At 50.8% G+C, this 67,057-nt stretch overlaps 7 protein-coding genes and 1 non-coding gene across 10 annotated transcripts; 3 read left to right on the top strand and 5 right to left on the bottom strand.

Moving 5' to 3' along the window:
- Positions 1–6,553: 6,553 nt before the first annotated feature.
- Positions 6,554–6,716, top strand: LOC130870616 (U1 spliceosomal RNA). The gene has a single exon (XR_009056758.1). It is a non-coding gene; the product is annotated as a U1 spliceosomal RNA (small nuclear RNA).
- A 25,038-nt stretch (positions 6,717–31,754) lies between these two features.
- Positions 31,755–32,124, top strand: LOC130866233 (60S ribosomal protein L36a-like). The gene has a single exon (XM_057757466.1). It carries the CDS (start codon positions 31,768–31,770, stop codon positions 32,083–32,085), a length of 318 nt encoding a protein of 105 aa, XP_057613449.1. The 5' UTR covers positions 31,755–31,767; the 3' UTR covers positions 32,086–32,124.
- Positions 32,125–33,671: 1,547 nt separating this feature from the next.
- Sdhaf1 (succinate dehydrogenase complex assembly factor 1) lies at positions 33,672–34,840 on the top strand. Its single transcript, XM_057757436.1, has one exon. It carries the CDS (start codon positions 33,900–33,902, stop codon positions 34,254–34,256), a length of 357 nt encoding a protein of 118 aa, XP_057613419.1. The 5' UTR covers positions 33,672–33,899; the 3' UTR covers positions 34,257–34,840.
- Positions 34,841–37,785: 2,945 nt separating this feature from the next.
- On the bottom strand, positions 37,786–42,098 carry LOC130865905 (nesprin-4-like). Its single transcript, XM_057757028.1, has 9 exons — positions 41,990–42,098; positions 41,495–41,794; positions 41,192–41,330; positions 40,231–40,374; positions 39,847–40,041; positions 39,524–39,772; positions 38,666–38,740; positions 38,042–38,100; positions 37,786–37,964 (listed from the first exon to the last, which is right to left on the bottom strand). The coding sequence occupies exons 2-9, from the start codon at positions 41,614–41,616 to the stop codon at positions 37,787–37,789; spliced, it is 1,161 nt and encodes a 386-aa protein (XP_057613011.1). The 5' UTR covers positions 41,617–41,794; positions 41,990–42,098; the 3' UTR covers position 37,786.
- On the bottom strand, positions 37,787–41,616 carry LOC130869074 (nesprin-4-like). The gene is made up of 7 exons (XM_057761169.1): positions 41,495–41,616; positions 41,192–41,330; positions 39,847–40,041; positions 39,524–39,772; positions 38,666–38,740; positions 38,042–38,100; positions 37,787–37,964 (listed from the first exon to the last, which is right to left on the bottom strand). Exons 1-7 carry the CDS (start codon positions 41,614–41,616, stop codon positions 37,787–37,789), a joined length of 1,017 nt encoding a protein of 338 aa, XP_057617152.1.
- A 173-nt stretch (positions 42,099–42,271) lies between the features above and the next one.
- On the bottom strand, positions 42,272–47,621 carry Alkbh6 (alkB homolog 6). 3 transcript variants are annotated; one of them, XM_057757309.1, is made up of 7 exons: positions 47,508–47,621; positions 46,813–46,891; positions 46,284–46,352; positions 44,586–44,646; positions 44,217–44,287; positions 43,798–43,914; positions 42,272–42,660 (listed from the first exon to the last, which is right to left on the bottom strand). In XM_057757309.1, exons 2-7 carry the CDS (start codon positions 46,864–46,866, stop codon positions 42,397–42,399), a joined length of 636 nt encoding a protein of 211 aa, XP_057613292.1. In that variant the 5' UTR covers positions 46,867–46,891; positions 47,508–47,621; the 3' UTR covers positions 42,272–42,396. The 3 variants fall into 3 exon arrangements, with proteins under 3 accessions (XP_057613292.1, XP_057613276.1, XP_057613285.1); XM_057757293.1 differs by having other exon boundaries at positions 42,275–42,660; positions 44,136–44,287; XM_057757302.1 differs by having other exon boundaries at positions 42,275–42,660; positions 44,136–44,287; positions 47,563–47,591.
- Positions 47,622–47,991: 370 nt separating this feature from the next.
- Positions 47,992–62,507, bottom strand: LOC130865796 (CAP-Gly domain-containing linker protein 3). The gene is made up of 14 exons (XM_057756819.1): positions 62,352–62,507; positions 61,832–62,056; positions 57,531–57,670; positions 57,351–57,444; positions 57,002–57,163; positions 56,542–56,660; positions 55,515–55,751; positions 53,185–53,320; positions 52,894–53,022; positions 51,848–51,991; positions 51,623–51,746; positions 51,379–51,443; positions 50,121–50,193; positions 47,992–49,549 (listed from the first exon to the last, which is right to left on the bottom strand). Exons 2-14 carry the CDS (start codon positions 61,995–61,997, stop codon positions 49,495–49,497), a joined length of 1,644 nt encoding a protein of 547 aa, XP_057612802.1. The 5' UTR covers positions 61,998–62,056; positions 62,352–62,507; the 3' UTR covers positions 47,992–49,494.
- Positions 49,495–61,973, bottom strand: LOC130869063 (CAP-Gly domain-containing linker protein 3-like). The gene is made up of 14 exons (XM_057761159.1): positions 61,832–61,973; positions 57,531–57,670; positions 57,351–57,444; positions 57,002–57,163; positions 56,542–56,660; positions 55,515–55,751; positions 55,198–55,245; positions 53,185–53,320; positions 52,894–53,022; positions 51,848–51,991; positions 51,623–51,746; positions 51,379–51,443; positions 50,121–50,193; positions 49,495–49,549 (listed from the first exon to the last, which is right to left on the bottom strand). Exons 1-14 carry the CDS (start codon positions 61,971–61,973, stop codon positions 49,495–49,497), a joined length of 1,668 nt encoding a protein of 555 aa, XP_057617142.1.
- Positions 62,508–67,057: the final 4,550 nt, after the last annotated feature.

Raw genomic sequence — 67,057 nt, 5'->3', positions numbered from 1 at the left:
GTGCCGAAGACAAGACCCTATGGCACTGTGACCTGTGGGGTAGCCCACACGCTTACAATGGTTTAATGTCCTGCTGTTACTGTCTTTCTTCTCTCTCTCTCTCTCTCTCTCTCTCTCTCTCTCTCTCTCCTTCCTTCCGTCTCCCCTCCCTTCTCCTTACCTTCCTTCCTTTCTCTTTTCTTTTTCTTTTTAAAGACAAGGTCTTGTCAGCATAGCCCAGGATGATCTTGAACTCAGACTTCCTGCCTCAGCTACCTCAAGTGCTGGGATTACAGGCACAACAGCCACCCCAGCTCTCATCTTGAAATTCTTAATGCATTTTAAACGCGCTCGCCACTGGTTTCCTTTTTTGCACCCAGTTCTTCAAGTTGTGTAGCCGGTGCCACCTGAAGAAGATGCTGAGGGATGGACAGAGACAGGGCATAGAGGCTCTCCCAAAAAGACCTACAAGAAAGGAAGGGGGACCAGATGATGGTGGCGGCCGTGGCTTTGATCCAGCACTCAGGAGGCAGAAGGCAGATCTCCAAAATCGAGACCAGCCTGATCTACAGAGCAAGTTCCAGGACAGCCAGGGTTACTGAAAAAACATGTCTTGAGAGAAAAAGAAAAGAAAAGAAAAGAAAAGAAAAGAAAAGAAAAGAAAGACAAGGCACATCCGCTTGAAGAACAAGCTGGAGGGAGGTGTAGCTGGAACAGCAAGTGGGAGCATGGGTGGGGCAACAGGCGATCTTATCAGCCGCTTGGCTGCTGTGCCAAGGACGGAGCTGGCAAGGAGGAGTGGCATTCAGTCTAGTCTCAGAAAGCCACCTGACCCCGGTGGGACGGGAACGGGGGCACGTGGCCAAGAACAACGTGTTTGGGAGGGGGCGACTCTGCTGCCTATAAAGGGACCGGAGAGCATCCATGAGCCTGAAGGACCTGGGAAGGTCCAGGATCAACCCAGAGCTTCATTCTCAATTGCGAATGTTCACACTGTGGGCGTGGGGAGGGAACACAGAAAGGCCGCTTACACAATGTCCATACTAAGTACTGGAAAATCTTAGCACATAAGAACGCACGGGTACAGTGACGGTGGAGAACACACGGGCACACTGACGGTGGAGAACTCAGGGGCACACTGACAGTGGAGAATGCAAAGCTGGCAAGAATTTGAGAACATGAGACTTCAAAGGTTTTTACTCTGGATGTATTCTGGCCCCAAGTTCCTGGAACCCTGGGGCACAGTGCACTCTCCTGAGCCCCATGGGTCCATCAGCAACTGGTAATTCCACTTCCCTCTAAATGCTGTTTCTGCCCCAAGGCTGGGGATGGACCCCCACCTTTCTTTCCTGTTCTTCTCAGATACCAACCTCTGAGCCTGTGTCTGGCATCCTAATTCCAGTCCTGGCTTTCCATGATTTCCTGGGCCCCTTCCCCTACATAAACCCTAGTGTCTCACATCCAACCTGCCTCAGCTTCTAAGTCAACCAGCCCCTCTGCCCAGTTCATGTTCGGGCAACTCCTGAGTATCCATCCACCTCCCCGCCCCCGTTTTCCTACTTCAGTTCTGGTCTAATGCTGACTTTAGCCGCCTGGATCCTCTGTAAGCCTCCCTCTGGGATCCTGGTCCAGCAATCCAAAATATTTCTAAAGTTAAATCTGTCTGTTGAATGCATGAAAGCCTCCATGGCCCCCAGGTTCCTGGTTCAGAGTCAGAGCCAAACGCCTTGGTTTTGCCAGGTATGGCAACAGAGGCTTATAATCCTAGCATTTGGGAGACTGAGACAGGAGGGTTGCTGGACTTCCATGAGTTCAAAGCCAGCCTGGGATACGTAGCAAGACCCTGTCTCAAAAGAAGCGAACAAAATGCTTCACTTTAGGGCATCGATATCATCTGCCCTTCTCAAGCACCACTTCCAAAATAATGTTCCTTAGAGCTGTGATTCTCAACCTTCCTAACGCCGCAGCCCTTTAACACAGTTCCTCACGCTATGGTGACCTCCCCTCAACTATAAGATTATTTTCATCATTACTTCATAACTGTAATTCTGCTACTGCTATGAATGGTAATGTAAATCTCCGACACGAAGGGTATCTGATATGCGACTTCTATGGAAAGGGTTGGTCAGTCACGGAGGGGTCACACCCACAGGTTGAGAACCACTGGCTTGGAAGGAATGCTAGCCACGCCCAGGAAGCCAAGGCCTGTCAAGTCTTCCTAGTTACCCTCATTTCCTTGCTTTGGATGGCCAGCAGGGGGTGGTAAAGGAAGCTATGGAGAGAAAACTAGTCCCCTTCCCTTTAATGCTCACCGACAACAGAGGTTCTGGAGGAGAAGATGCTGAGAATTCTCCCCAACCCTTCCCTTTCCCTGTCTGGAAAAAGCCAGCCTTGCCCCGCCCTCCTAGGTCTCCCAGTGACTCTGCTGGAGTCCTGAGGGGCTGGGAGAGAGGCAGATGTCATCCCTTGGAGAGTTCAGCTCCCTGGTGCCCAGATTTCACTGTGCTCCCTCTCACTCCTGTAGGCCAGGCCGGTAGACCTCCGGATCTCCTTCCCCTCCTTGAGCCACCACAGCAATCTCCACTCCCTTCCTCAGGGCCCAGCTCCAAAACCACCCCTTCCCAGGGCCCCAGAAGTCCTAGCCAGAAGCTTTTTCCTCCTTGGTGGCTATGGACCTGCTCCTCCTATCCAGAATGTTCTTTGGGTGTCAGCTTCCACACCTTGCCCCTTTGGTCTTCTAAGCACAATCAAGCCACTTCTCCATATAACAGGCCCTTTTCTGGTCCTAAGGTTGCTCAAATAGGCTCCCTCCTCTGCCCTCCCCACCCACTCCTCTTCCTTGCTCTCCCTTCCCACACTCCCTCTCTCACCTTCCTCCTCCTCATTGTAATTCCCCTGTCATTCTTCCTCTCCCTGTGCTGTGTTCATCTCTACCTTTAACTCACCTCCTCGCACCAAGCCCTCCTCCTTCTCCATTCCACCATCTGCCTCTAATCCCTACCCCCACAATTTCACCACGATGATATACCAGGTCAGGCTGGAGCCCCAGTCCTCCACACATGCTGGCTCGGGGAGGGTGATGAGGGCCAGTGGGTGTGTACCCAGCTTTCTCCTGGCTCCTGACAGGCAGGAGTCGCAGCCTACCTAGATCCCACGGGGTTCAGCGGTCCCATCCGTTCCTGGAGTGTGCCCTTGGGGAAGAAGCCACGGGAAGGCCCAGGCATAACTGTCTTCATACCCTCAAACCTTGATGCTCTGGTTTTCCCACAGGCTGGCTGATCCGTTGGTGATGTAGAAAGCGGGTGGTTGGTGGTCATGGCTCTGTAATCGTGGAATTTCTCTGGGTAGGACCCTAACCGCTTGGAACAAGGTCTATTTGGGCAGATTGTGTCAGCGGATAACGCAAACCGGTTCTGAAGACAGAATAGGGCAGACGACCTAAAGAAAGTAAACCATCTCCCCCAGCTCTGTGAAGTATGTATAGAACAGCTTATTCAGAAGAGGGACCCGAAGCCCACAGAAATTACGTGTACGGTTCAGGTTCACAAGGCTTGAAAGCCACATGAGGATTCAAACCTCCCAATGGCCTCCCAATCCCCCTCAGCTATTCTTGTCCCCTCCTCTGCGCTCCCGGTTCACTCAGACTCAACAGCTGCGTTTGTGGGTTTCTAGGGCCGCCGCTTAATCACAGCTTTCTTGGAAAACGGGGGCGCTGAGAAACCCAACTTCCGGCTGTGTGTGTGTTGCCACCGCCCAAGGGGCCCCGGATGGTGATGCTAGTTAGTGACAGCACCGGTGAGCCGGAGCCCGAGGGCTGGTGAGGGCTCCGTGAAGGCGCGCCTGCCTGGACCCGGCGCCGCTGCGCCACCTGCTGGGTGCTCCTGGCGATGCCGTGAATGTAGCCCGGCGACTCGCACTCAGAGCTTTCTACCGTGGGTGGCCTCCCCGGGCGCCCAGCCAGCCTGACAGTATTCCTTCATCTTGAACCCTTCCTTCCAGGACCAACAGGTGCAGAACACAGACGACCTATCAAGTTCCCAAGACATGCCACTCATCCGGTGGCGCTTGTTGGCTGGCCATCATTGTCAGCAAGCAAGACACCAGGCCTGTGACCATATGTACCAACAATTGTTGCCCAGGGTTCACAGGGGCCACCAGGGCCTGGAGAAGTGAGCAGACCTGTCGAGGATCAGGCCGCCTCTGAGACTGTTTTTTAAAATTCAAGTCATGTCCCTGCTCCACTCAATATCCTCCAGTGCAATCGCCCCACCTGCCAGCAACAGCAGAGCCCTGGCAGTGATTTATAAGGCCTTACATGAAAGACTGGAGGTGTAGCTCACTCCTTTGGCAGAATCTTGCCAAGGATGTAAAAAGCCCTGTATTTGATTCCCAGTACTTGCCTACAGTCCCAGCACCCCGGAAGTGGAGGCAGGAGTATCAAGCAGTTCATAGCGGTATACGAGGGAGGCATAAAACCCTGTCTCAAAATTAAGTAAATAAATTTTAAAATTAAGGCAGGTGAAATGACTCAGCGTTAAAGCACCCGTTGCTAAGCCTGACAACCTGAGTTCGATTCCCCAGGACCCGCAGAGTATGAGCGAATGGGCTACTACAAGTTGTCTTCCAATGGGTCGGTCCACAAGCTTTGAACCACCTTTCTGGAGACGGTGATGGTGTTGGTTGTGTGTGCACACCTTGGTACTGCTCAGACTTACAAATTGGCCAGGTTTTATGGGTTAAATGGTAAGTGCTTTTATATATAATGTATGCACATTGTGTAATATACTCCTCACAGTCACCCTGGAGGCAAGTCTTTTTATTATTCCAATTTTACGGAGAAGCCTATTGAAGGTCGAAGGCGTTAAATCACTGCCCAGGGCCGTACTCAGAGCTGGTGGCAGCTTGTACCCAAAATTCACCAGGGTTCTTGGAAGGCAGTCACTGTCCAAGCAGAGTGAAGCTCTGCACAGACTCTGTGTGCTCGGGCGCTGGCCGTGGTACTGAATAGAATCGCCCAAGCTTCTACATCAGAGATTTTCAGATACCTGTTGCACGATTAATAACAGCCCAGAGACAGATATTGGGGTACAGCCTGGAGACCAGAATAGTAAAGCAACCATCCACTGGCTCTTACCTCAGCCCAAAAATGGCGATCCTGTCTCCAGGAATCTCAGAATGAGAAAAGGAGAAGTGCGTTTAGAGAGTCTGGTGTTTCTCAACATTATCATTATAATTTCATATTTAATACCATCTGACTTGGAACTTGCTATGTGGCCTTAAACTCACAGAGAGCCTCCTGCCTCTTTCTCCCAAATTCTGGGATGAAAGTATCATCATCATCCTCACCACCACCATCATCATCATCATCACCATCATCATCATCACCATCACCATCATCATCACCACCACCATCATCATCATCATCACCACCATCATCATCATCATCACCATCATCATCACCACCACCATCATCATCATCACCACCACCATCATCATCACCACCACCATCATCATCACCATCATCATCATCACCATCATCACCATCATCATCACCACCATCATCATCACCACTATCATCACCATCATCATCACCATCATTACCACCATCATCATCACCACCACCATCATCATCATCACCACCACCACCATCATCATCACCACCATCATCATAATCACCACCACCACCATCATCATCACCACCACCATCATCATCACCACCACCACCATCATCATCACCATCATCATCACCATCATCATCATCATCATCACCACCACCACCATCATCATCATCACCACCACCATCATCACCACCACCATCATCATCATCACCACCACCATCATCATCATCACCACCACCATCATCATCACCACCACCATCACCACCAGCAGCGGCAGCGGCAGCTTTGAGCTGTACTCTGGAGCTGGGAGCCCTGACACAACCTGTGTGATCTCCATAAATCACTTTGTTTCCCTGATATCCCACTTCCTCCTCTGTAAAAGCGGAGAACATCACCAACACACCACACACTTATGGCATTTTGTAAATGAGAACTCAGTGTGGTGTCTCCTGATTGTAATCCTAGTACTAGAGGCTGAGGCAGAAAGATTGTTATAAGTTTATACCAGCCAGGGCTACATACTGAGTTCCAGGCCACAATAACAATGCCTCACATGTAGTAAATATTGATCTTATTACTATCATTTTTTGATACAGCATCTCAGTATGTAGCCCTGGAATTTGCTATGCAGACCACATGGACTTTGAACTCACAGAGGTCGGCCTGCCTCTGGCTCTTCAGTGTTGGGACTGAAGACATGCACCACCATGCCTGAATTATCACCATTTTTAAGTGAAAATTCATACAGCTTTTAAATTAAAAATTCATATTCTCTGGTGGTGATGGTGCATGCTTTTAGTCCCTGCATTTGAGAGGCAGAGGCAGTTAAATATTTGAGTTTGAGGCCAGCCTGGTCTACAGAGCAAGTTCCAGGATGGCCAAGGCTACACAGAGAAACCCTGTCTTGGAAAAAAAAGAAAAGAAAGAAGGAAAAAAAGAAAGAGAATTCCTATTGTATACTCACCTGGCAGGGGAGAAACCATGATCACAGAGGTGGTTCTCCCAGGACGAGGCTCATCCACTTTACTCAGGGCGTGCTGACCACTGCAATTTCCCCAAATTCGGGAAACTTGACTGCATAATGTGTGGTAATGGAAACTGTGTTCTTGCTCTCCCCTTTAAAAAGATACAAAAACAAAACCAAAAATAAAGAAAATTCCATTATGATCGCAGTTTCTGCTCCCTCACCTCCCCCCAAATTGTCCCCAGTCACCATTTTATATGGAGGGAAACTCGTAAGTCACAGCTGGACACTCAGAGCTGGAGAGATGGCTCAGTAGTTAGGAGCACATGCTGCCTTTCCAGAGGCCTTGGGTTCGAGTCCCAGCACAAACATAGTGGCTCACAGTTGCAGCTCACTGCGTTCATGTCACATAATAACCTGGAAAAAATAACAATTAGCTGGGCGGTGGTGGCGCACGCCTTTATTCCAGCACTCAGAAAGCAGAGGCAGGCAGAGCTCTGAGTTCGAGGCTGGTCTGATCTACAGAGTGAATTCTAGGACAGCCAGGGCTACGCAGAGAAATCCTTTCTCAAAACACCCAAGGTGGAAGGGGGCAACCAAACAAATAAAGATTAGAGCTGGAATTTGTACCTTGAGAGTCTGACTGAAAAGCTCACACCTTTACAGCACTTGGGAGGCTGAGGCAGCAGGATGGCTGGGTGTGAAATCAGTCTGGGCCATTGTGAATTCCAAACCAACCTGGGCTGCAGACCTTGTCTGAAGCAAACAACAACAAAATCCTGCATATTCAAAGTCTTGGAATACAAACCCTGATTCTGATTCTTACCCCCAACACACACAAAGCCTTCTTGCCTTATAAGGTGATACATCATAATGAATAATATCAATTCTGGAAAAAATGAAATGTCAGTATTGATGCTAAGCACCATAAAGTTATGTGTAGATTATACTAAAACTGTGATTTCTTTGTAGAGATAAATAGCTTTTATAAAGTAAGATTTAAACCTCTAAATTTTTTTAAGACAAGGTCCCACCATGTAACCCTGTCTGGCCTGGGACTTTCTATGTAAAGCAGGCTAGCCTTGAACTCACAGAAATCTGCCTGCTTTTGCTTCCTGAGTGCTGGGATTAAAGGTGTGTGCCACCATGCCTGGGTCCACATTGGTTGTTTTTTGCATTTGGCTCAAGTGAGACCCATCCTAAGTATAGGAAATGCTCAGGGACTGACCCTCTGCTCAAATGCTGATTCGGGTCAAAATGCTGTGTTCCAACTGGATACAAAATACACAGAGCTATCCAGGCTTGGTGCCACATGCCTGAGATCCCAGGAAGACCCTGTCTCAAAAGAGCTAGAACTAGGATATGGTTCAGCAATAAAGAAGCGACCTAGAAGTCACTCATGAGGAGGGGCTGGGGCTGCAGCTCAGCGGTAAATTATTTGCCTGGCATGTGTGAGGCCCTGGGCACTGCCATCATAAAGAGGGAGATAGAGAAAGGGAGGGATACCAGTTTATAGGACAAACACGATTTTCCACTCATATTGACTTCAGCTACCAAAAGCTATGAAAAATGAATGTCTTTTGCTGGAAAGCACTCCCACCCTCACAGGCACACTCACAAGCACACGCACACATACATGCACATGCGAGCGCGTGCACACACACACACACACACACACACCGGCACTCTCAAGGATACTTGATGTGATGACCTAAGTCCTTGAAGAATATGCTGTGTTTTGAGCTGCTTGGCCCTGGGACTCGGGCAGGGGCATGCGCAGCCGTGCTCACATGGGAGTCAAACTGCATCTTGCAGGGGTCATTGCAGGTCCCTAGGGGTCAAACTCAGGGGTCAGGCTTGGCAGCATGTGCCCCTACCCCAGTGAGCGAGCTTGTTGCCCCTCCCCCGATTTTTAAATAATTGAACCCAGCTGTCTTCACCTGAAGCTGGTGCTCTCCAGCTGACTGCTGCCCTTTTCCCTAGCCAGGCTGTGCTGACCGCAGCTGTATTGTTCCTCAGCCCTGGCTTTTTCTTTCTGCTGATGTACACAGAGCTGCTTCATTCACAGCCGACAGCCCTGCTGGCTTCTGAATGCTGGGGATCCAGTGCCAGGAAGCCTGGGAGCCCAGATATGGAGGCAGGTCAGAGATCCAGTTCTGCTGTGTTCTCTCCATCCAAGCTCCATGGGTTCTGGCTGAGGGGAAATTGAGCCCTTCCCTGAAACCCCATCCTTTCCTACTGATGCTACCCCAATTCCCTGTCCCCTGCAATGCCTGTTCATGTTCCCATGGGACTGCCCATCACTTTATAAAGCACAAGCCCGAGTGTGTGCTCATAACCCAGACCATCTGGGCACACGACCAGTGTTAAGATAGTGTGTGCGTGTGTGTGCATGTCCATGTATGTTGAGTCTTTGAGACAGAGTCTCACAATGTAGTTCAGTCTGGTCTTGAACTTGAAATCCTCCTGCCTCAGCATTCAAAGAACTGGGATTGCAGGCTTGCCTCCTATAAGATCCACCCAGATTTCAAGATGACATATCTGAAGGACTTCAAACACAGTCCGAGACCATGGTGAAAGATACCTGAAGCTGAGCCAGGGCTTGCAGCTGTGGCCACAGCTGGATCTGCACCTGAAATCATGGCTATGACTCATCCATACTTAGTATACATGATTGTGTGGGAACTCTGGCTGATTCGGTATCAACAACCACATCCCAAACCAAGCCAAATAGCCTAGATAGTCCCATTAAGAGGGATAAAGTCAGCCTATAAGAAGTCTCTTATGTCAGGAGGCAGAGGCGTCTGAGGCCAGACTGGTCTACAGAGTGAGTTCCAGAAAAGCCAGGGCAACAGAGAAACCCTGTGTCAAAAGACAAGCAAACAAACCTCCAAATTAGAAGCTATATATGAGTTCTGGTCAACTTGTGCCACAAGTTGAAGGTTTTATTTGTGTATATGTGTGTGCCCATGTTTATGTGCACAGAAGAACGTAGGTGTCTTTCTCAATCAGTTTCTGCCTTATTTTTTTTTTTTTTTTTTGAAACAGGGTCTCTCCCTGAACCTGAAGTTCACCAATTAGCTAGACTGTCTGGCCAGCAAGCCCCAGGGGTCTTCCCTGTCTCTCACCTGAGGCACTGGGGCTACAAGCGCCTGCCACCATACTGGGTCTGACAGGGACGGTGGAACTGAGCGTAGGTTCTCAATTCTTCACAGCAACCATGGTACTGAGCGCATAGGTCCTCAGTACTTCACAGCAATCACTTTGCTGACTGACCCACTTTCCCAGGCCTATGATGGATGTGCTTGCTTTTGTTTTGTTTTGTTTTTTGAGGCAGGGGCTCACTGTAGCCCCGGCTGGCCTAGAACCCACTCTGCAGACCAGGCTTGTCTTGAGCTCACAGGGATCTTCTTGCCTCTACCTCCCGAGTGCTGGAATTAAAGGTGTGCACCACTATACTGGCTAATTCATATGTTATATTTTATGTAATGGGTGTTTTGTTCGCATGGATAGAGCTGTACCACAGTAATACACTGCTCATGGAGGCCACCATGTGGATGCCGAGAAACAAATCCTGGTCCTTTAGAAGAGCAGCCAGTGCTTAACTGCTGAACCACCTCTCAGGCCCTGCACTTGAGTTTTAACATTATACTGGATGGTTTTGTGTCTCATGCTAGCCCAGGCTAGCCTAGAACTCTGGAACTCACTATCAATCTCATGGCCGTCCTGTCTTAACTTCCCAGTATGGGATTACAGTGTAATGCATGCCCCACTCGGGTAAAAGATCTCATTATAGATGGTAGTGAGCCACCATGTAGTTGCTGGGAATTGAACTCAGGACTTCTGGAAGAGCAACCAGCGCTCTTAACCACTAAGCCATCTCTGAGGAGGGGATGAGTTCAGCACATGGACTACTTAGAGCAGATTCCAGCTCATGCAAAGTGTCCTAAGAAGAGTGCTCACTGTTCCCTAACACGGACTCCAGAAGTCTCCAAATCCTCTGAGCCTTGAATGTAGCCACTGGAATGACCCTAATTTCTCCTCGAGGAAGATTTAGGAGTCTTTACCTTACATATATATCTTTGTATATAGTCATTTTAAGCACCTATTAATTGAACAAACTATTGGGCTCCACCATGACATTTCATACATGTATGTAATATATTTTGATCGTCTTCAATCCCGCTCCCCTCCCACTGCTCCCCCTCCTCGACCTCAAGTCCCCCACACCCCCCTTCTTCTTTGATGCATCATCTCTATTGTTTTCATTGTTAAAATATTATCATGACATATACACGCACATAAAAATACATAAGTGCTGGCTGCTGAGTCAATTTAGCGTTGCTCATACGCCTGTGTGTTTAGAGCTGAGCACTTGGCATTGAATAACCAACCACTTAGGCCAGAGCGCACTTAATTAGACTTCCAAATGGAGAGAACCAGAGAGGAAAGGGAGCCAGGCATTGGTGTGCGCAGCTGTAATCCCAGCACTTGGGAGACAAAGGCGAGAGGAGCAGGAGTTCAAGGTCAGCCTGGTGGCCTAGTGAGTTCCAGGCTAGCATGAGTTACAGGAGACCCTATCTCAAGAGAAGAAACAGTAAAAACGAGCAAACAAAAGAAGAAAAACAAGGACCCTGGAGCGGATGACCTGGGTGTCACTCACTACTGTGAGAACTTGGGTAACCTCTCTGGACCTTGGCTTGCTTCTTTCTTTCTCTTCTTCTTTTTTATTTTGTGGTTCTAAGAATGGAATCAAATGGACTTGTGTTACTACAAGAATAATCAGGAAAAATAAATCACATCCATTTAAACCATAAAAAAAAAATGGACTTGTGCTTGCTAGATGAAAACAGGCTGGGCCTGATCTAGGCTACTCTGCGGTCCCCTAAGTGTCGCTTGCGGACTCTGGGCCACACCTAGAATGACTCCATTTTTAAAGTGACGGCCTTGGTTTGAATTGCTCCAATTTGAAGGTAAGTGCCAAGAAAGAGTGACTCTGCAGCTTGTTTGCACAAGTAAACACCTATCACCTGCCTGCACAGTAGGAGGCACACAATGAGAATTTATCTACACTGATAAACAATGACACTTGAAAAGATACCAAATTACTCAAAAAAAAAAAAAAAAAAAAAAAAAAAAAAAGCAGCCGTATGAGTTTATCAACCCAGACCAGACCAGATAACACCCCTGCCTGGGACTAGAAGACGTGCACCCCAAGATCAAAATGTACCAGTTTCACTGGTTAGTCACCAGGTCAGTTGTCCCAGGCCACCCTCAGGAAAACTGCCACAGCGAAGGGCATGTGCCTCTCTCATCTTGACAGGACACTCAGCCACTTCAAACTAGCCCTGACCAACCTGTCACCAGACCCACGTCTGACACCTCGGAGCCTGCACGTGTGGTTCTGAAGACGTCTGGTTCCTTCAGAAACTTCCTCTGCACCTGTGTCAGCTCTCGGTCGGCCACCTCTGGGCATCCTCTCCAGACTCCACAGTCTCTTCAACTCTCTCTTAGTCATTGAGCAACCTGCATATTTGACAGTTATGAGATGAAGTATTGATGTGTGGTCTGAGAGTTAATATTAGTCATTAAGACTGGAATAAAAGCCTGTGTTGGGGGCTGTGGGGTATAGCTCAGCTGGCAGAATGCTTGCCTAGCATGCGTGGAGCCCTAGCTGGGTTCAGTCCCCGTTACTGTGTGAAATGGATGTGGGGGTGCACACCTGTAATCCCAGCACAAGGAGGTAAAGGCAGGAGATCACAAGTTCAAGGTCATTCGTGGCTAGCAAGTCGCGAGAGGAAAAAATGAATGTCCAGATATCAATGGAATCAGGACTATTTGACAAATTGCAGCCCAAACAAATCAATGGGGCGTGTGAATTTATTGTTTAGTCAATAAATCCTAACATTGTGGGAAGATGCAAACCTGTCCATCTATGTTTGTTTTTTTATTTTAGTTTTTATGCTTTCATATATGTGTGTCTGTGTGTGAGGATCTGCGTGTGTCTGTGTGCATCTTGTGTGTGTCTGTGTGTCTCTTTGCATATGCATCTTGTGTGTGTCTGTGTGTCTCTGTATGCATGTGCATCTTGTGTGTATGTATGTCTCTCTGGGTGTGGGCATCTTGTGTGTGTGTGTGTATCTTATATGTATGTGTCTCTATGTGTGTGCATCTTGTGTATGAACCTCTGTGTTCGTGTGTATCTTGTGTGTGGGGGCATCTTGTGTGTGAGTCTCTGTGTTCATGTGTATCTTGTGTGTATGTGTCTCTGTGTGCATCTTGTGTGTGAACTTCTGTGTTCGTGTGTATCTTGTGTATGTGTATCATGTGTGTGTGTCTCTAAGTGTGTGCATCTTGTGTATGAACCTCTGTGTTCATGTGTGTCTTGTGTGTGTGTGCATCTTGTGTGTGTGTTTCTGGAAGATGAGAGAGGAGGTGGCACATCCCATGACGAGCATGTGGAGGTTAGAAGACAAATTCAAGGAGAAGGTTCTCTCTCTCTCCACCACGCAGGGTCTGGGCACCAAATGCAGGTTTGCAAACTTGGCAGCAAGCAGCTTACCTGCTGAGCCATCTGGCCAGCCATCACCTATGTTTCTAACAGAACACACTCGTGACACTAGGCAAGCACCTACTGAGCCATAAAGACCTCGGCGTCTTTACTGTGGAATCAAAATGATCAGAGCCGGGCGGTGGTGGCGCACGCCTTTAATCCCAGCACTCGGGAGGCAGAGGCAGGCGGATCTCTGAGCTCGAAGCCAGCCTGGTCTACAGAGTGAGTTCCAGGATAACCTGGGCTACACAGAAAAATCCTGTCTTGAGGGAAGAAAAAGATAAGAAGACATAACTCTAGGGCTGTAGTTAGGATTAAACAGTTAACATGGAGAGTTGCCAAGATCTCCAAAGACCTAACTGCCTCAGTATCCCAGCCCCACAACACCCATTCCCTACCCCTCCTTGAACACGCTATCAGCTGCAGTTGGGTGACCACAGGATGCAGTTGTAACTGCCCACCCTGGCGGCAGGCACTGACACACTGCCACTGCGATGGCTGAAGGCCACCCTCACACACCACAGCTTGTGTGATAAATTCAAACAGAGACTGGTGATGTGAGCTGTCCTGACCAGCGTCCCTCCCTCGTGCAGCCCTGTCCGGCTCTAACTGAGTCATTCTCTCAGACTGGCCTTCTCACCAAGCCCCACTTTAAACCTGAACTCATTGTGTGCCCAAGGCTGGCCTCAAATGCTAGGTCCTCCTGCCTCAGTCCCTCAAAGGCTGGGATTACAGGCGTGTGTACCACACCTGGGACTGTCCTGGCCCTCAGCTGCAGTCCCCAAGTTCCATAGCCTACACGCTTTGGGACAGGCATAGTCCTGAATTTGCCACGCTGCATTTTACACAGACCTACACATGTGCACCTCTGTGTTCCAGAACCTCAGTGTCAGCATCCACCCTCCCAGGGAAGGGCTAGAAGTTTCTGAGGACCTAGGAGCCACATTCCTTAACTCCAAAGGCCTATTTCCTATCACCCTACCTGGGGTAGGACAGCCTGTATTGTATGTATGGGGCAGGGTGGCTGAGCCGTTGAGAAGGGCGCTTTAGGGTGTATGTACTTTTCTTGTTACCGTACCAAAAGTCCGAACAGAAACAACTTCAGACGGAAAGGTTCCTGTGATCTCACAACATGGGAACATAGGCCCTTAGGCTGGGAAAAGCATGGAGGCTGGTGCATCTTGGCCAATGGCATCAGGGATAAGTGAAGCGGCTTGTTCACATCTTGGTGAATCAGGAAGCAGAGAACTCTGGCAGGAAACATAAGTGGGGATCACCTTCAAGGTTCACCCCCAGTCGGGACTGGAGAGATGAGTCAGTAGTTAAGAGCACTGGCTACTCTTACAGAGGACTAGGGTTCGGCTCCCAGCACCCACATGGTGGTTCACAACCATCCCTAACTCTAGATCTGTTCCCCTCTCTGACTTCTGCAGGCACCATACACACATGGGATGCAATAATACATGTAGGCAAAACACTCACATAAAATAAAATGAATACGTCCAATAAAAGTTTTTAAAAACACATTTACCCCCAGTCACTCCCTTCTGCTAGTTAGGTCATAGCTGTAAAACAGTACCACCTGGAGACAGAGTGTTCAAACATGTGTCAGTGTAGTAGGGAGCTGCGGGCTGTGTTCCTGCCGCCCCAGCTCCTGGTCACCTGGCTAGCTTATGCCCCAAAATAACAACACAAAAACTGTATTCTTTTAAACACTGCTTGGCCCATTAGCTCTAGCCCTTACTGGCTAATTCTCATATCCCATCTCTAATAATCTGTGTAGCACCAGTCTTACCCGGAAAGATTCAGCATGTCTGACCTGGCCGCTTGCTTCATGGCATCTGGCTCTGAGAGGAGCTGCCTTGCATCTGCCCGGGAGAGGGGAGCATGGCGTCTGAGCTCACTTCCTCTTCCTCCCAGCATTCTGTTCTGTTTACTCCACCCACCTATGCTCTAACCTATGAGAGCCAAGCAGTTTCTTTATTTTTTAACCAATGACCTTCCTCCATCATGTCAGCCTCCGGGGCCATTTCACATTCAAATTGTAAGGGCTGGAGAGATGGCTCAGTGGTTAAGAGCATTGCCTGCTCTTCCAAAGGTCCTGAGTTCAATTCCCAGCATCCACATGGTGGCTCACAACCATCTGTAATGATGTATGGTGACCTCTTCTGGCCTGTAGGCATACATGCAGAAAGAATATTGTACACATTCAAATTGTACAGGAGATAGCTAGGGTCTGGGTTCAGTTCCTAGAAACTAGGGTGAGGATGCCCAGGACTTATGTCTAAAGACTTGTTGGTTCTAGGACCAAGTTCTTGCTCTCTGGACTCTAGAACTTGGTGGACTGTCCATTCTAGCAGGTGAGAATTCTGAGACAAAATTTCCAAATCCACGACCAGGGAGATGGCACCAAAGCCTAATGACTTGAGTTTGGATCCCATGTGGCAGAAGGAGAGAACTGACTGCCAAAAGTTGCCCTCTGACCTCCACACTGTGCCGTGACACATACAGGCCACCACCCCATATGCTGGTTATGGTGCCGTACACCGTTGGTTCCAGCACTCAGAATACAGATGCTGAGTAGTCTGAAGTCAGCCTGGTCTACAAAGTGAACTCTAGGCCAGCCAGGGCTACACAGTGAGACTTTGACTCAAATAATTTTAGTTAAAAAAAAAAATAGCACACATACATGAATCCTGATTCCTGCTGCCAGACTGTTACATTTTTATTCCCAGAGGAGAGCCCTGTTTTTTTTAATTGACCAATTATTGTTTATTACATCTTTATTTTTTTTGTGCATGATGTGTACATGTATGAATCCAGAATATACATGTCACAGAGCATACATAATATGCATATGGAGTGTTGAGCTTCACTTCCCACCTTTTCTGAGACACGGTCTCTCCTTTAGGTGTTTGCCATTGCATACCCAGGCTGCTGGCCGTGACTTCCGGGGCTCCTCCTGTCTCTGCGTCCCATCCTGTTGTAAGAATACTGGGATTAGGCGGGCAGTGGTGGCTCACGCCTTTAATCCCAGCACTCGGGAGGCAGAGGCAGGCGGATCTCTGTGAGTTCGGGGCCAGCCTGGTCTACAAGAGCTAGTTCCAGGACAGGAACCAAAAAGCTACGGGGAAACCCGTCTCGAAAATCAAAAAAAAAAAAAAAAAAAAAAGAATACTGGGATTACAGATGTGGATGGATTACAGATGAGCGCTACCACACATGCCTTCCTGTGGGTTCCTCTCTGAGAGCTTCCAAAGACCACAGATGGCTGCCCTAAGTACATACAGGCATTGTAGGCTCCTGAGGGCTCAGCAGGGCCTCCCTCAAGCACTGAACTAACCTGGGGGTCCAAGTAAATTTGATAACACTGATTCCCCAGAGCTCAAACTTGACAAACCTCACCTCCCTACCTCCCCACACCTCCCCAGTCTCCCCACCTCCCCCTGCATTCCCACCCCCCATCCCCATCCCCCATCCACCTTCCCAACAATGTGTTATGACCAGGAGAATCCACAGAGTTTGGATGCTGTGGAGAGATGTACCTCCCACAGCCCCGGTACCTTCAGGGTGCCAGCTTTTCTAGTAGCACACTGACGCCCCCTGGTGGGACTGTGTGGTAACTCAATGGGGGATTCCATAGATGCCCCCTCTGGCTGCCCAGAGGCTAAACACTTGACTAGGTGCAGACACAGTACTGGGTGTTGACAATGGCTGCTTGGTCGGTTCTCCTTCAGGGTGTCCAGAGACTGCTGACCCGATGCCACCCCTGGGAACCAGAGAGAGATCATTCAGTGGTTAAAATGTTTGCTTCCCAACGTGAGGACCAGGGTTTAGATCCACTGGAAAACACCAGATGGGTATGTCAGCCTACCTGGAATTCCGGACCCAGACGAGCAGGGCAGGGGCTCTCCAGAGAAAGCTGGTTAGTGAGCCTAGCCTTAGCGGCATCAACCTCAGGCTCTCACGTGCATACGCACACAGGTACAGGTACACTCTCCCACACGCCCAACACATGCAGATACACACATACTCACCACACTCCTGCACGGAAATGGGGGGAGAGAAGGAGTCCATTGCTACCATCATTGTAGCAATCGCCAGCATCCCGGTCTGCCTTGCCCGCATCTATGACAACCTGTCAGCCCTCTTGAGGTCCTTGCCTCTATCCCATGAGTTGCTGGCACTGAGCCCCTATTTCCAAGGTTTCGTGGCTGATATGTGCCCTCTCTAGGCACTCAATGCTGCTCCATGCTCAATATCTATTGTAAAACCGGCAAGGCTTTCCCTTTCCCTTTGGCATAAGTGCCTAGGGCCTTCATCCAACCACTTGGTTGCTCATCTGGAGAAGCTGGCTCCACACCTGCCTGGGCTCAGCTCGTGGTTCATCTGTGTGCCATGCACAAATTAGTCCCCAAGACCTTATGCTACCCCTGGCGCCAGCCTCAAACCCGCTGACTCTATCATGGTCTAGACCCTCAACACTGACCCAACCTGAAGTGCTAGCTCTATTCTGAAATCCAGCCCCCAGGTCAGATCTATCACCGTACCAAAGACAGAAGGGCTGTGAGTTTGCCCAGCCTGGACTGCATAGCAAGACCTTGTTTCAAAACAAGACCAAATGATTAAATACAAATCTTCTAGTGCTTGCTCTCTCAGTTCCCACCCCTTTGCCACTCTAGAGACTCAGCCTCCAGCCCTTAGCCGTCCCAGAGACCTATCCGTGAGCCGTGCATGATCAGCCACCTGTTCTTTTTATATATATACAAAAACAATCAATGTGTATTTATTTAGGGTACATTGGAGGGCTCAAGTAGACTTAATTTAAAAAACAGAACAACAGGCTCCAAAACCACAGAGAAACCCTGTCTCAAAAAAAAAAAAAAAAGAACAAAAATAACACCACTGTTTAGCAAGGAAAAGACAGATCATCTAAGAAAAAGGATGACATGAAAAAGACTGGACAGCTTGTTTCACGGCTTCTGACTGGAGTCCCGCTTTGAAGAGGTTCCTGGTAGGCACTTCTGAAGCGCCAGGGCATTGACAGTGCTCAGCAGCATATGTGTGCCAAGGGCTATTGATGGTGGATTCTCCTAGCAGGCTCTGGGTATACAGCAAGATGGTCTTGACATCACACAGTGGGGACCACTTACCCTTGAGGATGTCCAGGCAGATGTTGCCCTGGGTGTCCACGCTGAGGTGGTAGCAGGGTGTGAGGAACGTCACTGTGGGGTGCTGTAAGGAGAGTTTACACCTCAGGCTTCCATCCACTGTGCCAGCAGCTCCGTGGACGGCCCCTTCCTGCTAGAACATGTCTGATTCAGGGAAGGTGGGAAGTTCTTTGTCACCAGACATCACGGAGGTCATCAGATCCTGTTGTAGCCCCTTGCCCACAGGGCCCCAGCTGGTTGCCCCTGTTGGGCTCCGTTCCCTTGCGAACTGGCAGCAACGATGGTGGCATCTGGGTAGCAGTTTTGTGAGGCCATCCCCAGAGTGCTAGCACCAAGACGGGAGTGTGGGGACGAAAGGGCAGCTGGCAGCCACCTACTCTTTACCTGCCTGAGGCTTCCGGCATTGGTTCTGCCCACGCGGAGCTCTCCATCCCTCGCCCTGCACCTCCTGGCCTTGGCTTTCTCCTTGCCCAGTCCTGCAAACGCTCCGACATACACCTCATTCCTCACATCAACTCATCTCACACACACCAGGTCCCCTTTGCACACGCATCAGGAACCCTTGCACTCTCCTAGTTAAGGGTTTTATAGCTGTGATGAAACACCATGACCACAAGCAGGCTGGGGAGGGAAGGGTTTATTTGGCTCACACTTTAGCATTGCTGTTCATCACTGAAGGAAGCCAGGACAGGAACCCAAGCAGGACAGGGAGCTGGAGGCAGGAGCTGAGGCAGAGGCCATGGAGGGATGTTGCCTACTGGCTCACTCTCCTCATGGCTTGCTCAGCCTGCTTTCATACAGAACCCAGGACCTTCTGCCCAGGGATGGCACCGCCCACAGTGGGCTGAGCTCACCCATATCAATTGCTAATTAAGAAAATGCTGCACAGGCTTACCTACAGCCTGATCTAAGGAGGCATTTTCTCAACAGAAATCCCTCCTCTCTGATGATGTCAGCTGTGTCAAGCTGACATAAAACTAGCCAGGACACCCTCATCCTCCCAGACCTGTCCACTCTCCCTAACTCCTGGCTCCCCCTCACCCCAGTGCAGGCAGAATTCGTATGACATCATGTGCTCTCCAGCTGACCAGAAGCAGGGTATCTCTGCTCATTGGAGGCCTGTGGTTGCCCTTCACTAGGGACAGCCACCAAGCACTGCCTGTGACCTGCTGCAACCCCTGTGTGGCCTCTGCAGCGCCATCAGGAGCCATACGGCCCAAGTCCTGAGCTACCTGGCAGCCTTGCCTAAGGTTAGACCTTGCCTGCAGCCACCCAGAGCACAGGTGCCAACACAGCGTAGCACAGCATCTTTAGACTCTTGAGAAAATGGGAGGGGCACTGGCACCGCTTCAGATACACTCAGTGCTGAGACTCCGTCCGGAACTGCCTGGCCAAAGTGGGCCTCACTTTCTAGACTGCAAAGTGCTCCGTATCTGCCAGGAAGCCTGTGGCTGGCAGCCAAACAGTGGGAGCCAGTGCAGCGCCTTGGCAGACACCCAGCTGTGCCGTGAGTCCTCCCCTGACTGTCCAGAGTCAGTGGGGCCCAGGGCAGGAGACCTCTCTACTGCTAAGTTATCCTAGGTGCTGAGCGAGGAGCTCCTCAGTGTGGAGCCCACACTGGAGAGAACAGAGACCAAGATGGAGTCCCCTGCACAGCCTCCTGGGGAAGGAGCTGGGTTTCGTTTCTAGCGAATGTCTACAAAGCCCGCACTCAGCTTCTTATGCTATTTTAAGGCAGCCATTTTCAAAATGCCCCAGGAGCATCAGCAACACCTGGGACTTGTTAAAAAAAAAAAAAAGGAAACTCAAAGAGCGAGACTACAGTTTAGCAGCGGAGTGTGTTGTATGATTCTCACAAAGCTGTAGGATCTCTTTCCCCAGCAAACACGCAAGCACGTTCAAATGGACGTGTACACACACACACGCATGCACACACACACTCACACCAATTGCAGGCTTGGTAATACATGTCTGTTAGCTCAGCACTTAAGTAGAGAGGCAGGAGGACTGTGAATTTGAAGCCAACCTAGGTTACGTAACAAACCCAAGATTGTGTCTCAAAACCAAACCAAACCAGAAATATCGGAATCTTTACAGTGAGTTTGCAGCTCCATAGCAGAGCATGAGACCATACATCGTGGAGGGAGGCAGAAGCAAGCTTTTGCCCTGCCTTAGAAATCCTGAGTCAGAGGCTGGGCGGTGGTGGCGCACGCCTTTAATCCCAGCACTCGGGAGGCAGAGGCAGGCGGATCTCTGTGAGTTGGAGACCAGCCTGGTCTACAAGAGCTAGTTCCAGGACAGGTTCCAAAGCCACAAAGAAACCCTGTCTTGAAAAAAACAAAAACAAAAACAAAAACAAGAAAGAAGAAAGAAAGAAAGAAAGAAAGAAAGAAAGAAAGAAGGAAGGAAGGAAGGAAGGAAGGAAGGAAGAAAGAAAGAAAGAAAGAAAGAAAGAAAGAAAGAAAGAAAGAAAGAAAGAAATTCTGAATCAGAAACTTCAGGCTCACATCCCAGGTGTGTGTGTGTGTGTGTGTGTTTGCGTGTGCGTGCATTCATGTGTATGAGTACAGGCATCAACACCACAGCGTGAATGAACGTGAGGGTCAAAGGACAACCAGCGGAGCCATCTAGCCATCCCCACTTATCTTTATTAGTGGGGTGGGCAATATTTTCTGCTCCCTCTCCAGGCCTGTTCTGTGGCTAGGCTGAAATGAGTCTAAACAGATTCTGATTTGTCCTTGTATACAGAGTGATGACCTCCATACACACTTTCTGTCCAACCCTGCCCCAGTCAACCAGCTTTGTCGGAGGTGGGGTCATGCAATTGGTGTGTGTGTGTGTGTGTGTGTGTGTGTGTATGTGTATGTGTATGTGTGCACGTGTACGACATGCCCACGATGTGAGGCAGCCTCCACCCCATGCACGGCCACCCCAGGCCAGCACCTCAACCCTCTGAGCAAGCTATTCATGGCAGCATCATGGTTCCAACAGAAACTACGAAGTCAAAAGGATCTGAAAGCAGACATAACTTCAACGACTGGAGTCCAGGGCGTATTCTCTTTTTCTGGCTTCTGTAGATCAAGAACTCTCCACTACTTCTAGGAGAAACTCACCTCCCTTGGGGTCTCAGACACCTATCTCTCTCCTTCCTTTCCTGCCTGTTCGCTTCACCTCGGAGGAGAGTCTCCCCCTAGTGGCAGCAGCGAAGGCTTCAACATCTTAGACAATCCTCCCAGCGTCAAAGTCCGATAATCCTCTTCCCATTGGCTCCTCCTAAACGCTTGACTGGCCAATTGGGAATGCCTAATCTGATTGGCCAACCGTGGAGCCTTTGGACATCCCTGCCTAGAATCTGGTTGTCTGGCGTTACCTTGGTCTACAAGCTGAAAATAGAACCCCAGTGCGTGATGGTGCACGGTTATCCCATCACTCTGGAAACCGAGACAGAAGGATCAGAAACTCCAGGCCAGCTTGGGCTCTAGAGCAAGATCATGTCGAAAAAAGAATTAAAAGGAAGGTCCTGTGTTTAATGTTCAGGATATCAATATTTTTAATAAAATGAAATTATCAGGGTTGCGGGTGTGGCTCAGTGGGATATCTTATGAAGGACTGGGCCTTGGATTTGAGGCGCAGAGTTTTATCAGACGACTGGAGAATGAAAGGGGGGGGTACAAGACAGGAAAACTGGTGGATATTGGCCTCTGGTCGTGAAGAATTGAATCAGGCTGTGCTGGGCAATAGCCCCGAGCTGTAAAGAATTGCTTGGTCCTAGCCTGACCTTCTGCTCTATGTGCAGAAACTGTCCAGGTATTAAAAACAGCCCACTCTGTTCCTAGTCAAACCACAAAAAAAAAAAAAAAAAAAAAAAAAAAATCCAGTAACTTCCTGGTAGCTACCTAGGCATATAGACCCATCCCCCAGTCCCTCTAAATGCACCCAACTTCATCCACAGAGGGTTGGGGTCCTGTGCTGTTCCAATAATGCAGTCTCAGTCTGTTGAGATCAAGTCTGTCTGCTTCTCTGCCTCACTTCTATTCCAAAAATAACAATAAAACATCCCTATAGCACAGACTCGCGGACAGGTCCCCACAGAGCTCTTTTCCTCTGATAGCCCATGTTCAAATTCCTGCGGAACCTCAAAGCGTAGTGAAGACTGTGGACTGTTGGGGTGGCTGCCTTAAGAGGCAGAGCAGGCAAATTGCCACAATTTGAGGCCAGCCTGGTCTACACAGAGACCACATATGCCAAAGGCAGACGTGATAGTGGTGTCTGCAATCCCTCCCCTTGGAAGGTGGTGCTAAGAGGATCGATGAGTTCAAGACCAGCCTCAGCCTCAGATACATAGCAAGCTTGAGAAAAGCCTGGGCTACAGATGCAGTGGGAGTCAGAGAGTGACCCCGGGTGTCCAGGGAGCAGGATTTATAAAGGAAAGCACTACCGGCAGGATAAGACATCTAAAAGCTCGTCGGGAACAGTCAGGTTGCCTAAGCAAGCCCGCTGGTCCATGCCCAAGGTGCAGCTCAGGCCTCTACACAGGCACAGTTTGTGGGTTTTCCAGGAACTGAGCTGTACTGGGGGAAAGGTGACTCTACAGTCACTGGCTTTCTGTAAGATGGTGTTTGACAAAGTGGAGTTAGTCTAATTTTATTCCTACACTTCCAAGGGGCCCAGAGTGAGTGCTCAGCACCCACGTGTCACCTCACAACTGTCTGTGACTCAGTTTTATGGGATCCAATGCCCTTTTCTGGCCTTCTTAGGCTGCGGGCAGTGAAGGTAACCTGTTCTACACAGTGAACTCTTAGCCAGCCCGAGATCACGTAATGAGGCCTTGTCTTAAGAAAAGAAAAGAAGGGGTGCAGAGATGGCTCAGAGGGAGGTTTAGAGCACTGGCTGCTCTTCCAGAGGTTGTGAGTTCAATTCCCAGCAACCATATGGTGGCTCACAGCCATCTATAATGAGATCCGGGTGCCATCTTCTGGCCTGTAGGCATACATGCAGGCAGAACACTGTATAAATAAATAAATCTTTAAAAAAAGAAAAGAAAAAAAGTCCCTTTGAGGTTTTTTTTTTCCTTGAGTTTTGGGATGGGTGGCTGGACCTGCTTTTGTTGTTGCTTTTTTTCTTGTTTGGGGTCAGGCTCGATAGCCAAGTGTGGCTGTTTGAATGGGACTGGCCCCTCATAGGCTCACGTGTTTGAGAGCTTGGTCACCAGCTAGTGGAACTGTTTGGGAAGGACTAAGAGGTATGGCCTTGTTGGAAGAGGTGCCTCCTACGAGCTGACTACAGTTCTGGAGACGTGTGAACTTGGATTGAGAGAAGGGGAAGGGTCTAAGCTATTAGACTCTGGCTGAGAGCTGGAGGAGACAGACAGACAGTCAGTCCTGAGTTCGGGGAGGACTAGGGATGGGCTTTGAGGTTTCAAAAGCCCACACCAGGCCCAGTCTTGTTCTCTTTGCCTGCAACTTTCAGGTCACGTGAGTCTCAGCTACTGCCCAGTTCGGGGCCTTCCTGCTGCCATGCTCCCCGTCATGATTACTATGGACTAACCCCTCTCTGAAACTGCAAGGAAGCCCCCAATTAAATGCTTTTTTCTTAAAGTTGCCTTGATTGTGGTGTCTCCTCACTGCAATAGAACAGCGACTCATATAGTCACACTAGTATAGACTCGCAATGTAGTCCACGCTGGCCTCAACCTCCTTTTGCGTGTGAGCCACCATGCTTACATAGATAAGATTTCTTGGCTCCATCTTAGGACTCCAGTAACTAAAGGTGTCTCCTGCAATGGCTGCTGACTTTTTCCTGTAGGCTTGTTTGCGGATCCCTCCCCAACTGGTTCCCCACTTAAGTTTTTCTTAAACATTTCTCAAACATTCTTCTGCATTTCAAGCTGGACTTGAACTCGCTGTGTAGCTGAGGATTGTTTGGAACTCATGATCCTCCTGCCTCCACCTCCCACTGCAGAGTACAGACAGGCATCACTGTATTTGGCTTTGAATTCCCAATGACAGACTCAGGCCCCTGCAGGTGGGCCCTAGCTACTGTAGGCCCAGAACTGTCTGTGCCGCGTCTTTCCTGCCCACTGCATTTGTTCACTTGCTCGCCTTTGGACCCCACCATCCAGTTCCTAACCAAAGCCACTCACTTACCTTGGTCCTGACATCTTCTTGGACCTCCCATTGCTCCCCCACTTACCCCCCCCCACTGTTCTGTTGTTACTCCTCATTTAGCTTCCACTGACCTCTCAGTAGGTCAGACCATCCACTTAGTCCGCTACTGACCCCCAGCGGATTCCTTTATGACTCCCACGGTGCCTCTGGCCAGCTTCCCACTGAATCATTTTATGATCCCTAATGACTGTCTCCATTTACCAACCTCTAATGTCTCCTAGGTTTGTTTTTTTCTTTTTCTTTTTCCAATTAATATTGGTTCTCACTGTGTTGTCCAGGCTGTCCTCAAACTCCAATCTCCTGCCTTGGGCTCAGGAGCAATTACTGCACACACCTCACTGCACCCAGCTTTAATTTCAGTCTCTCTCTCTCTCTCTCTCTCTCTCTCTCTCTCTCTCTCTCTCTCTCTCTCTCTCTGTCCTCTCCCTCTCTCCCACAATGCAGAGACAGAGCCCAGGCCGTGCGCATGCTAGCTAAGTGTTCTACCACCAGATTAGGCCACCACCCATTTTGGAGCTGCTGTTTTGAGACAGGGACTCACTGACCCTGAATTCATTATGTAGACCAGGCTGGTCTTGATCTAGCTGTGTAACCCAGGATAGCATAGAATTTTTGACCTTCCTACCTCAGCTTTACAAGTAGTTTCCCAACCAGGCTGATGCAAACCTGTGAGATTCTTCTTTACTGATCACAGAAATGAAAGGCACCAGAGAACATGGCATAGCATGACTTTGATGGATTCCAGAGCCCTGGTTTTCTAATGCCTCCTTCACTGGCCTCTCCGATTCTGCCAGGTGACTCCCCCGACAGCTTGATAATCTATGCCCGCTGCATCGGTGGGCATGACCCTGGAAACACAGAACGACTTTCTCTCTAGGCAGCTACCTCTGGTCCTGCCAGCTCCATGCAGTCACGGACTTCAGCTTCTTGCTGACCTGGGAAACAATATCCCATGTGTGGCATGACTAGGTTTGAGGGACCTTGCTTCCTGTGTCCTAGTTTTTCCCCTGTTACTCTGGGCTGCTCTCTCCCACAGCCTGTCTCCACTTCCTTATCCACCTGTAAGTACCCTTCCTGGGAACTCTGTTCTCTCCCCAGGGCCGCCTGTGTCTCCTGCTTCTCTCCACATAAATCAGCCTGGATTCGGTGACACTAGTGCTGCCTCAGCCCACCCCACCTTGAAATGGCTGCTGCACTGGTTCTGCCAGTCAAGACATGCAGTCTTTCTCCCAAGACCATCGGAGTTGTACAGCAAAAGCTGTGCTGGGCACAGTGCAGGCAGCAGTTACTGCTACGGGTGTCACAAGTGTGTGTGTGACAAGGGCTTGGCGCTGAATGGTGCCACCTGTGTCTGTAACTGCGACTAAGTGTGGCTACTGCTGTGTGGGTGGGTGTACGCTGGGTGCAGTCTGGTACCCCGAACCTGGCTACAGCTGCCGGGACTGGGGTGAGAGGTGGACGAAAGCAGACACAACTCCCTGTTCATGTTGCCCCAGTCTCAGAGTGCTCCACAGTAGGGCTATGTGCTGGCTAGGATGGCCAACTTTATGCCAGTTTGATACAAGTTGGAGTCATCTGAGAGGAGGGAAACTGGACTGCGAAACTGCCTCCACAAGATGGGGCTATAGGCCAGGCAGGGTGGCATGTGGTCTTTAATCCCAGCAATCGGGAGGCAGAGGCAGGCGGATCTCTGTGAATTTGAGACCAACCTGGTCTACAGAGTGAGTCCTAGGACAGCTAGGGATGGGAAACCAAAAATAATAAACAAATAAAGGATTAGGCTGTAGACAAACCTGGAGGGAATTTTGTGTCCTTCCTTCCTTCCTTCCTTTCTTCCTTCCTTCCTTCCTTCCTTCCTTCCTTCCTTCCTTCCTTCCTTCCTTCCTTCCAGGAGGGTGGTTCAAGACAGGGTCTCACTATGTATGTCTAACTATCCTGGAACTCACTATGTAGGCCAGGCTGTCCGCGAACTCAGAGATCCATGAGTTACATTACGCCTAGCCCATTATGCGCCACGAGGAAGAACAGAGACAACACTTACGGGTTCCAAAGACTTTTTGACCACATAAGCGGATCACTGATCGATCAGAGCTGCAGGACAAGGCCTCGAGGGTCTTGTTTCTCCTGACAGCCCCAAGCAGGGGCAGAAGTGGGGTTTATGAGTGTGACAATCCTCAAACATTTGTTGCCAAGTTAAGTTACAATTTTCACCAATCAGGATTTAGAGATTGGGGGCTTCCTTGAATGTTCCATCATTGTCAACGATCAGTCCAACCAATCAGATTCATTCCTTCTTTTTGTGGTTAGGAGCAGCCATGATGTTTCTAGATAACTAAAGATACATAATGACTATCTCTATGGTTCAGGAAGGTTGGTCAGCCATTGGAACGTTCTCAGCTCCCCCAGGTTTGGGAACCTGGACTTTATTTCACCCTACAGGTAAAATGGAGTCTGAAGTCAAAATGGTAGTACTCAGGCCAAGGTGCTTTTGCCTGCTCCCTTCATCTGCTTGCCCCTATCTCTCCAGAGCTGGGATTAAAGGCATGTGCCACTATCTCCAGCTTTGTAGAGCATCTTCTCAATAGTGGCTGATGGAGGAGGACCCAGCTCTTTGAGGGTGGTGCCGCCCCTGGGCTGGTGATCCTGGGTGCTGTAAGAAAGCAGGCTGAAGCCAGGTGTACTGCTGCACGCCTTTAATCCCAGCACTCAGCGAGGCAGAGGCAGAGGCAGGCAGATCTCTGAGTGCAAGGTCAGCCTGATCCACAGAATGTGTTCCAGGACAGCCAAAGCTACATAGTGAGACCCAGTCTCAAAAAACAAACAAACAAACAAAGGAAGAAAGAAAGAAAAAGAGAGCAGGCCTAGCAAGCTATGGAGAGCAAACCAGTAAGCAGCACCCCTCCATGGCCTCTGCATCAACTCTCCTGCCCTGTTTGAGCTACTGCCTTGACTTCCCTCCATGGACTGTGATTCAGGATACATAAGCCAAGCAAACTCTTTCCTCCCCAAGTTACTTTTGGTCATGGTGCTTCATCACAGCAATAGTAATCCTAACCAGGACAAAGTCCTAGATTTCATCCCCAGCACTGAAAAAGGGAAAACGAAGTAATTGGTATTTGTATTATCACCCGGCATATACTGCGGAAGGAAATCGGTCATTCAAGACCCATTCGGAGACAGGTAAGTTGACAGGTAAGTACAGCCTGAGTTCAATCCATAGGACCTATGTGCAGAGAGAAAAGACTTCCCCCAGTTGTCCTTAACTTAACCTTCACACTGGCACCACGGTATGCATGCATCACCAGCCAAATAAATGTAAAAAATATCCACTCATTAACTCTATGTGGGCTGGAACGATGGCTCAGTAGTTAAGCATACTTTTGATGCTCTTGCAGAGGGACTGGATTTCGGTTTCCTGCCACACATCCTGGTTCACAACCAGCCATAACTCTTCCAAGGGGACCTGATATCCTCTTCTGGCCTCCACTGGCATTGCCCACACAGTTAGTGCAGATACACATGCAGGCAAAACATCCATCTATGTGTGACATGTGACAGTGCCCACAGAAGCTAGAAGGTGGCATCATATCCTCTGGATCTTGAGTTACCACAGTTGTGAGTCACCCTACATGGGCACTAGGAACTTCTGTTTCAGTTCGGGTTTTCTGGCTGTGAAGAGACACCATCACCACAGCAAGCTTTCTTTTATAAAGGAAAACATTTAATTGAGGCTGGCTTATAGCCCATTATTGTCACAACAGAAGCATGGCAGCATGCAGGCAGAAACGGTGCTGGAGAAGGAGCTGAGAGTCCTACATCTGGACTGGCAGGCAGCAGGAAGCGAGAGTGAGCCCCTGGGCCTGGCGTAAGCATTTGAAACCTCAAAAGCCATTCCCAGTGACACACTTCCTCCAACAAGGCCACACCTACTCCAACAAGGCCACATCTACTCGAACAAGGCCACACCTACTCCAACAAGGCCACATCTCCTAATAGTGCCACTCTGGATGATCAAGCATTCAGATCTATGTGCCTATGGGGGCCATTCCTATTCAAAGTGCTCATAGCCACTCTCCAGTCTTCCTTCTTCTCTCAAGACAGGGTCTTGTACAGCCCAGGCTGTCTTTGAACTCCCTATATCTTCCTGTCTTCACCTCCCAAGTGGTGGGATTACCAGCATGTACCACCATGCCCGAATGAGCTTTCTAATGATGTGGTATCCCACATCCTTCTGTATAGGTGTTGCTTTTATTGGTTGGTGAATAAAGCTGTTTTGAGCAATGGCCTAGGAGAGTAAAGCCAGGCAGAAAATCTGAACACAGATAGATAGTAGGTGGAATCAAGGAGACGCCATGCAGCCACTGAAGGAGTAACATGCCACACTGGTAAGTCATAGCCTTGTGGCAATACACTGATTAATAGCAATGGGTTAATTTAATAGTTAGAGCTAGCCAATAAGAAGCCTAGGACATTGGCCAAACAATTATAACTGTTAATAAGCCTCAGAGTGGTTATTTCTAAGCAGCTTTGGGAACAGGCAGGCAGAGAAAAACTGGTCCAGGGGAACCAGCAGGATGGAGAAAACGTCTAGCTACATCTGGCATCCAATGTGGGGCTAACCCGCCTGATCTGCTTCCCACTTTGGGTTCGGGAGCTTGTATGCCTGCTTGGGGTCAGGAGAAACAGCTGAGAACATCCTAATGTGTGTCTGGCTCTGCCTCCCAAGCGGCAGTGTCATAACCGAATCCCCACCACTTCCACCTCCGTGCACTGTGAAAGGGGCAGGGAGACAGACAACGGGATTGGGCCTCCTTCAAGCACACAACCCTGAAATGGCACATACTGTTTCCTTGTATTTCCCAGATGCCAACACTGTAGAACTCTATCATCTGGCTACGAAGAAGATAGAAGATCCATCCTTAGCTGAGCAGTCAGGTGGACAGCCAGATATCGTAATTGGAGTGAAGAAATGAAGGATGGATATTTGAAAACTATATCCTAATTCTCACACCACTGTCAGGTCCGTGGGCAGAGGTTGGGCCACCTCTCCAAGTTCCTAGAGCTTGGCTTTCCTGGTGGGGAGCCAGCACTTATTTCTCCAGTTTGAGCTAAAGTCTCAGGGTTGATCCTCATTGTTCCAAAGCCATTTTCTTATCTCTAAATCAATCACATTGGTTGTCCAATGGGGCAGGTCTTCGGGGAATCTGTCCACAGATGGAAGCAGAGAGAAATTATCTTTTTTTAATTTTTTAAAATTTATTATGTATACAATGGTCTGCCTGCATGCATGCCTGCTGGCCAGAAGGGGGCACCAGATCTCATTACAGATGGTTGTAAGCCACCATGTGGTTGCTGGAAATGGACTTCAGGACCTCTGGAAGAGGAGAGAGAGGGTGCCCTTAACCACTGGGGCAACTCTCCAGCCTTGAGAAAGCATCTCTGTGTATCTGTCTTTGTCTATCTTTGTAATTGCCTGTATCACTGAGGAAACCCCATAAAGAGCAGGGTCAGCTCTCCAAAGACACACTGAGAGACCACGATCATAAAGGCCTGGGTGGAGCCATGGCAAGGGGAATAGTTTGTTTCCGGTTTTATGGCCTTGAGTAGACAGGAAAATAAAAGCACAGGAGTTTAAAACCCAGAGGATCCTGAAAAGATGGCCCCAGCAAGAGGAGCGCGTCAGAAGACAGACATGTCTGCACTGGCAGAGCCTCTCCGCCACAAAGCTGACACGCTGACCACCTCAGAAGCTTTTTGGTGCTTTTAAGTAGAATCTTGCTATGTATCCAAGCTGGAATAACAGTTGTATACCACTACAACTGGTTTTATTTAATGTAGAGGATCAAGCCCAGGGCTTCATACACACGAGACAAGAACTCTACCACCCAAGGTTCATCTCTGGCCAATTACAGCATGAATAATAGAAAACACGGAATTAGACAGTAAAGTACAGCCAGGGTGGGGGCGCACACCTTCAATCCCGGCACTAGGAGGCAGAGGCAGGTGGATCTCTGTGAGTTCAGATCAGCCTGATCTACAAAGCAAATTCCAGGACAGCTAGGGCTGTTACACAGAGAAACCCTGTCTCAAAAAAAAAAAAAAAAAAAAAAGCAAAAGCTATTAAAGTATATAGAGTTGTGCTGGCATAAAGTAAATGTTCAGTATAGATAGAAAAAATATAAAACAGGTTTTTTTTTTTTTCGAGACAGGGTTTCTCTGTGTAGCCCTAGCCATCCTGGAACTAGCTCTTGTAGACCAGGCTGGCCCCGAACTCACAAAGATTTACTTGCCTCTGCCTCCCAAGTGCTGGGATTAAAGGCGTGTGCTACCACTGCCCCAGCAAAACAGGTTATTATTAAGACATATAAAAGAGAGATGTGACAGATCACTGCACACACACACACACACACACACTCCAAAGCTTTTAGGAACATGTGTAAAATGGAAATGAGGACTAGGGCCCAGTGACTTTGCTCACCTACATGAGCAGAAACACAGCAGTGCACTGGGCAGAGGGCTTTGGGCTCGTCTAGGGTCCCTCATTTACTCCCTTTCCTAAGGGAGGCAAGAGGACGGGGTCCATTACCCTCCCGCCATCCTAGTGTAATTAGGGTGACCCCCACGGCCTGGGAGGCCTAAAGGCTGTCAGGTCAGCCCGACAGCTAGTAAGGTTTCTCCCATTGTTGCTACACAGCAAGACCATGCCTTAGAACGAAAGGAGAAAAATGGAGAGATAGCTTAGTGGGTAAAGGGACTTGCTGCTTTTCCAGAAGACCTGAGTTCAAGTCTCAGTATTGGGTAATAGCCTCAGGTCATGAAGAATTGAATCAGGCTCTTCGAGCAATAGCCCTTAGCCATAAAGAATGGCTTAGCCCCAGCCTGACCTCTGCTCCACCTGCAGAAACAATATGCCTGGGTATTAAAACCAACCCTGCTCCCACCCAAACCACAAAAAACACTGTAACTTCCTATGTATGTGTGTATGTATATATATATACATGTGTCCTCCAGCCCCACTAAATGCACTCAGCCTTCATCCCATAGAAATGTTGGGGCCCCTTGCTGTCCCAATAAAGCAGTCTCAGCCTATTGAAATGAAGTCTGTCTGCCTCTCTGCCTAATTTTTCTTACACTCAACACCCACAAGATTCACAATGGCTGGGCGGTGGTGGCGTACGCCTTTAATCCCAGCACTTGGGAGGCAGAGGCAGGCGGATCTCTGTGAGTTAGAGACCAGCCTGGTCCACAAGAGCTAGTTCCAGGACAGGCTCCAAAACCACAGAGAGCTTTCTGTGCCGATATCGCACCCGCCAACATGGTGAACGTTCCTAAGACCCGCCGGACATTCTGCAAGAAATGTGGCAAGCACCAACCCCACAAAATGACCCAGTACAAGAAGGGCAAAGATTCTTTGTATGCCCAGGGAAAGTGGCGTTATGACAGGAAACAGAGTGGCTATGGTGGGCAGACTAAGCCTATTTTCCGCAAAAAGGCAAAAACTACAAAGAAGATTGTGCTGAGACTGGAAGGTGTGGAGCCCAACTGCAGATCTAAGAGGATGCTGGCTATTAAGAGATGCAAGCATGAACTGGGTGGTGATAAGAAGAGAAAGGGCCAAGTGATCCAGTTCTAAGCTGACCTTGTTATGAAGACAATAAAATCATGAGCTTTCACTCAAAAAAAAAAAAACAAAAAAACAAACAAACAAACAAACAAACAAAAAAAAACACAGAGAAACCCTGTCTCGAAAAACCAAAAAAAAGATTCACAATGGCCTGCAGCCCCAGCTTTATGGGCTCTGACCCTATCCTTTGGCCTCCAAGACCCCAGCCTGTCCTTGGGTTCACATACACACATGAGGGAGAGATGGCGAAGTGGTTAAGAGCACCGGCTGCTCTTTCACAGGGCCTAGGTTCCATTCCCAACACCTACATGTTGGCTTACTACCATCTGTAACTCCATTTCCAGAGGAACACACACACAACTACAAGGCTCTTGTGGCTGTGCACAATCGCAACACTGGAAAGGCAGAGGCACACAGATCTTTGGAGTCCCAGGCCAGTCTAGTCTCCATAGCAGGCTCCAGTCTGTCAGGAAATTCCTTTCCCCAAATTCTGCCGGTTAGACGAAAGCCAATATTCCTCGGGAACTTATGAAACTGGTTGTCATCTACCAAAGAGCCACTTCCCTTAGATCTGGCAAAAGGGATTATAGCTACCTGTGGCACTTCCCAGCCAATTAAAGTTCATGCTTGATGTGGGAGTGTCATATATCTGTTGATTTCATTGGTTAAGTAATAAAGAAACTGCTTGGCCCTCATAGGTTAAAACATAGGTGGGTGGAGTAAACAGAACAGAATGCTGGGAGGAAGAGGAAGTGAGCTCAGACTTGACAACTCTGCTCTCTGGAGCAGACACCATGCTCCCCTCTCCCGGGCAGAGGCGATGAAGCTCCGACCCAGGATGGACATAGGCTAGAATCTTCCCGGTAAGCGCATCTTGGGGTGCTACACACATGAATAGAAATGGGCCAAGCAGTGTTTAAAAGAATACAATTTGTGTGTCATTATTTTGGGGCATAAGCTAGCCAGGCGACCATGAGCTGGGGCGGCAGGAACACAGCCCACAGCTCCTACTACACATGCTGGCCGGCAGGCTTCCTCAGCACCACAAGCACCTGTTACACATTTCAAAGCCCTAGCTAGCATCCCGGCCCTTCTCCCCTTCTCAGCTGGAGAGATGGCTCAGTGGTCCCTTTTTCTCTACCCCAAACTCCCTCCAGCTTTCAGCTACACAGTCTCCTTATAACCCGGCTATTCTCCGTGTTCTCTCCGCTCTGCTCCTGCTTCTCTCACCGTGTTTTCTCTATTCTCTATCCCCATCTCTCCCAGACAGCCTGGCCAGGTCCAGGCTACTTTCTCTGCTCTGGACTCGACTAGATGCCTCTGCCTGTCCTCTCTTTCATATATACGACAAAAATCTTCCCCTTAGCCATACTATGGAGCGGTCATGTCGTCAGCTTATACATTTTCCAGCCCCTAAAATAATAATAAATCTTTAAAACAACAACAAAAGGTCCTTGTGTCCTTTGGGGAACCACAGATTCGAACCCTTCACTCTCCATCCCCTCTGGACTCAGGACTGACTGTCGCCTCCAACCCTCAGCCAGAGTCTAATAGTTCAGATCCTTTCTCTTCCCTTTCCCTCAATTCTCCAGAACTGTGTCTGGCTCAAGGACACCAATTCCCTTAGAGCAGACCAGGGCACCAACTTCTCCGCCCCCTCTCAACTAAAACCGCCTCGACGTAGTGCTGCACCAACCAATCGGATGCGGCAACATCGGCACACAGGAGGCGGGACCTCTGGCGGACGCCGCCGTTGCCCTGCCCTTTAGAGTCCGGGCGGTGCTTCCGGCGGGCTTCCTGCGACTGCCTGCGACCCAGCGGTCATGAGCCGGCCCAGCCGGCTGCAGAGGCAAGTTCTGAGCCTGTACCGAGAGCTGCTGCGCGCCGGGCGAGGAAAACCGGGCGCCGAGGCGCGGGTGCGAGCCGAGTTCCGGCAGCACGCCAGCCTTCCGCGCTCCGACGTGCTGCGTATTGAGTATCTGTACCGCCGGGGACGGCGCCAGCTACAGCTGCTGCGTTCCGGCCACGCCACGGCCATGGGTACCTTCGTGCGCCCGCGGGGCCCGGCGGAGGAACCCGGCGACACGGCAACCCCAGGAACCACGCGGAAGGATAGCGATGGCCCAAAGAGTCCTTGTGAAGGTGCAGGAGCACAGGAGACGCTATCCGATGGACGGTGACAGACCCAGAGAACGGTCCCTCCGGACAGTTTAGGGAAGACCGAGACCTCATCTGATGGAAAGTATGTCTCGAGAGACAGCCGAACGTTCTTGATGCATGGTGAACGATTCGACACTCCCTCCTCACCAAGAAGGTTCCAGGCATGCTGTGGCACCGGTAGACTGCACCATGTATGCTGTGATGCACTAACCCAAAGTCAAAGAGCACAAACGTACTTCCTCCTCCCCACGGATGAATTGGAGCCTAGACACCTCTCTTGGCTTCTGAGAACACACCCACCCCGCATTCTTGAGGGCCTTCCCTTTGATCTTTCTAACACGGAGAAAAGCAGACTTTTAACTGAGCAAGTTTAATAAATACCCTCAGAAACCATGAGAAACTGGCAATCCGGTGTGGAAAACCGTTGTCCCACGCATTGTGCCAACCCAGGATTGTAAGAGAGCATTGACAGTAGCTCATCAGAGCTGATCAGCCTAAGGCTCCTGGAGAATCCCTCCTGGGCGGTTCTAGGAGGCAATCCCTACTCCTGTTTGTCTTCCTCAGGATTCTTGTAGAAAGGAAATAAATGTGAGGTGTGCTTACTTTCTTGACAATTTTCTTAAGGTTTTCTGTCCTGCTGGGTGGTGGTGGTGCATGCCTTTAGTGGGATTAATGGGAGGCAGAGGCAGGCAGATCTCTGTGAGTTCGAGGCCAGCCTAGTCTACAGAAAGAGTTCCAGGACAGGCTCCAAAGCTACATAGAGAAACCCTGTTCTTGAAAAACCAAGGGGAGGGGGATCTATCCTTAGTGGTTTTGGGGTTTTGTTGTTGTTGCTATTTCTTTTGAGACAGGGTCTTGCTAGGACATAGCCTAGGCTGGTATCAGCATTGAGTTCCTTCTGCCTAAGCCTCTAAACTCTGGAAGGACAAGCCTGTACTGCCATGCCAAGGGTCATGAGGCAGGTGGGAACAAAAGGGAGGAATGTGGGGCTCCAGCTGAGGCTTACTGTGTGTCAGAAAAAGAGACTATTACTCTATTTACATGTGGCTGTTACCTCAAGTTTGCTACCCCTCGCCATGAGGTGTTAGTTACCTGTTCATCTCTCAGCCTCAGTTTTGTTCAAGATAATCTTGATTGGTTTAGTTTTTGTTGTTTTTGAGACATAGATTGATGTATCACAGGCTGGCCTCAGTCTGGCCATGTAAGCGATGATGTACTCCCAGAATGCTAGGACCACAGGCATGTTCTGCCACAATCCATGCTGGTGTGTTTGCTTTGTGGTTCTAAGCATGAACCTGGCTGGGGACTTAGGCTTGCTAAACAAGTGCTGTAACCACTGAGCTTCACCTGCTCTTGGTGCCATGAGCTACATAGAGATACTTTGGAGAGAGAGAGAGAGAGAGAGAGAGAGAGAGAGAGAGAGAGAGAGAGAACACTAGGCTGTAGTAGTGCACGCCTTTAATCCCATCACTTGGGAGGCAGAAACAGGCAGGTCTTAGTGAGTTCGAGGCCAACTTGGTCTACAAAGCGAATTCCAAGACAGCCAGGACTGTTACACAGGAAACCCTGTCTCAATAAACCAAAAAGAAAGAAAGGAAGGAAGGAAGGAAGGAAGGAAGGAAGGAAGGAAGGAAGGAAGGAAGGAAGGAAGGAAGGAAAAGAAATCGAGGCCAGAGAGATAGTTCAGTGGATAAAGGAGTTTGGTGCCAAGCCTGACGAACTGAGTTCAAATCCTAGGGACCACACAGTAGAAGATGAGGACTAACTATGGCAATTTGTCCTTTGATGTCCACATGCATGTGTGCATGCACATAAATCACTAGATAAAATGTATTTAGAAAGACAGCCCATAAGGACAGATTCTCTGATGCATTCCTTAGCTGCTGGTTTACACTCTCATGCTTAGCGTAGAGTCTCCTAGAAGACACTGCTTCCCAGACCCTTAGTACCCGTTTGTGTATTTCCAGTAACCATTTCAATTTTGTTTGAAGACAAACTTCCTTTTTAGCCTCCATGGTCCCAGCAGAACTGTGGCCCCCAGTGAAGATGGAACATGAGGTATAAGCCAGAGGAGCCCTGCTTGGGACTTTGTGTGGAAGTTTAAAGGGAGAGGGACACTATTGGCTGATAAATTGATGGGACAATCTGGCCACTAGGCTATGTACAAAGAGGGGGTGGGTGCAGAGATGGAGACATCATTTGTGATTTGCTTGTGCCAGAAGTCATGAATTTCTCTGTTACCCACACAACTAAATTCCCATTTCCATTAAAGTCAGGGCAGACTTGGCTTTAGTCACTTGATCCTGTGTGGCCTCAGCCCTGATTTCTGTTTGCCCCTGGCTACAGTGGGCCTTGTCAGGGTTCTGGGAATTCAAGGTGTATATTCTGTGTGCAGCTTGGAAACCCACACAGAGAAGCTGTGCACATCTGGGGCCAGCCAGGGAGGAGGGGCTGTGCTCAGTGCACATCTGGAGCCAGCCAGGGAGGAGGGGCTGTGCTCAGTGCACTTCTGGGGTCAGCCAGGGAGGAGGGGCTGTGCTCAGTGCACATCTGGGGCCAGCACAGGGAGGAGGGGCTGTGCTCAGTGCACATCTGGAGCAGCACAGGAAGGAGGGGCTGTGCTCAGTGCACATCTGGGGCCAGCACAGGACTCCGCCTCGTTCCTACCTCTTCCCCTGTACCTTAGGCTTGAGACTAGACTAGCCTGGTGTCAAGACCTCAGGATCTGTACTAGAGGTGTGGCTCAATGGTGGAGTACTTGCCCAACATGTGCCAGGCCCTGGGTTTCATTCCCAGCAACACAAAACAGGAATATTAACTAGGCCTGATGGCACACATCTATAATCCCAGTCCTCTGGAGATTGAGCAAAACTGGAGGTTCAAAACTGCCCTGGCCTGTGTGGTAAGACCCTACCAGGGAAAAATCTCTCCCAGAAAAGAGGGTGTTTCACAATTCTGAGCTAGTGATAACTCAGCCTGTACCCCTACCTGTAGAATGTGGGCACATCCCCAGAATGAATGTGAGACCGCACGGGTGTTGGCTGCCCCACAGCACCTGCCTCTAACTTCCGGTGGCAGGTGCCATCTGCGCTATTCTTTTTCCCCCAGCCCCCAGGGACGGTGTTCACGGAAGGACAGGCAGACAGGATATATTAGGGAGTCTGCCTTCCCAGGAAGAGACCTCTCCGGGGAGGTTCGGAAGCCTGGAACAAGTTTGAGTATGCTCCCTATGGTTTCCCAGGGTCCCCAGCCATTTGGTACTCTGGGTACCAATAGCAGCCGCCAGCTTCCTCCCTTTCCTGGACCGCATCCTCCTTCTCCTACCACTCTTCCTTTTGTCAGCTCTGGAACCAACAACTTGGGCTTTAATCTTGCATTACAGTCTGGGAAACCCCAATTAAGGTAGGATCCTTCAGTTCTGTGTTCTACCCTCAGACACAGGAAACATATCCAGGCTGTCTTGTCTCTGTTTCCAAGTTCTCAAAGCACTCAATGTTTTCAGACATCTTTGAAAAAGTAACAATTTAATACACATGTCTGGGCCGTGGATTCAGATTGGAGGGAGACCATTGACATAGCTGAGCACCAGGTAGGGCGTCCTGGCCAGTCGGGCATGAGAACAGCAGGGGACCCCTGACAAGGGCAGCAGCAATGTGGCACCCACCAGAAGGAAGAAGAGAAGGAGAAAGAAGAGCATCAGGGGTCGCCTGGAAGCAGAAGCAGGGACCCTGGGAAGAGACAGATTATTGAGAAGGGTGGGCTGCCACCATGACCCCTCTCACCCACATCCCTGCTCCATTCTCACCCGGGATCCACCTCCAGCATCACATCCGGTGGACTGGGAGATGCTTGTCTCTTCTTGTCCTGATGGAGACGGGAGCCAGCAGCAGAATGAATGGCAGTGGCACTTATGTGGGGACATTCTCTCTCTACTCTAGACCTACAGGGCTACCTTTATTTCTCCTTTTCTGGCACTCTTGAACTACACATGAATTTATAGTGTGGTGGGTGTCTGTCAGTACCTGTCCTTCGTGTGTCCACTGCTCTTTTCCTGATAACATTGCTGGGATGGTGTGTGGGTGCCTACACTGACTTCCACTCTCCCCTCTTCCATGATGGAACACGTGACTCAGACCTGGCCAATCAGAGCACTCTGACTAGTTCCAGGGTGCAGCCTGTGACCCAAGCTGGCCAGGTGAAGTCAGGCCTGGGACTTTGGCCACTGCTAGTAGGTCAGGGGTCATAAGGGTAGGTTGGTAAAGCAGAGAGAAGGGGCTGTAGTGACCGGGGCTGGAGAGGAGGCCAGAGATTGAGACAGAGATGGAGCCCTGATAAAAGTTTAGGTCTTGAAACCGTGACGTGTGTGGCAGGCAGTATGGGTTGGATCTCTTTTACTTGCTGTCAGCATCCTCCACTGCTCCTGGCTCACCTGAGGCTTCCGGAGACGCCTTCGGTGGTGAGCTGCTAAATGTTTCCGGTGGCCGAGCCCCAACGTGAGCAGGTCCTGTGGGAAGAAAAAGGCTCGTGGTTCTTGGAAGACTGGAAGCATGGTTTACAGAGGCTCTGGAAGGAGACAAAATTACGCAGACACACACAGCTCTCGTGGGGAAATCAGAGGGGCAGAGCCCAAGAAACCAAGAAGAGAGAAACTACTTATTCATTCACTCAACAAATATTTCATGAGTGTCTGTTACACACCAGGCACAGTTCTAGGAGACGTAGTGAGGATGGAAATGGGCAACATCCTGGTCCCTGGGGAGATGAACATTCTACCCAAATTAACAAGTGAATGTATCATATCAAGCTGCGGTGAGGATTATCAGGAAATAATGACTGGAAATGCTAAGTTGGGTCACAAGAGGAGGCTGGACTGAGAGGGGAGAGGTGAGCTGGGCATGCATCCAGGGCTTAGGTGGGAGTGAGGCTGGTGTGCTCGGAGGGGTAGGATTGTGTCTACAGTACAGGGAAGAGCAGAACGACAGGACAAAGGTTAAGAGGAAAGAGAAACAGAGCACAAGAGAATCATGGTGACGTTTATGGTGGACGTAGATAGGTAGGCATGCTGGTGCATGCCTATAATCTCAGCACTTAACAGACTAAGACATGAGGATTGTGAGTTCAAAGTCAGACTGTGCTGCATAACATGAACTGTCTAAAAGAAGAGACAGAGAGGCTTAGAGGGGGAGACAGAACCAAGTCCTCCTTGAAAGACAGCCACACTAAAAAGTGCAGAAATGCCCTATGGTGCCCAGCCAAGTAGGGGGGCCTTTGAGGGGGCAGATCTCACCTCAAGGCCCTGTCCGCTGCCCTGGGGTCCCCTGTAGCCACACAGCTCACAGGGAACTCCTGGTATCCGAGATATCTTTTTCCCTGAGGGCCCAAGACCCCCAACATCCCCTGCTGGGTCCCATTCCAACTCTGCAGGAGTCGGGTAGGTACTAGGTGCCCAGGGCCCCCAGATTCCACCAGGTGTTGGCCCGTCTGAGTCTCCCTCAACTTCCAAGTCCTGGTCCAGAAGGTTGGCCTTCTCAAGCACCTGGAGCAGAAGGTAGATGTCATGGGAGTTGGGGGATTAGGGCCTGGGCTGGGGACGACCAGGACAGACCCTACCAGGCTGTAGCTGATCAGCTGGGCCTGTAGCTGCCAGAGTCGTTGGAAGATGGTATCTCGGTGGGTTCCAAGGGCCCTCAGGACCCGTTCCAGAGATGCCCAGGCCCTGGGCTCACTCCTCTCCGCCAACCCCTCACCAAATGCCAGTAATGCGTCCACACGCTCAGCTGCCCCTCGTAGCTCTGCCTGCAGGGCCTGAGACAGACGATTAGACACTCTCACATGTTGATAGTGATACCAGAGCCCCCAAACCTGGAGTTATCTCCTCCTCCATGCCCTGTGCGGAAGTCGGAATATGTGGTAACCCCATGTTCCACCCAGGAAGTTGGCACCCGTGCCTAGGACTCTGCCTGCTCTCCCATATCCTAGCCTTCCCCTGCCCACCTGCAGCTGGACCATCCTGCTGTGGGCCAGTGTCCATGATCCCAGGCCTTGTTCCAGGTCCTGTAGCTGGAAGCTCAATCCCAACAGACAAAGATGGAGGCTGTCCTGCTCAGTTTCTAGTACTTCCAGGCCAGACACAGCATGCTGGGGATTCCGGGGTCAAGTCAGAGCCAGTGGGCCAACGCGACACACCCTCTCCCATCCTGGCTGCTGCTCTGTAGGAGCTTTTCTGGAGCACCGCCAATGTCCAGAGCAACCCGGGGCTGCTCCCACTGGGCAGCCTTTCACCCCAAGGCTGGAGACAACTAAGTCAAGATCTTCAGGCTCTCGAGCCTATAAGAAACCTCCTCATAGGGGTCTAAACTGGGAGGGGTAATGGAGCAGAATGAGACTGTACTAAGGCCATTAATGAAATTAAGATGTCCAGCTTGGCAATGAAGATACATACTTAAAATTCCAGCTCTCTTAGGCAAGAGAACTGAAGGTTCAAGGCCAGCCTGAGCTACACAGTGAAAGCCTGTCTCAAATAGGGAGGTGGGGGAAGCTGGCTCAGTGGATAGTGTTTTCTGTGGTGACTTGAGTTTGGATCCCCAGAACACAAAGAACCGAGTGTATGGCACCATTCGCCGCCAGTGCTGGAGAGGTGGAGGCCGGTGGGTCTCCCTGGCCAAATCAGTGGGAGACCCTGTCTCAGAAAACATGGTGGAGAGTGTCTGAGCAACATTGCCCCGCTGGGCTCCACAGGCATGTGCACCTGCCCTCATTTATGCACACACAATAAATACACAAAACTTAAAAATATTTGCAATACTTCTGTGCTGATTGGCAAATAAATATCCTTACAGTGTCCCTTCCCCCACTGACACCCAATACCTCCTCCGAATCATTTGTTCCTAGAGCAAGAGGCATATTCTAGGGACCGGAGGAAGTGGGACTGGCCCAAAGGGTGTGGCCAGCTCACCTCATGGCGCTTGCCCCCATCTTGATGCTCACGGGAAGAGGCCAGGGGTAGTCTTGGGGCGCTGTTGGCAGGCTCAGTGTCCTTCAGTTCACCTGTGACGTGTTCAGAAGGGCCCAAGGAGGCCTGGGCCTGCTCTGACCTAGAGATAGGGAATGCTGATGGGGCCCCATGTGAGACACTGTACCTCATTTTCCACCCAAACCCCATTCCCAGTGTCCTCCACGTCCTTACTCAATCACGGTCACTCGTGGCCCTTTCCGTGGTCCCCTCCCTTGGAGCCAGATGTCAAGCCCCAATCCCCACCTGTTTGTTTCCTCTGCAGGCATGACGGTCCATCCAGCAATGTCCAGCTTCCTAGGAGCACCCTGAGGCTGACTGAGGGGCTCTGAGGAGAGTCCATGGCCAAGAGCTGGGGACAGGGCCATCGCTGTGGACTGGGGGCCAGTCAGGTGAGGACGTCGGTCAGCGTCTCCTTCTCGGCCAGGCCCCCATGCTTCTTCCTCAGCAGGATATTTCCAAGCCAGAGGCTACTGAGAGGCCCAGGGGCCGGCCTGGCTCCACCCCTTCCAGCAGGAACCTGGACCCAAGAAACCTGATGCCCTGCTGAGGTACAGAGATACTTAACTCCTTCCTCCCCAGCAGGAGAACCTAACCTTCCCAAATAACACCCCCACCCCACCCCGGCCGCAGCCATCCCTTTGACACAGAAAACTCCACACATCCCCTCAAACCAAGCATCCTGTTACCTTCAGGGACCCATGTATCTGACCACTGGGGCCCATCCCTTTGTCTAAGCACCTGGTAACTCAAGCTTGTCTGTCATTTCAGGCTAGAGGATCTCATGTTCAAAGCCAGCCTGGGCAACTTGTGGAGAGCCTGTCTCAAAACTAAAAAAAGGAAATTGTTGCTAGGGTTATAGATTAGCTGTGCAGCATTAAACTATATATGCTATATATAAACAACATTTGCCTAGCATCCAAGAAGCTCTGGGTTTTATCCCTGGTACTGGAGAGGGGGCGGGGAGGAAGGAAACCACAGCGTCTGTTCCCACCTAGTAAAAAATCCAAAACAAGAAAAGGTATTTTCGGTTTATTTGGAACGGCGTCCTCTCCACGGTTTCCACAGTTACTGGGAAAATAAATAACCCTGGACGACCACCTCTACCCTAGGGTTCCAAGGTCATAGAACGGGCAGGACTTGAGCAGTCACTTGCTCAGCAGGAGGCTGGCGCGCAGCACGCGGGGCACGCGGCGAATGGTCAGGGAGACGCGGGTGCCGCGCACCAAGTGGGCTCCGGGCAGCGCCGATTGGCACGCAGCTGCATTGGGCGGCAGCGAGGCGGCATCCAGCTCATCCACATGCGTGGCTGCGATGCCGTGGAGCAGGTGAGTGTAAGCAGTGCCCCGGAGCACCAGCAGGCTGCACGGTTCCACCAGCAGCGAGGTGATGGGCTGTGGAGGCGGCCGGGGCTGCGGGAGCCGGTTGATGGTCAGTAGATATCCCGAGTTTGAAAAGTCAGCAGGAGTCGACAGTTGCTCAGGGGACAAGGGTCAGCAAGCCCCCAGGGTGGCTGAGGAGTGGCAATCTACAGGTTCTGGGGACAAGGCTATTGGGGAAGGAAGCCCTGTGTTTATGTGGGTCCAGTCCCTGGGGAGGAGGCGGGGCCTACGCTGCTGATGAAGACATCAAGGTCACTACACTGAGAACTTGAGCTGGCATCCCAGAGACTGGGACAGATCCATGCAGAGGTCAGCTGAGAGTACACTGCTGGGGCCAGGCTCTGGTAGAGGTTAAAGGGCGTGGTCATCGCCAGGACTGGGATGTTAAAGACCTGGTAGCCCAAGGTGTTCTAGAGCATGGGGGAGCATGTAGAGCTAGGGGAGACTTCAGTCAGGAATGGTATTGCAGGAGGCCTGTCTGAGTGGGAGGAGTGAAAAGAAGGTGGTGCACAGAGGGGGCTGGGAAATATCAGGCCTACATGGTGGTGATTCTACAAACACTGGGGTATCAAGAATGCATGACTTAAGGGCCACAAGACAGAGATCGGGATGTTAGGTGTGCCCAACACAGCCATGTGATAATGAATTGAGGAAGTCTTGGGGTCACAGAACATATGACCAGAGTAGCAAGACACCAATGTTGAGGTGCCCTGCACATACTACACAGTATATTGGAGCCAAGCATAGGGGCACATGCCTGTAACCCCAGCACTTGGGAGGATGGGGGGCAGGAAGATGGCAATTGTGAGGCCATCCTGGACTACAGAAATCTTGTCTCAAAAATAAATAGGAATAATTTTTAAAGAGTTTGGTGGAACACTCTGTTGAGATCAAATGGTTTGTGGGTGTGTCACAGTCATGTAACACCACAGAGAAGTAGTAGGGATCTGTGGACATTGTGGCATCTAGAGCATCACACAGGCCAACTGGGCAGGTATGAGTGGGCTGGCTCTCTGGGAGAAAGTAGGGATGCCCAGCCAGGGACAGGGAAACATGTCTGGGTGTCAGGAATCATCTGGAGACAGGTAGAATCACACTGTCCTGGAGTATATGGGATGTCAGGTGTTGGAATGCCCCAAATGCTTGGGATGTTATCTTAGGACCCACCTGTTCTATGGGAACATCATCCTCTGGCTGCCGAGGTTCATAGAAATCAAGGACAGTGTGGGAGCCCAGGCTGATGGTGCTGACGGTTGGGTAATACAGTGGTCCATCTTCATGAGGCTGGGGAGGAAAGGGGCACGAGGGATGGCCAGGGCAGGAGCCTACCCCACTCCATTAAATCAAAGTGGGGTTCCCAAGCTGGGATAAGGAGGTAAGTGCCTAGGTGGGAGGTATGCTGCTCAGCGAGGGGGGGCAAACATAAAGGTTACCCTTCTTCTTGATGATTTGGAGATCTGGGGGAGGTAGGTACCAAGGGAATTGGGATGAGGGTATGTGGTTACCATGATGCCCTCCCCAGGCAGATACTGGTTCACAAGGACATGGTTAGCTGGGAGACCCCCAAAAAGGCTGAGGTCAGATACTTTGTCCACATAGCGCTGAAGCCATGGAGGAAGTCGCTCAGGAACCATCCCCCGGGGATGGGGGAGCCCACCTGCAGAGGTACAAAGGAGCCTTGGCATCTGGTGTCCCCATTAGGGATACTCCAGTGGTTGGAAGCATCCCTCCCCAATGAGTTTTGGAGACCGCTACCGACCTTTCTGAAGTTTTCTTCAAAGCACTTGGCCCTTACTCCCAACCACTCAGTAACCCACCCCCCATCCCTCAAGGAGGCTACCACCAAGCCCTGAATCCTCCTGGATCTGGGCCCCCTGGAGTGCTTGGAGATAGCTCCACATTTTGAAACCATTGGAACTGAGCCCTTCCTCACATCCTTAGCCAGGAACACTTACCCCAGTTCTGCAGCTTTCTTCCAGACAGCTGGGTCCACTTTGGCTTTGGGGCATTGAAAACCTAGGAGGTGGGGGAATAGGTTTTCAGGATCTTCCCACGAACGCTGGCACAGGGGCCTTCTAGTGGGGGCAGAAACAGGCTCTCTGGAGCTTGTCTGGAGGTTCTAGTTGGGGACAGCAGCTTTTTAATATAACCTGGCTGAAGAAGAATGGTCCTCCACTATCAAGAGTTTAGCTTCAGCTGGGCGTGGTGGCGCACTTTTAATCCCAGCACTAGGGGTAGGCAGAGGCAGGCGAATCTCTGTGAGTTTGAGGCCAGCCTGGTCTACAAAGTGAGCTGTTACACAGAGAAACCTTGTCTCAACCCCCCCCCCCAAAAAAAAGTTTTGCTCCAAGGTGGATACTCAGAAAGACATGGGAAGCTCAGGGACTAGCCAGCCAATCAGCTACCTCGACCTTGGCAATCAAGGGGTAACAGATGTCCTATCCAGACTGTACCCACAGCTGGAAATGAGATTCTTCTCTTGGTGTGCTATGTTCCCAGATTTTTTTTTTCCTTTGGATAGGGTCTCTGTAGCCCAGATTAGCCTTGAAATCCCTACTGTGAAGGGTGGGTGACTGTGAATTCCTGACTCTCCTACACCCACCTTCCCAGTGCTGGCGTTATAGGAATGTGCCACCACACCCAACTTGGAAGATCACAACTAGGGAGAATGAGCTCTGAAACTTTCTTGTTCCCAAGGCTCTAGGGTTGCTCTAAGATGTTCCTGTCAGGAATGTGATCTCAATAACACCCTTGTTTTAGAGGTTAGACTGGGCTACCTCAATATAGAGAATGTGGGTTTCACAACTGCATCCTTGGGCTGGTGGAGGTGTGCCTAGGCTGGTAGAGTGCATGCCTAGCATGCAAAGGCCCAGATCCCACACTCCCTCCCCAGCAAGAACACACACACATGCTCACTTGCATGCACACATCCTCCTTCCAAAGAATATATTTGCTTTTCTCCTAAGCCTCTAAGGAAAGTTCTTTCTTATTTATTTTGTTATCTTTGCTGTTTTGTTGCAAATAAGAGCTCGCTAGACAGGACTGGAGAGCTGACTCAGCGGTTAAGAGCACTGGTTGTTCTTGCTGAGGACCCAGGTTCACTTCCTAGCACCCACCTGCTGGCTCACAACCATCTGTATCTCCAGTTTCAGGGGAGCTGATACATCTAGCCTTCCCAGGCACCGTGCAGAGCAGAACACATACATACATGCAGAATAAAACACTCATACGTGGGAAATAATTCTTTAAAAATCTAAGAAAACTAGGCGGATCTCTGTGAGTTCGAGGACAGCCTGGTCTATAAGAGCTAGTTCCAGGACAGGCTCCAAAGCTACAGAGAAACCCTGTCTCGAAAAACCTCACCTCATGCCCCCCCCCCAAAAAAAAATCTAAGAAAACAAAAGTCCTGAAATTTGGGATTCTCCTGCCTCAGCTTCCCTCTTGCTGGGATTACAAGTATGTGTCACAGCTGGCTCAGAAAGCTCTTTGGGACAGACCAAGCAATGGCTGAAAGAGGGATGGAAGCATGAGGGTGCTGAGACACTCTCCTCGCCAGGGTTTTCACTGGCGTTGCAAGCGTTCACACGGGGATTGAATGTTGGAGAGGAATATGGCAAGATGGGAAAGATGGACGAGAAGGGCACGGGGGTCACCTGTCGAAGCAAATACTCCTCTTCTTCCTTAGAGATGAAGTTGGGGACATAGTAGATTAGAGGCGGTGCCTATAATGGAGAGACTGCCCTTAGGATGACGGTTCTTAACCTGTGGGGTCTTGACCCCTTTGGGGTCAAATGACCCTTTCTCAGTGACCACCAAAGACCACAGGAAAACACAGATTATTTACATTACAATTCACAACAATAGCAAAAGTAGTTATGAAGTGGCAATGAAATAATCTTATGGTTTGGGTGTCCACAGCATGAGGAACTGTGCTAAAGGGTCTCAGCATTAGGAAGGTTCAGAACCACCACCCTAGGATGAGGCCCTTTGCCCATCAGGAACCTATCATGATTGAGCAACCTTTCCTTTTGGAGAGGGAAAGGCCAGACTCCAGTTCAAGGAAGTTGGGGGTTGGAGGTGGGCGCGGGGCTAGACTCTGAGAAGTGGGGCAGTCTGTCACTCCACTCCACCCTACACCCTTCTGTCCCCACATTCCTCCTCTACACCCCCAGTCCTGCCAACCTGCTCCACCCTGAATGGTTCCAGGGCTGGGACTCTGGCGTCCTGCTCCTCCATGGGTACCGACTCCTTGTGTGCCGTCCTGTGGGGAGGGGTGCACCCGTAAGTCTCCAAGCCTCCTATTTCGGCTGTGCCAGCCTTCCTGCCACTTCAGCAGAGGCCAGACCCTACTCTCAGACTTCCTATACACTTCAGCCTTCAAAACTAGAGTCCTCCGTTTCCAAACGTCACCCAGTGAGCGCCCCAATCCCAGCCCCGCTATCAGCGGTCAGCATACTCCTCCAAGGCTCTGTCCACCCGTGCCCACCGAACCACACAGGATCTTCCCAAGCCTCACAGAGAACATTCTCTGAGCCCACACATAAAGACTTTCTCGAAAGCTCCACACGGGCCCCAGAACTCTGCAACCGAAAGCATAGGTACCTCAGAGCCTAAGGACCCTCCTCTCACCTCAGCCCCTTCAGATCGAAACACCCCTGCTCCCCTAATCTGAGCTTTCCCAGACTTGTCAACCCCCCGCCTCCTCTGATCTCCCCACCCAGGACCCTCTCTGACTTCCCTTGCCGAGTGGCCCCTTCACTTCAGCACCCCGGGACCTGAGCCAGACTGCAGAACCTCTCAGCCCCCCGACTCTGAGTGTTAGGATTCCACACTCTGAGCCCCCTTAGATCCCCATTTTCAGCCCTTTGGACACTCACCTCTACAGACCCAGACACCTCCCCACACACACACACAAAAAAAAAAAACCCTGACCGTCCACAGAGTCTCCTCCAATTTCCAGACTCGACACCCTCATGCTCGCCCGCCCCCCAGTCACTTCCGCCCGTCTTCCTGACGCAGGACGTTTTGGACCACTGAGCATACTCGAAGAACCTCCGGGCCCGCCCACCAGCCAATCGACGTGCGCACTTGGTAGCTGCCATCCTCGCTCAGACCTGCACTCAGGGGCGGGACTTCATCCGATTCCTACCAATTAGAACTCCAGACCCGAACGAGACCTCCAGCCGGACCCTGCCGACAATCGCGGCTAGGGAGACGCGAAACGCTAATAATCTTCTGCAGGTCAAGCTGTCACTCTTACGCCATTGACGCCGGGAATTGACTTTAAAGAATGACCTTTCTCTCCCATCCTTACCCAGCGAGGGCACAGGGCAGTAAACCCCCAGAGACCTGACACCGGAAGGCCATAGAAACGTCTTTATTGAAGAGGACAGGAGTCATGCTGAGTTTGGGGGACCATGCAGTGAAGGGGCAGTTGTGAGCTGTCCTTGGTGATCAGGGCCCCAGGTGTGCTCTGGACCCAAGGGGCCTTCAGGTTCTCCCTCAGGCTGTTGGTCTGGCCCAGGTGCTGTGAGGTCCTTTGGGGCCGATGACTCAGTGTCTTGGACCTGTGACCGGAAGGTAGATTGGAATAGGGACTCCAAGACTCGGGGTCCTGTGAGAGCCCTGGGGCCCTGCACAAATTAGAAGTCAGAGATTTTGGACTTGGGGGTTCCCTTGAGGATGGGGCCCGAGAAATTTGGAGTTTGGGAGATCAGAAGATCCACGGACTGAGGGCATTGGAATCCTCTCTATTCTTGTTCCAAAGTTGGGAGGGACCTCCTGTGGGGTCTCCTGGCGCCTGGGAGTCAGGTTTGAGAAGTCCTGGAAGCCTGGGATGTTCTCCTAGCAACAGGTTCCTTCCTCCCGGTCCTAAGGACCTCGTGGTTGGGGGTTTCCTGAGAGTCTGAATTTGGGGTCTTAAATTTGGGATTCCCTGGGGATTTGAAGATTCTGTGACCTGGGTAGGGGGAGTCTTGGGAATTAGAAATTTGGGGCTTTCTAGGGATTGTAGGAGTTGGAGACATCGGGAATTGGGGATATATATATATATATATTCTCTGGAATTTGAACTCCCCGGAATTCTAGAATGGGGGTCTCCAAATTTGGGGATTCCCCCAAGGGGGAAGTTATTACTTTTAAAAAATAGAGAATTTTCTGGGAGCCTTGGCCAGCACAGGGACTGTGGGCCATGTGGGGTGGGCTTCGTACAAGGCACTGGGGTTTTCTCAAGGGTGCAGAGGGCAGGAAGACTTGGTGTCCTGTAATTTATGCTTCCAGGACTGGTTTGGTATTTGCAAATTGGAGGTGACTGGGCTGGTTAAGTGGGTATCTTCTTCGGGGGTGAGAACAGGGTCTTAGTGAATGGGGTATCTGATAAGGAGATTAGCGTATGGGAGCTTTCAGGTGACCTTGGGGTCACAGCATCTCGAGGAGACTGATGTTCGATGGGGACGGTGATGTGGACGGCTGTTCTGGAGGTATGACCTATGCTTAAGAAGAATGGGGGTGGGCCTCTGATCCACTGCTGAGTGACTCAAGAATGTCCTGTCGTGGAGAGGGCCAGCATCACTTGGGTGATGTGGAAATCTGTTTATTGGGGGAACTCTGCTCTGAAGGGTAGGGGATAGGGACTAGCCTGAAGGTGCTACTCAGGGAATCTCTTTTGGGATAACATGAGGTCTGTGTTTGGGGAGCTGTCATGGGAGATCTGTTAACAATGGGACCTCAGTAATCGAGGGCTGGCTAACAGGGGGTTTCTATTCTGGAGGTATCACTGGGAGTCTATCTTGGGGTGACTGGGGGGCTCTTTGAGTCAGGAGATGCTAGAGGGGATGCTGTCTCTTTGCCAGGTATCCAGGGCCTCTAGGACTGCATCTCCGCCCTCAGCATCCAGGGAAACCAGCAGCAGAAGAGTAATCTGAAAGAGGGAGAAGCAGGTCACACGTGGAGACAGGCGGGGACATCTGGCTCCCTCATCCTCTCCTGTATGGCACTCTGCCTCTGGCTGTGCCTTCTTAGGCTTGTGCAGTGTGTGTGTGGTGTGGTGTATGTGCATGTGTGTGTACATGTATGTGTGTGTGCATGTGTGTGTGTGTGCATGTGTGTGTGTTGGGGTCTCTACTTCCTTCAGCTGAAGTCTCCACAAGTCAGTCAAGCCATTCATTCTAAAGATGGTCTCTCTCTTTCTCTCTCTCAAACTCACAGAGATGCACCTGCCTCTGCCTCCTGAGTGCTAGGATTAGAGGTGTGCAACACCACCATCTGGCATTTTTTTTTAAGGCTTTTTATGAGACTGTCTCATTGTGTAGCCCAGGGTGCATGGAATTCTTGATTCTCTGGCCCTCTGGGTGCTGGGATCATAGGCATGCACCACCACATCCAGTACTCACAACTTAACTTCCATTTCCAGCCCACGTAGGGCTGTGGACACCCATAGCCAACAGCCTTGTAGCTATCTCTACCATTCTGCTAGACGGTTTTCCACGCACCTGGAGATAGAGTTCTCTGATGCAATGTCCTTTGGGGTCCGGACTGTTGTGAAGGTGCGTTTGGGCTGTGTCACTAGAGAGGAAGGCAAGGTTCCAAGTGAGGTGACAGTAGACTCAGCCGGGTTATCATCCCATGCCCTACTCTGTCATGATATCTATCCATGTCTTCAGGCCTTGACCAGATTCATTCAGTTGCCATATACATCTGAACCTCCAGTCATAAATACTTGCTGTGCCTCCCCCGCTCCGCCAATAATTACCCATGCCTCCAAAACTTCCATTGAATCCTGCTTAGAGCCTTGGGTTTTGTTAGTTAGGTTGCTTTCTCACTATGTGGTTGAGGTTCGTCTTAAATTCACGATCCTTCCCCCTCAGCTCCATGAATGTTGGTCTTATAGATTTCTGTGTGTGGGCACATGCACATTGATGTTTTGCCTGCATGTGTGTCTGTGTCAGATCCTCTGGAACTGGATTTACAGGCAGTAGTGGGCCACCATATGGGTGCTGGGAATTGAGCCCGGGTCTTCTGGAAGAACCAGTGCTCTTGACCTCTGAGCCAACTCTCCATCTCCACAAATAGTCTGTGGTTTTTTTCTCAGTGTTAAGGATGGAACCCAGGGCCTTATGCATGCTGAACCATACCCCACCCCAGATCCTCACTGTATTTTATTTTATTTTGGTTTTTTGAGACAGAGTTTCTTTGTGTAGCTTTAGAACCTGTCCTGGAACTCTCTCTGTAGACCAGGCTGGCCTCCAACTAACAGATATCCACCAGTCTCTGCCTCCCAAGTGCTGGGATTAAAAAGGAGTGTGCCACCACTGCCCGGTTCTCACTGGGAGATTCTAGGCAGGGACTCTACCACTGAGCCACACCCCAGCCCCTCACTGGAGGATTCTAGGCAGGGGCTCTACCACTGAGCCACACCCTAGCCCCTCACTGGGGGATTCTAGGCAGGGACTCTACCACTGAGCCACACCTTAGCCCCTCACTGGGGGATTCTAGGCAGGGGCTCTACCACTGAGCCACACCCCAGCCCCTCACTGGGGGATTCTAGGCAGGGGCTCTATAACTAAACTATATTCCAAACCCTCATAGCCTTAACCTTCCCTTATCTACAGTACCTATCTTCCCTGAGACCCTATCTTAGATTTTTCTGGGCCACGTGTATCAAATGAAATGCCAGAGACTGTTACTAGTATACCTGAGAACCTGCAGCCCTTCTCCCAAGACCCACGTTGCTCCCAGCCTCCAACTCACTTGTCACTTGATGCACTTTTTTGGCTCCAACACTGTCTCCAGGGGGATCGGTGGATCCACCAATCCTGAGGAGACACAGAATATTCAGAGCCATGAAGGATAGGAGCTGCACCCCAGAGAGCCCCAAGGAAAGAGCTATAGTATGACATCAACCATGGTGTCCTGTCTGTTCAAGAGGAGGCCATCTGAGGGGAGGCGTGGGCTCTAGCTGGCTTCCCGAGTTGAGGGGCAGAGTGAGGCTCACCTCTGGATGCGCGAAGCTGGTGCAAAGACCCCATGTCGCGGGGCGCAGGTAAAGTACCGAACTCCAAATACAGAGCCGTCATGTTTGCCTGTGGGTTGGTCTAGCTCGATGCCATACCAGTAACCTGCGGCAGGGCAAAGTGAGCAGGCCTTCACCTCAGTGCTGAGCATGGAACCCAGGCCCTTACACATCAGAGCCACACCCCATCCCAGACTCCCACCTCACCTGGAGCAAAGTCAGTCTTCCCATAGAAGCGCACAATCCCCTGCTTCTGGCCCGCGACAAGGACTTGGTCTCCAACTTCAGCCTTGGCCCCTTCACGCTGCTGTAGGCTGCCCAGAGATGGGGAAGACGGTGACTTCTTCTTCCCTAGGAATGGAAGGTAAATATATGCAGACCAAAGGAAAACCTGAGGCAGAAGTCAGGAGCCCCAACATTTTTCCTTGAAAATGCAGGGAAGGGAGCTGGAGGTGTGGCTCGGGAGAACAGCACTTGCCTAGCGGACCTCAAGTCCCGAATGACGTTCTCAGAATGACCAAGAATTAAAAGGAGTTGAAGGCAGTGGTGTACGCCTATAGTCCCAGGACTCGGGAGACTGGGGCAAAACCACTTGCGTCAACATGGTTGAGAGCAGCCTGTGCAACCCAGTGGGACCTCATTCAAAGGGCAGAGCTCAGCTCAAGTGTGAGAATGTGAGCTTGGATCCCCAGCACTCAGGTGAAAAGCCACGTGCAGGGACACACTTGAGAGGGCGGATCCCTCGAGCCTGAGTGCTGGCTATCCTAGCCAAATGTATGATCAGGTTCAGTGAGAGAAAGTGGAAGCTGGGCAGTGGTGGCATGCGTCTTTAATCCCAGCACTGAGGAGGCAGAGGCAGGAGGATTTCCACATGAGCATGCATACATGTATGAGCGCACCTGCCAACACTCGTCCATACATAGGCACATACCTCAGAGCGAGGGACGGTGGGAAGATGAAGCTGAATTTTGCTCTGAGAGTACCTTCATTTACAAACTGTTATACTCCAGAAACTTCTGGAACAATAACCTCTAGAGACAGATTCTACCCTAAAATTGGTCTTTGGGCCTGAGAGGAAACTACATCTCAGGAGGATGGGAACCCCAGAGGTCTTTCCAAAATCTGGGTTGGGTCAATGGTGAGCCAAAGGAGAAACCACATCCCTGAAGCGGGGAGTTGTGTATTCTCAACAGAATCCCAGGAGCTGAGCTACCCACATGATGTCCCCAAGGCTGGCTCTTCCCACTCCTTACCTTTGTGTTCCCTCCGGCCTTTGCCAGTTACACGGGAGAAATCCATCCGGGGAGTCCGGGGCGTGGAGGTAACAGAAGAGGGGGGTGCGTCCACTGCCTTGGAGATTTTGGACACAGAAGCAAAGAGACCTGGGGCGGAGGCAGAACCTACGTTTGGCATCTTCCAAGTAAAAAGGGACCCTCTCTCTCCCTTTGCTGTGTCCCCAACACCACCCCTTTCCCCAAACAGCAGCATCATAAGAACTGGCCATATCCCCATCCCACCATCCCGGGCCCCAGTTAGAGACTGACCCTGCTTTGGAGGGCAGATAAAGTACCGGACACCCCCAACACTGCCATCGTTCTTGCCCTCCGGTTCGTCTAGCTCCACGCCCACCCACTGGCCGCTGGCGAACTCGGTGGTCCCGCAGAACCGCAGCGTGCCCGTCTGGGGAGACAAGGGTGACATGTCTTGGACCATAGTGAACATAGTGCGCTACTACAGGCAGCATGGCAGGGTGGATGTAGGAACCCAGGTCCAGTTCTCAGCTCTGATATCACTACTCCTAGCTATGAAACTGCATCTCTATGTGCCTCAGTTCTTATCCACCAAGCGGGAACAAAGCTTGTATCTACTTGGTGAAGATGCTAAGGGGAGGGGCTGGAGAGATGGCTCAGCGGTTAAGAGCATTGCCTGCTCTTCCAAAGGTCCTAAGTTCAATTCCCAGCAACCACATGGTGGCTGACAACCATCTGTAATGGGGTCTGGTGCCCTCTTCTGGTCGGCATACATACAGACAGAATATTGTATACATAACAAATAAATAAATAAATAATTTTAAAAAAAAAAGATGCTAAGGGGAGGAGGATACAGAACTCACTGGCCCTGGGCTCCATCCCCAGCATCATCAGCAAAATATGCTGTCATGGAACTGTCCTACCTACCACAGTGAAGCCACCGCCACAGGTGACATACAAGTGAAAACTGGCACCAGGTCTGGTGACTCATGCCTACAACTTCAGCACTTGACGCTGAGGCAGAAGGACTCAGCAAGTTCCAGTCTAGCCAAGGCCACAGAGTGAGACCCCGTCTCAGCTAATGTGTCCTCGTCATCCCCACCTTGAGCTAGGCCTAGATGTCTTGATCTTTCTGCCTTAGTCTCCCCCAGTGCTGGGATTTCAGGCATGTGACATCACACGTGGCTTAAGAACAGGGGAGGAAGGAAGCCTTTTTAAGACACATAAGGATGCTGGTGAGATGGCTCAGTGTCTAAGAGCACTTGCTGTTCTTTAAGATGGCAGTTTGGTTCCCAGCACCCACATCAGGAGGCGCACAAACCACATATGACTCTAGCTCCAGGGGTCCAACACCCACACCTGGACTCTGGGCACTGCACCCCTGTGCTCACAGATATCTATACACACAATTGTGCAGAAAACTCTTTGGAGTCGGTTCTTCTACCTCTACATGGACTCCGGGGTTTGAACTCAGGTTGCGGGGCCTGCGTGACCAGCACCTCTACCTCTGCCATCTCACAGCCCCATGAGCTTTTGGTCAAGAAACAAAATGTGACATCACAGTTTCTCACTGGGCAAAAACCAAACTCCCAGTTCCTTCTAGAGCCCTGCAGGTCTGGTGTGATCCATCTCCTTCTGACCTCTCTAGAGGCCTCTTACCCACAATTCCTCTGCTCTCACACTGTTCCTGCCTATCTCCTGGGTCATACCTGCTGCGAGCTACTCTCTCAGCCTGGACATCACCTCCTCCAGGAAGCCTTCTCAGAACAACTCCTGCTAAAACCCTCTTGCCTTCAGCCAGAGACGGTTGCCTAAATCTGGCACTGAATGTTTTTCACAGCCCTTGCTACCATTGGACATGACCTTCTTTTTTTTTTTTTTTTTTTTTTGGTTTTTCGAGACAGGGTTTCTCTGTGGTTTTGGAGCCTGTCCTGGAACTAGCTCTTGTAGACCAGGCTGGTCTCGAACTCACAGAGGTCCGCCTGCCTCTGCCTCCCAAGTGCTGGGATTAAAGGCGTGCGCCACCACCGCCCGGCAGGACATGACCTTAACCATAGCAGTACTTCATGGTCTCTATCCCATGAGCAGCAGCAGAACTCCACGAGACCAGAGCTGGGATTGACCCAACCCTCTGTCCTAAACAACTGGGCTCAGCATGAGGAACACCAGGAGAATGGTGAAAGCTGAGGAGCCTGGATGGAGGCAGGTTTTCTCTGCCTCTCCCCACCTCCCACCCCCATTTGTTTGAACTTGGGGCACTTTCTGCTTCTCTTCTCCTGGGCCACATGTCTTCCAGGTGGACCTCACCATGGTGCTCTCCAGCCCGTCATCCCGGTCAAAGCCTTGACTTTGTACCTGAGGATGAAGTGGCCCACAAGCCTTCCAGGGGAACCACAGGTGTGTAGAGCTATGCTAAGCACTTCTGTATTGGGCTGTCACTGTCAGGGGGACAGGTGTGTTTCCTCGCCAGAGCCAGAGCTCAGCACAGGGTAGAACACCTTCTAGAATGAAGTACGGTGTGACTGCTGGGGCGGTCAGCAAAGGGTCAGCCTGTCTACAGCCCATGCACCCAGCTCTGGGGGACGAGGGAGCTGAGTCCCCCTCACCCGCACCCAGCCCCTGACCTTCTGGCCATCTAGCAGCACTCGGTCTCCTAGGCGCAGGCCCAGGGCACTGAGCATGAGATTGCCTGGGACGTTGTCATAGTTGGGTAGTGTGACTTTGGGAAGGGTGCAAGACAGTGGTACAGCCTCTTCCAGCAGGGTCCGTAGTTCCTTGGCCACCAGTGCCGCCTCTGCCTTGTCAAGGGACATGTCCATAGGGTCCGGGACCACTTCCGCTGGTACCTGTCCCTTTCGATTCTGTGGGCCAAAGAGAACAGAAGGAATAGGGACTGAGTGGGACAAGCCATACCCTCTTGGGGATCACACCTCAGACCCCCAGATTGAGTAAAGAAGGAGTTATGCTAGGTTACAGCTCAGGCCAACTTGGAAAAAAGAAGAAATGGGGCATAAAGACATAGATGTGGCCTGGGTGTTCTGGTGCACTCCCGTCAGGTCTACAGAATGAGTTCTAGGTCAGTCAGGGATACATTGTGGAACCTTGTCTCAAAAAAGAAGAAACATTGGCCCGGGTGGGGGCGTGGGGCGCACCTTTGGTCCTAGCACTCCTCTGAGGGTTTGAGGCCAGCCTGGACTACAGAGTTTCACACAATATCTCAAAAACAAACAAAGCCAAACAACAAAAAAAGATACAGACTCAACCTCCAAGATCTGGGACATGTTACATCACAAATTCTGGTCAACCAGGACTGAAAGAAAAGAGCATTGTCCTCCATTTCCCCATAGCACGTCGGGGCAAGTCTTTTGATCCGCCCCCACCCCCCAGATTTCCCACTGTAAAACGGCTTACAGCCAGCAGCGGTGGCCCACGCCTTTAATCCCAGCACTCCGGAGGCAGAGGCAGGCAGGTCTCTGGGAGTTCAAGGCCAGCCTGGTCTTCAAGAGCTAGTTCCAGGACAGCCAGGACTGTGGCACAAAGAAACCCTGTCTCGCTTTCCTAATATTTTAGGAGGGGTCTTGATCCTCTGCAGAGGCTAGCTGAAGGGAAGAGAATGGCAGGAGGGAGGAGATAAAGGGGTGGCGGCAGTACCCTCAGCGCTGGGTTGGCACCATGCTCCAGTAAACATTTGGCGGCGCCCAGGCACAGATTCGAGGCAGCGATGTGCAGAGCTGAGCCATGGTTGAAGTCACTGCACGTGGAGTTCACCACTGGGAGTGGGCAGGTGAGAGAGGAGTGGTGAGTGAGCGACTTCCTGGTCCACATGGAGCCCCACCCCCTGCTCCGGGCTCCCTGGCTCTAGGCTGCGCTCATCTTGCCCACTTGCCCACCCTTCCCTTCCATCCCAATTGTCTACCCTACCCCCTGAGTCCCGCCCGCACCCCTCCAGCCCCTGCTTCCTGTTTTCATCCCTTCACCTTTTAAGATCAGGCCTCATTCCTTATCTTTTCATCTTGGGTCTTCTCCCGTTACCCAGATCCTGGCCCCTACACTCTCAAAACTCGGGGCACTCTGGGCCCCTCCTCCTCCCAGCCAGGCTCCGCCTCCTCACCCCTGGGCCTTGCCCCCTTCAGCAGCACACGCACTAGGTCTGGCACATCAAAATAAGCCGCATAGTGAAGCGCGTTCATGTTGGTCCAGCGGCTGCGCAGGGTCACATCTGCGCCCAGCGCCAGCAGCTGCTGTGAGAGACGCACTGCCGCTGTAGGGTCTCCTGCAAAAGAGCCAGGGTCAGCTTGGAAGCCTTTCTCAACACATGCGCCAACATGTAGGGAGGGACTCCGGAGGTCTGCATTTGGGGTCTTGGATTTGGGGTCCAGATGGGCTCTTAGGGCCAGAGTCCTTGGTGGTTTTGAGGGTATCTGGATTGGGAGCCGAGGTTTTGGGGTCTGGGCTCTCACCGACTCCATGGGCCCCAGCCTTGCACGCATAATGGAGCAGTGTCATGTCGGTGAGTCCATCGCGATCATTCACGTGGCAGCCACGACGCAGAATCTAGGAGCGTCAGAAGACAACACAGGATTACCCAAACCTGGGGTCACCGCGGCTCCTCCACCCCCAATTTCCCAGGACGCTCGTACCTCATTGCCGATGACGTCTATTTTGTGCTGCACTTGGGGCACCCACTGGCGAACAATGGCAAACAGCTCTGGGATGGTGGTCTTCGGGTCAAACAGAATCTCCTGGCACGCAGGGTCATTGGGGTCGAAGAAGGTGAAAGCTGGAGAAAGAGGTGCAGAGTCACCCCAGGCAAGCAGACTCCCCTCGACATCTTGAGGAAGGAGACCCCTTAGAGTCTTGAATACACGGTTGGTGGCCCCAGGCTACAGCCAACCCACAGGTGTTTTCTGGAAGACCAGCATGTTCCAACATAAAAAGGGCACTAAATAAATAACATATAAATGCCCGATATCTTGAGAAATTGGATAACATATAAATGCCCGATATCTTGAGAAATTGGACAATCAGGTAATTCCGTCCTTTGAAACAGTAGTTACGGGTTCTGCACCTTCAGATCTCCATGTTCAAGGGTCCCTAAGGCTCTGAACCCTAGTGACTCAGTCAAACTATGGGCAGAGTGAGCTGGGAGAGGCAGGCAGCACATGCTGGGCATCTTAGCACTCGGCAGGTAAAGTCAGGAAGACTGGGAGTCTGAAGCTGGCATGGACTAACTGAATAGACAGGCGAATTCTAGGTAAACCTGATCTACACAGCAAGAACCTATCTCCAAAATCTAGCTGCTGGAGACACAGCTCGGTGGTAGACTGCTTGCTTAGTGTGCACAAAGTCCTGAATTCAGTCCTCAGCAACACACATACACACAGACAGCCTAGTAAAATTTCCAGAGATAATTTTTCTTTAAAAAGCTGGCCCAAAGCTGGGCAGTGGTAGTGCACACCTTTAATCCCAGCACTCAGGAGGCAGAGGCAGATGGATCTCTGTGAGTTTGAGGCCAGCCTGGTCTATAGAATGAGTTCCAGGACAGCCAGGGCTAAACAGAGAAACAAACAAACTAAAAAACCAGGCAGGACATAGAGCACTTATGTGGAACACTGGAGAGGCAATAGAGATAGTTTTATGAGTTGTAAGACAGCCTAGTCTGAAAAAAAAGTTCTAGGACAGCCAGGGATACACAGTGGGGCCCCATCTCAAATAACTAAGCCAGAAGTCTTGGGGTCTTGAGGCCAGGTAGATGACTCAGAGGTTAAGGCTGACTGCTGCTCTTGCAGAGGACTTGAGTTCAGTTCCTAGCACCCACATCACATGGCTCACTTCTGTAACTCTAGGTCCAGGGTGATCTGACACCTCTGGGCTTCTCTGGCATTTGCACTCGTGTGTGTCTACCCACACACAGACACGCATACATATGCATAATTTAAAAAGTAATAAGGCCGGGCGATGGTGGTGCACACCTTTTGTCCCAGCACTCAGGAGGCCGAGGCAGGTGGATCCTTGTGAGTTTGAGGCCAGCCTGGTCTATGCAGTGAGTTCTAGGACAGCCATAGTTGTTATACAGAGAAACCCTGTCTCAAAAAAGCTAAATAATAATAATAATAATAATAGTAAATATTTAAAATGTAAGCTTTGTGTAGCATATACAAAATGGAGCCCCGAATGACCAAAATGGAGCTCTGGTCTGAGGCCAGTCAAGTCAGTGCTAACGGCACGTCTATCTTCCCACGTGAGTGTTGCTCTCAGTGGCCTCGCAGGGCCTCAGCATGTGCTGATTGGATCCCACACAGCCCAGAGACATGACCCATGGACAGTGAGTCAGGAGTCCCGCCCTACTCACCAACGTCACAGCCTTTCTTGGCTCAGAACCTTTTTCTGGCTCCCATCCCTTTTACAGGACCATCCACAGTCCTCCCCGCAGCGCACGAGGCTGTGCACAATCTGGCCCCTCCATTTTCCGCACTTTCCCTCTCCCTCGGTCCCCTTCAGCCAACTGACCTTCTGTCCCTCCAATGTGCCAAGCAAATTCTTGTTTCTCTGCACTTGCTGTTGTCCCATGTGGGCAGCCCTCCCTCAGCCCTTCATCTCTGCAGATGTCACCTCCACAGAGAGACCTCCTCACATCGCGGAGTCCACACCGCTACCCTCCCTCCTGGATGAGCTTCCTCAGCACAGCGCATTCCCCAAACATGGTGTGTAGGCTCCCGCCTCAGTGTTTCCTCCACTACCTCTTTCTCTTCCTTCTTCTCTCCTCTGAGAGAATGCAAGGTCTTGCTCTAACAAGCACTCCGCCAGCAACCCACACCCCCAGGCCCTTGCTGCAGTCCTCTTTCTCTCCCACTTTCACTCGTCACCTTCCCTGGGACATCAACACCAGGTTTCTGTCCTGCCTTCCTTATGCCTCTGGCCCCACAGCTGGGGGTGCCCTCCTTCTGCCCACTGCACACAGCACCTAGCACGCAGGAAAGGCCCAATGTTATTCTTCGGAAGTAACGTATGAACTGGACAAATGCCCCTCATACCTTTCTCTCTGGAATAAGCCACATTAGAAGAGATCCCCTGTTCTAAGCAGGATTACTCCAATGGTCTAGCCTAGGGGCAGTCTTCCAGACAGATCCAGTTTCTGGGGTGGGCACTGCCACTATACCCCAAACCCCCAGATAATATTGTGTGCGAGGCTCTGTGCACACACACATGGACAGCGTCCACTGTAGAAAACAGAGGTTGCTACTGGGTGACTTCCTCAACTGGTCACCTTAGTTTTTGGATAGACAGGGTCTCTTATGGAACCTGGAGCTCACTGATTGTCTAGACAGGGCAGTCAGCCTGAGGTATCCCCCTGCCTCTGTCTCCTCAGCACTGATATCACAGAGGCCAGCAGCCGTGCCCAGCTTTTTATGTACGTTGGGGACCCAGCTGCTCACGGTTGCATGGCAAAGACTACATCAACTGAGCCACCTCACCAGCTAATATTCTTTTTGTTTTTCTAATTAGTCTGAGGTTTGTCCCTCTGGTCTACCTCTGGTAGGTGACATGTTCACAGGCGTTCCCTCCGGCCTCATTCCAGCACTGCCGCCTCTCTAAACCTGGTGCTAGTGTCTGAATCTCACAGCTGCTGGGAATTCCCAGTCAACGCTTTCTCTGGAGAAGTCCTGGATCCAGCCCTGGCTGAGTCCCATCTCTCTAATCAGAAGCCAGAAGGACCTTTTAAGGCTGTCAATCAAGATTCAGTGAGTTGGCTCTGCTGGTTAAGACACAAGCTTGGTACCAAGCCTGATGACCTGAGTTCGGTCCCTGGGACTCACATGGTGGAAGGAGAGAACCAACTGCCGAAATGTGTCCCCTGACCACCACACACACGCTGCGGCATACATGTGCAAACACACTCACCAAGTCGATTAAAATGTAATAACAAGACTGTCCATCGAATCTGCCACTTTTAAATTACACATACTGTTCTCTCCATTTACTCTCAAAATACAGTATCAATCTTTGGCATGGTTTTAAGTCCCCTTTGGATCTGTTCCTTGGTAATAGTTCACCTCCACTCTGATCACCTCCTAAATGCAGCTTTGTTGTCTTCCCACTCCAAACTCTCTTCTCCAGCTGGAGCTCTCTCCAGATTGCTTATGACTGTTTCCTCCTCATGCTTTGGACCTCAACTTGCAACACGCATCATCAGAGCGACCCAGCCCAGCTCCCCAGACTCTCGGGCTGGAAGGAAGGCTCTGCCTTTGGATACTGTGACGCACGAGCTCCACTGCGCACTCAGGAGGTAATTTGGTGGGTCTTCCCGAAAGCAAGGCTCATGCCTGGATCCTCATCATGAAGCCTATGATACTTAACCCTCCGTGCATGGTAAGACGCTTTGTTTCTCAAGCTGCTCTCAGCTCCTACCTCACATCCTTGTACCCTAGATCCTTTATTCCTGTGTTTAATTCTCCTGCAGCCACCTCCCCCGACTCCAAACTGGGTCTTCCCCAGATGGGACCTCCAAAGGGGAACCCTGTCTTTAAAGGCTCTCGCAGCACTGTTCCGGATAAAATTAGCCTCATTGTCTCCTGTATTCATATTTAGGCTCATTCGTGTGGCTGTGCTTGGGGCCTGGGAGCTCTCTCAGCAAAGCCTTAGGAGAGCCTTGCTCTGTGCTGTAGCCCCAGTGTCTAGCATAAAGTTAGGTTCACAGCAGCGTCCGTGCAATGTTTGCTGAATGACTAAACGATTGAACTGGTGTCATGAATGGGAGACTAGAATTTTTCCAGCCCCATTCTCCAATAGATGAATGTAATTAAGGAAGGGGAGCAGTCTAAAAGGCTCTGCAACTAAGACTACCCTGGACCACCTTTAGCATGCCCCCACCATCACCATCAATACGGCTCAGCCAAGACACCTAAAGCTCCAGAGATTCCAGGGTGGGGACAGTGGTTACCGTAGTCCTTGGGGAGTGGGGCAGGTGCTGAGGGGTGCACAACAGGCTTCTGACGGCGCTCTTGGGTGGGGCTGGGGGCTTCTGGGACAGGTTCATCCTCTTCCTCCTCCTCTTCCTCCTCCCCTCGGGGTGGAGGGGCCATTGGGGCAGGATCTGTCTTAGTCATGGTCCTCGGTAGCTTTGGAGGGCTTGAACAAAGTTGGAGGGGTGGCCTGGAGGCGAATTCTGAAAATAGAGGTCAGCTAGAGATGGCGCCCCACAGCGCGGGGGGTTCAAGCCCACAGAACCCCGGGTGGCCTCCTAGTCTGCAGCTCTGGTTTTGGCAGCCACAGAGATCCCCGTTACTCATTAGAAGGCCGAGGATATGCGCCCCAACGCCTGCCACCTCCCTCAGGCCCAGCCTCCCATTCTTCTCTTCGGGTGCCAGGCCCCTGGGTCTCGGCCGCCCCCTCCCGGGGTTTGTTTATCTAGGGATGCAGGATGCTTTGCCCCTCCCCTTCTCACCAGCCTTCCATCTTACCTTGGATGGCGGGTGTTGGAAAGAAAGGCTGGAACTGAGGAGACTGCCGGAGTAACGGGGTGTCAGTGTCGGGGGGGACGAGATGGGGGAGGAGAGGGAGACAGAGAGAAGGGGACGAGGCCCAGACACTGGCGGGGGATGGGGGATAGAGAAGGAGGGGCACTGACGGAGCATGCGCAGTGGCTAGACGCGGGGGGGCGGGGGGGGCGGTGCGGGAGGAGATGCAGGGAGACAGCTCGACTAGGTGGAAGCTAGAGGTAGCAGCGGGAAGAGGCCAGACTCTCAGGACCTCCAGAGGAAGGGGAGGGCTTCCTGGAAGGATGCGACAGGCATAGAAATTGGAGCGGGATGAGGCAGATGTGAGGGCTAGAAAGAGATGGGTGGGAAGGCAGGTGTGGGCGTTTTCCTCCACTCAGCAAACCAGGCCTGTTAGAGCCGCGGTCTAAGTCTGGTGCTGGGTTTTTCCGCTCTCTGGAATCCCAGTCTTAACTCCTTCAAGCTTGCCCTACGTACAGGGGTCTCAGAGGGATATTTTCTTTTTTAAGTCATCTTCGTCCTCACGCTTATTCTCATCACCCAGGACAGAAACGTTAGTAAGCCACTTGTTCAAGGGATCGCAGCAAGTAGATGTGGCGCTAAAGCTTGAACCAAGCATCGTAGGTGCAGCAGTGTCGAGGTGCCCATCGGTCTCTGGATGCCACCTCTAAAAGTGTCTGTCATTTCTAGCCCAGGGTCATCTCAGCCTCACACCTGGGCTGGCCTTATCTGATGCACTCCAAATCACCCTGGGCCACTGCCTTCCACCCCTCTTCCTCCTAAAAGACAAAAATGGAAACTCCCTCTTCAAGATAGTTCCAGAACTTTATTCTCCCTCTTCTGCTTCTGCCAGCCTTCATCCAGGTTCATACTTGGTCATCTCCCCCCGGACGGGAGCAGCAGCTTCCCCTATGCTCTCTGTCCCCAGCCTGGCTGAACTGGCTCCCTATTAACATGTCCCACATCGGTCCCTCTCTGACTCAGACATCAACCCTGTGACAGCCAATGTTAACAGGTATGGTATGGGCCTACAACCCCAGCTCTTAGGAGGCTGAAGAGGAAGGCGTACAATTCAGTTCAACCTGGGCAACATAGCAAGAACCAATCACAAGTCCTTCCTCCGCCACCTCCCACCCACAAGCACGTACACACGCACAAACACGCACATGCACGCATGCATGCAAGCACACACACCAGTGTGGTCCACCGTAGCCCACAATGGCCCTATATGAACGTGCCTACACTTCTCCTCCTTCGCCTTCTGTCACTTCCCTGCAGCTACCTCTGCATTGCCACAGTTCCTTCTGCTGGGGAACTCTTCTCCCGACACCTGTATGGTCCCCTCCCTTCCCTCTTAGTATTTTACCCATGGGTACCTTCTCAGAGATATTTTTGTTCTCCTTATAAAGATTGCACCCACCCCCCTAGGTTTTCTCTAGAGCAATACAGCCTTCCTTAATCTGATGACCCAGATGGTAGGGTCTCAGCAGAGTTGTTCTTACATTGGCCCAAGTGCCCTCCAGACAGGCTCCCTTTCCACCCCACCCCAACCCTGCCACCGCCACTGTCAATCATCCCTCTTCAGTCTTTGGAGCACTTGTCAGTTTGAATTGATCTGGCTTATTAGTTTTCTAATGCACCGTCTACTCAAGCAGACATGAACTCAAAGGCAGGGATGGTTTGGGGCTGTATTCACAGCTGTGCCCCCCAACTCCATAGCAGGCTTGGTACAGCACCCCAGGGCACTTCAGAACCAGACACAGAACCCCTTGAGCAAGTAATCCTTGTTCTGCTCAGAGTCTGTCTGACTGATTGCCAAGGGTTAGAGTTGGGGATGGCAGAGGCTGGACACCCCAGAGGATGAGCATCCCAAGGGAGGAGGGCTGCACAGCAACTTGATCCAAGGTCATATACAAGGTTCAAGTGGATGGGAGTGAGACCCAGGTACTGGGGACACTGCTCCTCCCCAGGTGTAGGCAGCAGGGTCAGGCCAATGCCAAGTGAGCTGCCTCTTCTTCCACCTTCTATCTGTCTGTCATTCTGACCCTTACACACAGGGCATCTGGGTGTCCAGGGGCCTGGGCTTAGCGTCCAGGGTGGCAGGTGTATGCCTGGCCTTCCACAGATGATGGTGAAGGTTCGAGGCTCCTCAGGTCCAGGCAACTGGGTCATCCCAATAAGAAGTGGCAGAAACAGGAAACACAGGGTGACAAACAGGCATGCTGCAAGGAACAGGAAAGCCAGGGATGTGGGAAACAGTAAGACGTGAATGGAGAGAAGCGGGGAGACAAGGCAACAGAGACAGTCATGTGGAGGACGGGAAGATAAATGCAGGGAGGACCAACGTGAAGCAACAAAGACATGGAAAGACACAGTGATATGGGGAGTGACATGGGGAGACAGGCGGAAGACGGCAAGATGGAGACAGAAAGTCAGTGAACGTGGAGGTGAGATAAGATGAATTAATTAGTAGGGGGCAGGAGAGATGGCTCAGTGGTTGAGGGCACTGGCTGCTCTTCTAGAGGCCCTGAGTTCAATTCCCAGCACCCACATGATAGCTCACAACCACCTATAATGAGATCTGATTATAGCATGTAGACATACATGTAGATAGAGCACTCCTACACATAAAAAAAGAAGACAATGGAGCATCTCTGATGGCAATTCAGGAAGTCACCAATCTGCTTACAGTAGATGGGAGGTCTGCCCTTTTCTGAATGGACATGGAGGAGGAGCAGATGGGGAGGGGGTAGATGTGAAAGGGGAGGCAATGGGAGGAGGGAAGAGAAACTGGTTGGTTGGTGCAGGAGGTTCTTCTGTATTTGTGTTGCTTTCATTGGTTGAATAAATAAACTGCCTTGGCCTTTTGATAGGGCAGCACTTAGGTAGGCGGAGTAGACAGAACTGGATGCTGGGAAGAAGGGCAGACAGAGAGCTGCCATAGAGCCACCAGGTCAGACATGCTGAATCTTTCCCGGTAAGCCATGATCTATTAAGCACAGATTAATAGAAATGGGTTAAACCAAGATGTAAGAGTTAGCCGATAAGAGGCTAGATATAATGGGCCAGGCAGTGTTTAAATTAATACAGTTTCTGTGTAATTATTTCAGGTGTAAGCTAGCGGGGCGGCTGGGACGAAAAGCAGGCCCTCTCCCTACAACAGTTGGTTGTAAACAAATGAAAAAAAAATGTTAAAAAGAAAAAAAGCTGTAGCAAAAGGCAAACACTTAACAGGGGTAGGGACAATGTCAGCCCAGGGACCCCAGCAAGCTCGGAGGAGAGCTAGGCATGAGCCTGAGCTGTCCCAGCCCACAGTACAACTGGTGCCTGGGCCAGTCTCAGAGCATCAGGGACAGCCAGCTGATCACTGCTGCCTGGGAAAATGAACCCAGTGCTCTTATCTACTGAGTAATTACAAACCAACCGTTCTAAAGCACTGTTGTGACCAAACAGTCTCACCTGGAGGGTCCTTCCATCCCACCAGATGAAGATGCTCTGCTAGAGTACTAAAGGAACTAGGACCTCACACGTGCTAAATAAGCACTCACCGCTGAGTTAGAGTCCACCCCTACCATGGGTGGTCAAGCAGAGGAAAGATATGGTCAAGATTTGGTTTATTTTACACCTCCCAAAAGACCAAACTCAGTAGTTCAGTATTGGAGTTTGCCTAAGAGCTTTAGATACCTTGAAGGGCACAAACATGAGCTCCATGGTGGTCAGGTGGGGAGGGGCTGCAAACACAAGCTCTGGGCTGTTCCTGGTTCTACAGTTGTTGGTTTTTGTTTTTTTGGTTTTTTTTAGATTTATTTATTTATTTATTATGTATACAGTGTTCTGTCTGTATGTGTGTCTACAGACTAGAAGAGGGAGACAGATCTCATAGATCGTTGTGAGCCACCATGTGGTTGCTGGGAATTGAACTCAGGAAGAGCAGTCAGTGCTCTTAACCTCTGAGCCATCTCTCCAGTCCCGGTTCTACAGTTTTATACCTTCCTGCTTTGGGGCAAGTTAAGACTCTGTGCTTTTATTTTATATATATTAATAATAATTGTGATTCTTATTTTGGTTTTTCAAGACAGGGTTTCTCTGTGTAACAGTCCTAGCTGTCCTGGAACTAGCTCTGTAGACCAGGCTGCCCTTGAACTCACAATGATCTGCCTCTCTGCCTTCTGAGTGCCAGGATTAAAGGTGTGCCCCACCACCGTCCTGTCATTCCGAGCTTTTGTATCTGGAAAACGGCACAAGAGCCACATCATGATCAGAGCAGTTTTCGCTAAGTTCCAGTCTGGCATGGAGAACATGCTCCCTAACCATGTTTCCTAACTATGCCTTAGTTGAGCAGCCATCGCTCAGCTTTGACTGATGATTGGCTGGTATCAACAGATGTTTAATGTCTGCTTACTTCTGACAGGGTTGCAGATAGCCTAGGCTGGCTTTGAACTTGCTGAGATTACAGACCGGCACTGACACTCCAGGCCTGTTTTATCAGGCTGGTGTTGGAAATGGAACGCAGATCCTGGCCCTTACTAGGCAAGCACTCTGCCGCAAGGTCACACTTACAACCCCGAAGGCATGAGAGATTCTTTAAACACGGGACTCTGGTTTAGAGCAGAAACCCCACAAGTGGAGCAAAGCGTCCTGGGTACCAGTCCCAGTGCACTCACCCAGCA

The sequence above is a fragment of the Chionomys nivalis genome, chromosome 2, assembly GCF_950005125.1.
Source record: "Chionomys nivalis chromosome 2, mChiNiv1.1, whole genome shotgun sequence".
Classification (NCBI taxonomy): Eukaryota; Metazoa; Chordata; class Mammalia; order Rodentia; family Cricetidae; genus Chionomys; species Chionomys nivalis.
This window is presented reverse-complemented; position numbering and strand designations above follow the sequence as displayed.

Coding starts and splice junctions, on each gene's coding strand:
- LOC130866233 (XM_057757466.1), top strand. CDS start 31,768: ATGGTGAACGTTCCTAAGACCCGCCGGACATTCTGCAAGAAATGTGGC.
- Sdhaf1 (XM_057757436.1), top strand. CDS start 33,900: ATGAGCCGGCCCAGCCGGCTGCAGAGGCAAGTTCTGAGCCTGTACCGA.
- LOC130865905 (XM_057757028.1), bottom strand. CDS start 41,616: ATGGCCCTGTCCCCAGCTCTTGGCCATGGACTCTCCTCAGAGCCCCTC. Junction 40,042..40,230: donor GCAGGATGGTCCAGCTGCAG/GTGGGCAGGGGA, acceptor CGTCTGTCTCAG/GCCCTGCAGGCAGAGCTACG. Junction 38,741..39,523: donor GCAGCGGACAGGGCCTTGAG/GTGAGATCTGCC, acceptor TTCTTCCCACAG/GACCTGCTCACGTTGGGGCT.
- LOC130869074 (XM_057761169.1), bottom strand. CDS start 41,616: ATGGCCCTGTCCCCAGCTCTTGGCCATGGACTCTCCTCAGAGCCCCTC. Junction 40,042..41,191: donor ATGGGGGCAAGCGCCATGAG/GTGAGCTGGCCA, acceptor CGTCTGTCTCAG/GCCCTGCAGGCAGAGCTACG. Junction 39,773..39,846: donor AGCTGATCAGCTACAGCCTG/GTAGGGTCTGTC, acceptor CTTCTGCTCCAG/GTGCTTGAGAAGGCCAACCT.
- Alkbh6 (XM_057757293.1), bottom strand. CDS start 46,866: ATGGAGGAGCAGGACGCCAGAGTCCCAGCCCTGGAACCATTCAGGGTG. Junction 46,353..46,812: donor AACCATTCAGGGTGGAGCAG/GTTGGCAGGACT, acceptor TCTCCATTATAG/GCACCGCCTCTAATCTACTA. Junction 43,915..44,135: donor TGCCTGGGGAGGGCATCATG/GTAACCACATAC, acceptor TTTCCTCCCCAG/CCTCATGAAGATGGACCACT.
- LOC130869063 (XM_057761159.1), bottom strand. CDS start 61,973: ATGGCCCCTCCACCCCGAGGGGAGGAGGAAGAGGAGGAGGAAGAGGAT. Junction 55,246..55,514: donor TGCTGCTAGATGGCCAGAAG/GTCAGGGGCTGG, acceptor CTTCATCCTCAG/GTACAAAGTCAAGGCTTTGA. Junction 53,321..55,197: donor ACGGGCTGGAGAGCACCATG/GTGAGGTCCACC, acceptor TTGTCTCCCCAG/ACGGGCACGCTGCGGTTCTG.
- LOC130865796 (XM_057756819.1), bottom strand. CDS start 61,997: ATGACTAAGACAGATCCTGCCCCAATGGCCCCTCCACCCCGAGGGGAG. Junction 57,164..57,350: donor GGCTGGGGCCCATGGAGTCG/GTGAGAGCCCAG, acceptor GCTCTTTTGCAG/GAGACCCTACAGCGGCAGTG. Junction 53,023..53,184: donor TATCTGCCCTCCAAAGCAGG/GTCAGTCTCTAA, acceptor CCTCCGCCCCAG/GTCTCTTTGCTTCTGTGTCC.